Raw genomic sequence first — 70,040 nt, forward strand, 5'->3', positions numbered from 1 at the left:
TATTTTTACATTATTATCTTTTAGTTTGTTTATTTTCTTAAGCCTTACTATTGAATGAATTGTTTTTTCTCTTTTCTTTATTGCATTTTTTCAGTGATCTTTTAGATATGTTTTGGGTATTTCTCATTGACCAGTTTCGTATTAAATTATTATTTGGTATTTCTTCTTTCCCTTTTTTTATTATATATAGCTTAATATGATGTAGTTTTTTACAACTTTTGGGTAGAAGCAAAATTTTTCCATGTCCACTTTATATTTATTAATCTTTGATTGTTGATTTTGTTCTCCCATAGTGTTGCCTATTCCATTTATAGTCGTGACATTGGTAATAATGCATTATTTATTTATCGTTAATTTTGTTTTCTATTTTTCAATAACTTTGTGTCTTTGTTTGTATTGACTTAGTTGTTACTGTTACGATTGTTCATGTTAAGTTGTCTTTTAATTTATTTGAGATAATTTTGTGCATTTTCTCAAATGTTTTTGTGATGCTGCTTTTGTTGTTGTCATTTAGTTACTGTTGGCAGGTTTTTGCATTTTTTTCGTAATTTCTTCTTATTAGTTTTATATGATTTCATGTTTCAAAAATATTGTATTTATTTGGCCAATGAAAAAATCTCTCCATCGATTTTAGAGGCCTCCCCATTTTAAAAGACGAAAATTTAGTTAAGTTCATATACTTTGTTTGTTAAAATTGACCAATGAAGAAATTACCATCGATTTCCAAGGCCTCCCATGTTAATAAGATGAATTTTTACTTTTAAGTTATTTAATTTCTTTATTGTTGTTCATATTTGTTTAATACTAACACTTTTACTAAGTGTCATTACATGTACACAGAATTGCTTCTCATTGGAGTTATTCGAATGAAGTTCGAATTATATTGTTTATTCATTATTTTGTATATATCAATGTTAGACAAATTTTAGGCCATGTCTTATATTATTGTTTTTATGTTTACTTGTGTATATTGCATATTTATAATACTTGTATATTTGTTTTTATCTCCTCCTAAATTTGAAAAAATGAATTAAGTCAGGACCCACAATTGTGAATTTCGAAGGATGCCTAACATCTTCCCTTTGAAATAACTTGAACCCTTAACTAGAATCTAATGGTTTCGTAGATCATTTAATTGATTTCCTAGTTTTTCCTAAAATTAGGTGGCAACTCCTTTTAAAATTCGTTTATTCTTAAAATTCTTTCAAAAGTGAATCAATTTATTATTTTTTCAGTCACCACGACGTTTCGCCCTATTTGAATTTGAATAAAGTAGGGTTGTAAACAGAATGGAGACTCTGCTGGGGATATAGAGGTTCTAACCAATATGAATTCATTTTTTTCAAATTGAAGAGCAGTTTCTTTTGATTGTGTTATACCTTGTATTTTGTATATTTTGTTGATTATTTGTATATTGTACTTGTTGTTTATTCCTTATTCATTTTATTGCATATAAACTGTCATTGCATTCATGACATTTTCTGACATGTATGTATAGTATATTAAAGAACAGTTTTGCGAAACCACAATCGGGCTTTTTTATGCTCAACCCTTTTTCGGAATGATCGGTAATTTATTGGTTCGTCATACGTCCAATGGTTGTCGTGAGTTCCAGCCTAAGTTGTCCGCTTGGGTTCTCGATCTTTCAAAAGTCACTCTTAGTCAATTAGCGTAGAGCGAAACCACACCCCAGATGTAGCACATTTGAACAAAGTTGACCCAACACCCAAAGTGTGTTGGGCCCATTAGAAGTCCACCTTGTGTCTATTTGGCCCATTGGTCAATAAAAGACTATCATACTTATGTGTTTAAATTTAAAGGATGTATACGACATTTGACAAATCATTGTTATTCGGGGTTGGGGGTTTATTTTAATAACTTACTCTAGTCGAAGAAGGATCTTTACATGTTACCATTTCATTCAAAAGGTGTTGGCATTCAGAGATGACAAGAAGCTCAAGAGGAAGTACCTTGTTTAGGATGGTACCCCTGCGTGGGACTGATTATTTGGATTTTTTTTCCTTATTTTGTAATCCTATTTGAATTATTCATAAAATGTGTACGAAGTCTTATGGGGGACAATGGAATATTGTGAAATGACGTAATATATCCTTCAGATCGATAGGCCTACCCTTGGCACAAAACGGTCACATATTTGCATATGACGCGCAATAATTATTTGTATGTTATGTGATATAATTGAGTTGGTCTTCAATCAAAGTAGTGCTTGTGTGTTTACTTAATTCTTTGTGTGATATTTTACATTATCCATTGCAAACACGAACTAATACTTTTACTTTTTTAGTTTTTCTTCTTTTTAAGCGAGAGGTTGATTTATGTCAGAATTTGGAAGTCATTGTTCATCTGAAATCGCAAGAGACAGGAAGGCTCGCGAAATTTGAGTTTTTGGATTTCACAAGACATTAATATCAAGTCAAAAAGATAAATCAGGGGAGTCTTTGACTATGAGGTCACACTCATTTATTTTTGTTATTTTGCATACTGGCCCTGCTTTCATACATTTTTTTATATTTTTTGTAGGAAAACCGTCCCCGACGACAGTCGGGGATGGTCATAACAATGTCTGGTTCTCGTGGATAATTAGGAGAAGACACAGTTCCAAGAAACATTCAAAAAAGAATACAACAACAAATGGTTACCGTAAAAAAATGAGAGACCACATTCAACATACAGTACAAAGATCGACAGTTAAGAGGATATAATGAATCGCTCCGAGTTTGTCTAAATTTCAAAATTATTTTATGCCTTATCTAAACGAACTATGCGAAGCTGATTCTCATCTTGGTGAGATACGTAAGCAACCCTTTATTAATTCGGTATCCATTTTTTCAAATTTTAAAAATAAAAAATAAATAGTGTCTGCATATTTGCAAAGGCTTATCTGCACGAACTATGAGAACCTAATTCTCATCTTGGTGAGATACGTAGGCAGCCCTTCTTGGGTTCGGTATTCATTCTTTTAGATTAAAAAAAATCAAATAGTTTGTGCATATTTTCGAAGACATATTTGCATGAACTTCGCACACCTGATTCTCATCTCAGTGAGATACGTAGGCAACCCTTCTTGGGTTCGGTATTCATTCTTTCAAAAACAAATATTTTGTACATATTGTAAGAGTCATGTCTTCAGCTCAGTTTGGACCAACGCAATTATGAGCATGTAAAAATTGATATGATGAAGAGGATTGATTTTGTGGTAAACCATACATTCTTTTGGTACCTCTCATTTGTACTTTTGTGATGCTATGAAATTCTTTTGTAGGCATTTAAGATAATAATAAAACCAAGTGCATGGCTTCATGTGCATTGTGTGGTGAGCTTTTAGATCAAAATTCAACCGCATCGCACTGTTGATCTAGAACTTGGCCTGAATGTTTGTCCAAGCGAAATCTTGAGTAATGTTTTATTAGAGAAAGGATTGTAGGCCTTCTTTGACCCGATTGTGCCTTTCAAAACAAATGACGTTAATCCCTACTTTTCCCCACTTCGAGCCTGAAGCCTTTTCTTTGGACAACCACATCTTAGCTATTACCACTTCTGAGTGTTTACATGTACTATCTCTCTCTTGGCCCAAACTTCTTGAGCGCATCAAAGATGTGCAAATTATAAGAGAAGATCCAGGTTTGAAGTTGCAAAAGGCAAATAATATAAAGTCTCCAAAAGTCAAGGACACAAAAAACAGCATCTAGAGAAAGAAAAAAATGAATGAAAAAAGAAAGTTTGAAAGAAATTAAAAGAAAGGGCGCCTATTTTATTAAAATATGAAAATAAAAGTTGACAAAGAGTCACCACTTAATTTTTTTAATTAAGAAAACTAATTTTCAAAAGATTAAAAACATAAAATCTAATGAAAATATTAAAGGATTTGGGGTTCATAGTGCATTTCGAAAAGAGTTTGACAGCACCCGAAAGACCCGCTAACATGAGGTTATCCGGCAATCAAAATATTTGGCTAACTGTTTTAAGAAAATATTTGGCTAAGTGTATACTAGTGTATACAATCCTGTATATCAGCTCCAAACACCTGTACGTCGAATTCATGGACTTGTTCTTTGATTTTTTGTGGCTGGCCAACTCAAGAAATAACGATATTGGACCTTCGTGGCCCAATCAGGATGCAAATGAGGAAGGAAGTCCATGGGACTCGGGGCAAATTCATGCAAAAGAAGAGAAGGAAACAGACAGTAAGGAGTAGCATAATATATGACTATAAACTAGTATTCTAACAATTAAGTTAGTAGACAAGCCCTTGCAGATTTTAATCAGCATGTATAAAACGAGAAGAGCTAACAGAAATATAACTACAACAAGACACATATTTAAGATAAACAAATAGGAAGAGATCTATGAATTAAACGGAAGAGGACACCAATGAGTATTTGATCCTAGAAAGATGGCTATTACCCATGATCTAACCATAACAAATAATACCACATATTAACAACAAACTAAAATACCACACAGAGGAAGGAAAATATTGAATTTCAAAAGAACTACTAACAATAAAATTTGCATGACTTTTACATATAGATAAAGAAACAAATCAACATCAATAAATTCAATAAAACAGTAAGGGAAGAAATAGACATGTTTGTCATTTTCTCAAAGATATGAATCCAAACAATAAGCTTATCATGCAACTAAAGGATAAAGAATATTAATCAAATTGAGTTAAACATAAAAATTGAAGAGGCAAACATTTAGAGCTAAGCTAAAAGCAATGTTAAAAGAGCCAATACAAATTAAAACTTTCCAAGAAATCATATTGTAAGGCCGAAATTAGCGACATAAATGAACTTGGCTCTCTCGTGGCAGATTCAAAACTAAAACAACTCAAATTTTTGTAACTTAACAGGTAATCCAAAGAAAAACCCAAATAAGGATATTATGACCTTCAGATTTGAACTAAAATTAGAAATTTTAAGCCAAACAAATGACAACTTGGCTAACTAGGGGGTACAAATAGTTTGATGTAAGAAGAAGCAAAGAAAGAAAGTAAATACAAACAGATGCATTTATTTTTTAGGAGTAAAAGAAGTACCCAGATCAAGTAACAATTTGGTCTAATAGCACGAAGACTAAACCTTTAGCGAGATTAAACATCCATGGCTCAAAAATAAATAATTAAAATGATATGATTTCACAAGGTAAAACTACTAAACTTAACAAGAAAGTAACTTTTTTAGACACTTACTACGGCTATTGTAAAACAAATGAAATCTTAAGATAACAGTTTCATGAAACAGAGCAGAATCTTTGCCATTAAGCTGATTTCAAAGAGAAAAGAGAGAAGAAAATGCGGAGATATATAGGAAGAACCTTAGATTCGAATGGAGATATGGTCCTAAAGGAAACAACACGTCAAGAAGATTTAAACCAATATGTAAATTATGACTCTTTTCGGATAAGCTTACACACACTAAATGAACTAAACATCTTCATGAATTTGGATTGACATATATAAGACAAATGAGACAGAACAATCACGTGTAATGATAATACGGTGAAGTCGACAACTACATATTTAGAAAACACACCAACGACTGAAAACTCAAACCATGACTAAAACAAGTTAACTCCTATTTCAATCACATTTTATATATCATGAGACGAGCTCAAACTTAACTAAAACGAATGCACAACTACTTCATCAAATGGATTGTTAACAAAAGTAAAGTAAGGGGAGAGAGAAAATTACCCTTTCCGGGGCAGCGAACTGAACGAAACGAGCTAATCACGAAGACGATTCCATCAGCGAAATGAGACTCCGATACTCAACAAAAGTGCTGGGTCAGGTATATTTGATGGGCTGAAATTTGAAAGCAAAAAGGGAATTGGGTCTGGGGACCAAGGGTTGTTGAAAATTTTGGGCTGCTGAAATGTGAAAGGCCTAAAACTTAGTCTTAAAATGAGTTGAAGGAATGGAAGGAAGGGGTTAGAATTGTTATTAAAAAAATGAATTTCAATTGTGGCCATTTAGAGTTAATAATTTAGCTAAATTGGGTTTAATTGGTGATTCGGCTAACAACTAAATAAGATGAATTAATATAAATTAATTAATGAGCTTCTCAACTAACGAAATAAAATGGTCGACTTAATTATAAACTAATTAATTCAAAAATGTAAACCATTATATAACAAAACTACTTAGTAAAATATTTAAACAAAATAAAATCTTTTTGAGATGATTTTCGAATATTTATAAAATGTACTAATTATATACAAAATTACATGAAACATATATATTACTTAAAAATTATAAAAATGATAAAATTAATTATAAGTAACTTGAAAANTAAAGAAGAAGAAAACTTCAAAAGAAAGGGGTGATAAAAGGAAAAGCTCTGAGAAATAAGGACTCAAAAGAAGTCTAAACAACGAAAAGGAAAAAAAAGGGAAAAGCTCCAAGAAATAAGGACTCAAAAGAAGTCGAAATAAAATAAAGAGGTGAAAAAGAAAAAGCTCCAACAAATAAGAATTCAAAAGAAGTCGAAAATAGGGGGACAATGAAGAGGATCGGGCGCCAAAGGCGTATCAATCGTCAAAAGCACAAATTCAGTGTGATGCTCAAGGAGGAATTAAGTCACTCTTATTTCAAATAAATAGCATACCCATCTCTAAAACTTCATTACAAGCCAATGACAAGCCCTACATGATCTCATTCCAAATGTTCTCACATTAGTGGAGATTTACATAAGGGCCAAGCATATGGTATCACAGTTACATGCATTGAACATTCTTGTGAGTGTGAGTGCACTTCAAAAAATGTCCTCAAATAATATGCTCCAAATATGTGTGAAATATCACTTTTCTTATTGTGAGGGCAATTGAAACATGAGGATTGATACAATTCAAAACCTTTGTTTGAAGTAAGAATTCAATCTTAGTTAGAAAAAGAAAAAAAAAAGATTTACATGCGATCCTGAATCATGGTACCAATTGTAGTCAAGATTTGACTGTCTCATCACATTCTTTATTCTTAAAAAAAGGGTGAGCAAGAACCCACATTTTAATATTTCCAAAGCAATTTTTTTAGATTCTTTCCATTAAAAAAAAGATTTTGCATTTCTTCTTTGGTTTCTTCATTGTAAGGTGTGATATTAGGCTAATTTCGTCAGTGTGAGACACCTATTTTACTTCATTGGGTCATTCGCCCCAAAAATGTGACATATCTTTTGTCTTTAGGCTTTGACTATCGCAAGGAATATCATTTTCATATTTCATCATGTTCATACTATACATTTTCTACTGATGACCTTGTCTCAGATTCTTTGCAGTATTCATCATCTACATGATTGGAACTACATTTGACCTGATTCCTGGTTCAATGGGATATGTAGGCACCACGACGGCTCGGTCATGTACCCAATGTGATTTTCTTTTCTCTTTGTAATAAAAACTGGGACAGAAATTCACAATGAAGGTGCTATCTCCATCATGTCAAGTTTGGAGATCATTTTAAGATTTGCCAAAAGTTCTAACTGGGACAAATTTTTTGAGGAAGATCTAAAAAATTCCAACAAGTATTGTCAGAAGCTTGATAGTCAACTTCAAATGATCCATCATCGCTTGAAGTTCAAAGTCAACTTTCAAATCTCCAGCATTGTCATGATGAGCCAGCAGCTCCTCGTACGAATCTCCAATAAGACATGAATCACAATAAACACAAAAAGGTCAAGAGTAATATGTTGTTTGCTCTCATGTGTCAAAGTGATCAGGCATTTTGTAGACATTCTCTTTTAAAGAATCTTTTCTCAAGGTTTCTTGACTAAGTCGCTAGCTAAGGCGACATTGTGTCTACTAATTGTTCCTTTCCAAGTACATGAACAGGTGAAAGCATTGAGGCGATGACACTTTCAAGACAAATTATTGAGCCATCCACCTCGTTACAGTTGGACAATCACCGAGCCATCCACCTCGTTACAATTATACAATCATTGAGCCATCCACCTCAATTACAATGAACAATCATCGAGTCATCCCCTTCGTTACAGTGGAAAATCATTGGGTCATCCATCATTTGCATTTTTCATTGTACTTTCATTTGCTGAGAGGGCCATTGCATTTTTCATTTGTCGAGAGGGTGATTGCATTTTTCATTTGTCGAGAGAGTCATTGCATTTTTCATTTGCCAATAGGGCCATTGCATTTTTCATTTTCCAAGAGGACCATTGCATTTTCATTCACCGAGAAGGCCATTGCATTTAAGTCACATCTATTTGGAGGTGAAGGATGTGCACCATATCTATTCAACGTTCAAGTCAGAGGAGACATGTGTTAAAAGATATTTACATTTAAGTTGCATCTATTTAGAGGTGAAGGATGTGCACTATATCTATTCTGCGTTCAAGTCGGAGGAAACTTGCGTTGAAAGATATTTGCATTTAAGTTGCATCTATTCAGAGGTGAAGGATGTGCACCCTATCTATTCCGCATTCAAGTTGGAGGAGACTTGCGTTGAAAGATATTTGCATTTAAGTCACATCTATTCGGAGGTGAAGGATGTGCACCCTATCTGTTCCACATCTAAATCGCATGAGGCTGGCGTTGAATGATATTCATATTCTATTACCAGAAGTGGTAGTGTTCACATACATTCAGATCCTACCAATGGATCATTTTTATTTGTCCTACCGACGGACATGCATTTTTATCCTATCGATGGATCATTTTCATTCGTCCTACCGATGGACATACATTCATATCCTACTGATAGATCATTTTCATTTGTCCTACTGATGTACATACATTCAAATCCTTCTGATGGATCATCTTCATTTGTTGTATCGTAAGAGATGGTACTTTTTTCTTTAATTTTATCTCCACTAATAAGTTTTATCTTTGTTTTTTTACGAGAACATCCAAGAGGATGCATTCTCAATTAAGTCATAGGTGTGGATTACATTAACAAGGACGCAACACAACGTGAAACCTTTTGGAGGCAAGTTGAGGATCGACTCCCACCACAATCCAACCACACTTTTATATGAAGGTCGTGTGTTCGGGAAAAATCGAGTTTGTCAATTTTCTTTGTCCATGATTTCTTTCATCAATCATATCCAACGAAGGGGACAGTTGTGACACCCAATTTTGGCCTAACATTTTCAAATTTCGTAATTTTTAAGCTTTATTTATTTAATAGTTCAAAATATTTTTTTTATAATTTTAAATAAGTTTATCTATATCTATCCTTATTTGTCAAAATTTCAGGATTTTTTATTAGTTAGTTTTAAATACATTATTTTTGTCACGGCCGGTTGACTATGTTCAAATATTTGTTCATTGTGATCAAATCACTATTTCTGTTAAATTGCATTTTTATATGTCATTGGTTACGTTCATTACACTTTTTAATAATTATTTTATTCATTACATTTGTTAATATACATTTTGATATTTTGCACAATCTAGAAATTCATTCAATATGGATAAAATTTCATACACAGTTATTTTATTAACTAATGGTTTTGCCCACGGTTTTAAGATAATGGTATTGTACTATAGGTAGTTTTCGATTTTCTTTATAAACAATAGCTTATTTATTATGTCAAGGGTGGTCGATAAAATTTTAGGAGGGTTTAATAATTTTCAGATAGAAAAAAAAGGGTCTCTTCACTATATTTCCTCTTTTCGGCCAACTCATTGCCGGAGTACCACCCTCACCAGAGTACCACCCTCACCAGAGTACCATTTCCCACGAATCCACCGCCACAGAGACCCTAACCATTTCCTCCTCACTCTCATTGTTTTCATTCATTTTTCTGGTAAAACCCCCTAGTTTTTTTCTCTTTTTCTGGTGAACTGGAACCACCAGCAGCTCACTACCTCCGCACTCCATTTTTCCGACCAAATCACAACCAAACGCCACTCCGGTGAACCAACCAAAACCCTCGCCAATAGCTCAGTCCACACCCACCACCAAATAACCAAAACACCACCAAAAACAACCCCCATTGTTGCCACCAACAAGCTCACTAGCAGCGCCTCCAAATTTCGGTGAATAGCAGCACAACGATGCCATAATGCCACCACTGGCCAGTGAACAACAACTCAAAACACCACCCAAAACCCTTCCGTTTTCTCTGTTGCAACCAACAGCTCCGACCCCCCAATCCACTGACACAAAACCTCAAACAACCACCATTATCTTCCTCACGGTCCAACCTTTCCTCCTCCAAAACCTCACCTAAACAATTCCTAAACCCAACTAGAACCACTGGTAGCTCAAAGTTAACAACCCCTATATGTTTCCCCTTTGCTCGAGTTCTGCCATTAATGGTAAACTCTGAGCTCGTACCAGAGCCAATGAACAACAGCTAACAGACCCATTTCACCTCACTCACTGTCAAAACCCCAACACCAATAGCTCTGACAAACAACCATTCCGGCGAAGAACGAAGCCACCACGAATCCGGTGGATAGCGATCTTCGAGCTCGCACAACCTCCCCAACCGGCAAAACCCGAGATCCGAAGAACAATGATATGGCAGCCTCCGTTATCCTATCTTCGGCATAATCAGTTAGCTAAAGGTTTTTCGGTAACTATTTTTACATTATTGTCTTTTATTTTGTTTATTTTCTTAAGCCTTACTATTGAATGGATTGATTTTTCTCTTTTCTTTATTGCATTTTTCTAGTGATCTTTTAGATATGTTTTGGGTATTTCTCATTGACCAGTTTCGTATTAATTTGTTATTTGGTATTTCTTTTTTCCCCTTTTTTATTATATATAGCTTAATATGATGTAGTTTTTTACAATTTTTGGGCAGAAGCAAAACTTTCCCATGGCCGCTTTATATTTATTAATCTTTGATTGTTGATATTGTTCTCCCATAGTGTTGCCTATTCCATTTATAGTCGTGACATTGGTAATAATGCATTGTTTATTTATCTTTAATTTTGTTTTCTATTTTTCAATAACTTTGTGTCTTTGTTTGTATTAACTTAGTTGTTACTATTACGATTGTTCATATTAAGTTGTCTTTTAATTTATTTAAGATAATTTTGTGCATTTTCTCAAATGTTTCTATGATGTTGCCTTAGTTGTTGTCATTTAGTTACTGTTGGCAGATTTTTGCATTTATTTTATAATTTCTTCTTGTTAGTTTTATATGATTTCATGTTTCGAAAATATTGTATTTATCTCTCCGTCGGTTTTAGAGGCCTCCCCATTTTAAAAGACGGAAATTTAGTTAAGTTCATATACTTTGTTTATTAAAATTGGCCGATGGAGAAATTACCGTCGATTTCCAAGCCCTCCCATGTTAATAAGATGGATTTTTACTTTTAAGTTATTTAATTTATTTATTGTTGTTCATATTTATTTAATACTAACACTTTTACTAAGTGTCTTTACAGGTACACATAGTTGTTTCTCATTGAAGCTATTCGAATGAAGTTCGAATTATATTGTTTATTCATTATTTTGTATATATCGATGTTAGACAAATTTTAGGCCGTGTCTTATATTATTGTTTTTATTTTTACTTGTGTATATTGCATGTTTATTATACTTGTTTATTTGTTTTAATCTCCTCCTAAATTTGAAAAAATGAATTTAGTCGGGACCCACAATTGTGAATTTCGAAGGATGCCTAACACCTTCCCTTTGAAATAACTTGAACCCTTACCTAGAATCTAATGGTTTCATGGATCATTTAATTGGTTTCCTAGTTTTTCCTAAAATTAGGTGGCGACTCCTTTAAAATTCATTTATTCTTAAAATTCTTTTAAAATTGAATCTATTGATTATTTTTTGAGTCATCACGACGTTTCGACCTATATGAATAAGGTAGGGATGTAAACAAGGTTGATTTTGAGGTTCCCATCACCCTAGAGAGAACATTCTATGCTACTGGGCGCGCTTTGGTCGATATGGAGAAAGGGCAGATGAAATTCCAATTGAATAGTGAAGAGGTAACTTTTAATATATGTAGGTACATGAAGCAGGAAAGTGATCTCAAGTCAGTGTCTGTGGTGACTCATATTGTGGAGCGAGGTTCTAAGGTGTCTATTTAAGAGCGGTTGTGTGTTGATGCACTTGCAGCGGTAATGATGAAGTTTGAGGGTGATGGTATTGAATACTATGATGAGTTAGTGCCGCACTTGATAGGTTCGAATTTTGTTCCAAACCAAAGAGATTGGAGTTAGATATGAAGAATTGTGACTCTCCACCTGCAAAACCGTCTGTTGAAGAGGCTCCAAAATTGGAGCTTAAGGCTCTTCCATCACATTTGAGGTATGTATTATTGGGGAGAGATGGTACTTTACCGGTCATCATTGCTGCCGATTTGAATGCGGAACAAGTTGAGGCTTTGGTTTCTGTGTTGAAGAGGTTCAAGCAGGCTATTGGGTGGACCATTGCAGACATTATTGGAATTCCTCCTGGTATTTGTTCTCATAAAATCCAACTCATGCCGGATCACAAGCCTAGTATTAGCACCAAAGGAGACTAAATCCGCCTATGGAAGAAGTAGTGAAGAAGAAAATCATCAAGTGGTTGGATATTGGAGTCATTTATCCCATTGCAAATAGTAGTTGGGTTTGTCTTGTAAAGTGTGTGCCTAAGAAATGTGGGATTACTATGGTTCCTAATGCGAGAAACGATCTTGTTCCGATGCAGCCTGTCACTGGATGGAGAGTATGCATGGACTACCAGAAATTGAATGCTTGGACAGAAAAGGACCACTTCTCTATGTCGTTCATCGATCAGATATTGGACCGCCTTGCTGGTAAGGGTTGGTATTGCTTTCTTGATGATTATTCGGGCTTCAATCAAATCTCCATAGCTTTGGAAGACCAAGAGAAGACCACATTCACTTGCCCTTATGGGACTTTCACCTTTGAACGGATGTCATTTGGGTTGTGTAATGCTCCAGCAACCTTCCAGCGTTGCATGATGTCGATCTTCTCGGATATGGTGAAGGACACTATTGAGGTACTTATGGATGATTTCTCTGTGGTAGGTGAATCATTTAATGGTTGCTTGGATCATTTGGCCGAGGTACTGAAACGGTGTGAAGAGTGCAATCTTGTGCTCAATTGGGAAAAGTGTCACTTTTATGGTGAAAGAGGGGATCGTTCTGGGTTATCAGACTTCTGATAAGGGTATTGAGGTTGATAGAGCGAAAGTCGATGTAATAGAAAAGCGTCCACCACTTATCTTTGTTAAAGGTGTTAGAAGTTTTCTTGGGCATGCAAGCTTTTATAGGAGATTTATCAAGGATTTCTCCAAAATTGCACACCCATTGTGCAAATTGCTCGAAAAGGAGTGTAAGTTTGATTTTGATGATGCTTGTCTGAGAGCATTTGGAGAGTTGAAGGAAAAGCTAGTTTCCGCACCTATCATTATTTCACCGGATTAGGGACAACAGTTTGAAGTAATGTGTGATGTGAGTGGAGTGGCGTTTGGTATGGTATTGGGACAGAAGGGAGAGAAGATTCGTCATCCTATTTACTATGCCAGCAAAGCTCTAAATGTGGCTCAAAAGAACTATACAATGACTGAACATGAACTCATTGTTGTGGTTTTCGCATTCGAGAAATTTCGATCCTACTTTCTTGGTACTAAAGTCATAGTGCATACTGACCATTCTGCATTGAGGCATTTGATGGCTAAGAAGGATGCAAAACCCAGGTTGATTAGATGGGTATTGTTGTTGCAAGAGTTCGATTTTGAGGTGAAAGACAGGAAGGGGACAGAAAATCGAGTTGCCGATCATTTGTCCAGATTAGAGGAGAAAGTTATGCTCAAGCTAGGAGATGGGGCTGAAATTAATGATGCGTTTCCAGATGAACAGGTATTGGCGGCTACTCATGATCTTATTCCTTGGTTTGCAGACTTTGGTAACTACTTGGCAACTGATCTGGTTCCATCAGATTTGTCTTTTCACCAAAGGAAAAAGTTTATGCATGATGTGAAGAAGTTCTTTTGGGATGAGCCTTATTTGTTCCATATTTGTGCTGATGGGATTATTCATCGCTGTGTGCCCGAGGTTGAGATGATGAGTATATTAAAGACGTGTCATTATTCGCCTGTTGGTGGGCATCATAGTGGTATTCGAATTGCGCATAAGATTTTGAAGTATAGGTATTACTGGCCTACCATCCACCAAGATGCTCATGATTTCGCCAAGTCTTGTGATCGTTGCCAAAGAGAAGGAGGAATTTCAAAGAGGGTAGAGCTACCTATGAATCTGATTTTGGTGATTGAGTTGTTTGATGTTTGGGGCATTGATTTTATGGGTCCATTTGTGAGTTCACATGAGATGAAGTATGTTCTTGTTGCGGTTGATTATGTGTCGAAATGGGTGAAAGCAATTGTGCTTTCAAACAATAAAGGTAAAAGTGTCACCGCATTATATTCCTGAAAAAGAATATCTTATCTAGATTTGGTACACCTAGGGCAATTATCAGCGATGGAGGTTCCCACTTCTGTAATAAATTGTTCAAAGCGTTGCTTGAGAAATATGGAGTCCGCCACAGTGTAGCCATTCCTTACCATCCGCAGTCTAGTGGGCAAGTTGAAATGTCCAACAGAGAGATCAAGCAGATTCTTGCTAAGACTGTGAATGCTAATAGAACCGATTGGTCAAGGAGGCTTGATGATGCTCTATGGACCTATCACACCTCATTCAAGACTCTCATAGGTATGTCCCCGTACCAACTTGTATATGGGAAGTCTTGTCATTTGCCCGTAGAGGTAGATCATAAGGCTATGTGGGCGCTAAAGAAATTGAATTTGGATTGGGGCGCCACATCAAGTCAGAGAGTAAATGACATAAATGAGCTTGATTAGTGTGGCATAAGAGCTTATGAAAGTTCAGCCTTGTACAGGGAGAAGATGAAGAAGTATCATGATCAAAAGATCGAAAAGCGTGAATTTATTGTGGGTGATCTGGTGCTTCTATTCAACTCAAGGTTGCGATTGTTTCCTGGCAAGCTCAAGTCCAAGTGGACCGAGCCATTCATAGTCACTCAAGTGTTCCCACATGGAGCGGTCGAGATCGAGAACAATGAGGGAACAAGGTTCATGGTGAACGGGCAAAGGATCTGGATCTACCTGGGAAAAAAGGAGAATGTGCAAGAAGTGATTGAGGCCTACTATCCTGATGAAGTCTGAGTAATCAAGAGGCCTGCATTGTGCCGCGACGTTAAATCATGCGCTACTTGGGAGGCAACCCAAGATGTACAATCTAGCCAACTATAGGTTTTTCTTTTCGATTTAGGAGTTTTCTTTGTTTATTTGAATTTCGTTAATTCTTTTGATAGGTGTTTTATTTTTATATTAGAGTTGGCTAGATATAAAGTAGGGTCCGTGTCTAAAAAATGTCCAGAAAATGTAAAAAGAAAGTCCTAACGGTTGATACATGTGTAAGGATGAAAAGCCAAATTTGTAGAAAATGTCTGTTGCAGAGATCTACCGACCCCATCGACGGTTCATGGTTTAATCCACAGACCGTGAATGGTGTCCGTAGATCCCCAGGTAAGTCCTCAAATTTTCTTAAATGTTGAGTGATCGACGGACCCCACCCACAGTCCATAGGTTGACCCTCGGCCCGTAGACGGGGTCTGGTGGGTCCAAACCTAGGGTTTGCCTCACCCAACCCGGACATCTTTTAAAATAAAATCCTTCATTTTATATTCATCCCCCACATTCAAAACTCCCTCCCAACCGTTTCTAACCCTTTCCTCTCGCAAAATCACTCCAGTAAACTCCCAAATCCCACAGATCACTCTTCATTCACTTTCCCATATTTCCTTATCACTCTTCCCTCTTCCCAAATCCTGATCTCCATTTTCCCAGCGATTCCATTGTCCGGGTTCGACGTCGAAAGGCTAGTAAAAAGGTCTACGGAGTCTATTGCATCACATAATCACCCACTTCCAATATTTGTAAGGTAAACGACTTCACTTTAACTCTAAATTTTGGTATTCAGTGTTCAATACATGAAGTCACGAAGTAGGTCTTGACCTTGGGTTGTTTTTGTATGAAATTGCACGATGAACTATAGTTAGAAACACCCTTGGGATGATAGAATGTGATTGTGTTGTCGTTGTAATCAAATAACTTAGGGTAAATAGTCTAAATGGCAGTTTCGACTTAGGGTTCCTAGTTTTATATGCTACAAAAGTTAAATAATGAGTAATCAGAACCCTGGGGATGAAAAACTATCATAACTTGTGTTGAAATGCATGATTAGACTTAGGTTGATTGTTTGAATTGTGGAAAAATGGTTTTAAATTGAGGCATGTCTAATCCCTAGCACAGACCTGATCCACAAGACCCCTTCCACGGATCGTAGGTCAACCTACGGACCATAGATCAGGTCTGTGGGTTTGTTGCACATGGAGAATCCACTAAGTGTGGAACCACGGAAGTGGACTACGGTCTGTAGGTCAACCTACAAACCATTCTGCACATCTGTGGTTCCCATCAGAGCCCAACTTTTGGGACCTCTGACATACGGAGGGGATCCACGAACCGTAGGTGGCCACTGATGCTACTGTACATAATTTTTTTTGTTTTTGTTTTGGTTTGTTTTTTAGTCTAATTTTTTTTAGTGTGTCATTGGTCTATTTTGGTACTCACTAAGCCTCCACAGGTACCATGGCTCCCAAGAAAGCTCTGACTTATGCACCAAAGGGAAAGTCAAAGTCGGTGGCACCAACCTTGCGGCTAATTGATGAAGATATTGATGCGGAGAAGGATCCCACCTATGTCCCACCTACTACGAGGACATCCCCAACTGCACCTTGTACTACCCGAAATCAAACCCGACAGGTGATTCTCGACGTGATCACTACCTCCTAGTCTAATGAGGAGGATACACCGATCGGTTCACCAGTTGGTTCTGGTTCCGGCTCTGAGTTTGCCTCTGCTTTTGGCTCTGGTTCCGGTTCTGCATTCGGCTCCAGTTCACAGGGTAGGACTGCCTCGTCTGATGAGGCTACTGGTGCGGGGGACATTCCAGTGCCACCAAACATCGAGCCCGCCCCAGTTGTTGATGAGCCAAACCGATGGTGTGTAAGTGGTCAGTAGCAGATATATAGAGATGCTCAGATGATGACTGAGAATGATAAGATGGCTTGATTAGTCACGGATGAGCGCCGAGTTCTCACATGAAGCCTGCACACCGCGCCTGCCATTCATGAGCTCTTTAAGAGACACAGGTGTGATTGGATGGCCCGTAACCTAGGGTCCTACAATGAGGAGATCGTCAAGTAGTTTTATGTTTCCTACGTAGCCACCCTCTGAGGTTCGATTGAAAAATGAGTTAAGCCCACCGCCCAGCCTCCATTCAAGGCTACACTAGTTCGTGGGTTCTCAGTTGATATATCAGAGGCTACTATCCGTAGATTCCTCTACGACCTCGGCCACACTCTAGCAATCAACACGGTCGAGTTCGATTATCGATGGGACATCATGAGGAATGGGGTATTCCAGAGGAATGCAGAGCAGATGGAGACTTTATTGCACTAGTTGGCCCGTCACCTTGCTATAGGCGAAGAACATATCGAGTGGGTCTGCACCTCGAGTGTAGGCATTAGGAAGGCCACCTTGACTTTTGTGGTAAAATTCTTCTGGCTATTAGTGTGAAACAAGGTGTCTCCTACGCAAGTAGACAATGTTCTTAATTGGGCCCGTGCAGTCATGGTTACAGCCTTAGTTGCAAGGTTTGAGATAGATTTTGCCTGCTTACTTATTGCGGAGATACACGAGAGGGTCTTCAATTTCCACCACCACCTACCCTTTCCCATGCCTCATTTTCAGCTGTTCAAGGATGCTAGAGTGCCAGTTTGGCATTGCGACAAGTTGATCCAGGCGACCAAGACCCTGGATATAGGCCTGATTCGAGATGAGGCTAATGTGGCGGCACCACGCAGAGAGCCACAGGTTGAGGTGCCTCCATTGGGAGCAGACTTGGTAGTAGATGTGGAGCAGACACAGGGTCAGGAACCTGCCCCTCCAGCCACTACTGAGGATGCCCAGCTTCCCATTCTCCGGCCCCCAGTCAGGCCCCTAGCTCCTCCAGAGCCACCCCCTCTTCAGGGTCTATGTCGTGCCCTTAGCTCTAGTCCAAAAGTGGAGGCTCAGATGGCTACCCTACTTCAGCTTGTGAGGCCATGGATGTAACGTTCGATTGAGGAGTCCATGGCTAGGGTTGAGCAGCGGATGGAACAGATAATGGATCGAAAGGTTCAGGTCGTTCACCAGCGCCTTGATGTATTTGAGTTGTGTGTCTTGGAGAGAACATCCCCCACCACAGATGCCTCTACTTTCCGGACGAAGTTAGCTAGTCTCCGGGCTGATATGGACACCCTCCTAGCTCCACCAAAGACTGAGCCTGAGTAAGCTCCCACGACACCGATTTATAATATAGTGTTCGATGCTCTATTCAGGGATAAGATACCACCTCCTACTTTTTCCCATCATGCTGGAAAGATCCCCCCGATCCAGTCGGGCTTTTGATGATACTGAGGCCGGGAGAGTTAGCAAGAGAGAATGCTAAGAGACTGAGGTAGATTAGAGGACATCTATCATTGATGAGGAGTTACGACAGTAGAGGATTAAAGAGGTTGGTGTTGGTGCCTCTAGCAGTGTGAGCACCACTGATGGTGCAGGAATAGTAGATGTTAGCACTACTGAGGGTGCTAAGACTGTTGATGCGGGCACTACTGAGGGTGATCTGATTGTTGATCCAGTGGGCTCCGGGAAACCAGACCCACCCGTTTGTTGATAGGTCTTCGATGCTATGCGCCACAAGTTTGCTTCACCCGATCCTTTATTCTTTACTGTTTGTGCATTGGGGACAATTGCACTCTATTTTGTTGGGGATGGGGTAAATTGATTGTGACTGATAGGGTGAAATCTGAGTAACCCAACTCATAATCCTCTCTTGGGGTTTTCTAGCCTGTGTTCTTTTCCCCCAAGAGACTATTTTTAATTTATGTTGAACTGACATGTGCTAGGATTGTATGTGTAGAAGCATGAGAAAGAGTAAAGCATGATGGCATGATTAAGAAATAAAAATGATACTCGTCCAAAATCTGTGATATGTGCTGAAATCAGTAGGCTAGAATGTGTTGGCTCTGAGTATGACATGATAAAGGAACAATTTGATCTCATGAATTAAGCTAAAACTTGAAATGGGTAATCTGATAATCTGATGATCAAACAATGTGCCAAGAATGTTTGAGGAAAGTTGATTGTTCAGACAGTTTGTGCCAATCTAGAACTTGCCCCATTGGTCATGCTAAGATGATCTAGCCTAGAAGTTGGGAAGTGATCATAGGCCCTTGTTCAAATTAGTCCACATAAGCCTAAAATAATCCAACCAAATGAAATCAATGTTGCCTTTGATCCAAATATTTGAGCCTAAAATTGACCATTTCTTTTGATTCACCTAACTCACTTTCCCTAAAATAAGTGTTTTGACCCCGGTCCCTCCTTGGACATGTGCACCTTGACTTAGGCTAAAAGCGTAAGTTGAGGGTGGCTAATGCTAAAAGTGACCTCAATCTTTGCCCTAGTATGACATTGGATAATGTGCACCTCAACTAATGGAAAATTCATAAGTTGAGAGTGGCTATGAAAGAGGAAACCAAAACAAAAATGGGTATTTTCACGACCCGAGAGCACCCCATAGTCGTAACACAGCGTACTCGACCCCAAAGGGGGTCTTATACAAACCTCATAGCATTCATTCATCGCATAGGTATTAGAAATAGTACAGAATTAAAACTTTTTATTTAAAAACCATACAAACTAAAGACATTCATTTAAAATGCAAGCGGAAGTCTATATCTCACATGGCCATCTTAGACACAATCTTTAACAATATAGGGACACAACCCTTTACAATAGAATTCTAAGTAGTCTATTACATGAAAAGAAAGAAACTTCAATCTAGGTAGAAACAATCACTTGCCGGAACCTACACTTTGTAGTAAAAACACAGAAGAATGGGTTAGCACACAAAAATGTACTAAGTATGATGACCATGCAAAAACATGCTTTAAAAAGGGACATTTTGTTTAGAAACCATGTGTGATGCCACTTTTTAGAAATATCATGAACAATAACATAAGAGACATCAAATACAATATAATAATCATACAAGTCATAACATCACATTTGAACAATATCAACAAGTAAGTCATTACCTTCACCTTAGACCTTCACCTCAAGTAACCCTCATGTCATACTTGTGCAATGTATGGATAGCGTCTCATACCACCATCCACACCAAGGTACCACATTAAGGTCACCAAAAGTGAACTTACCATTCAACCTTTCCATTTTTCAATGACACTCATACACAAGAGACCTAAACCTTTAACAAGTTATTTCATCACATAAGGACCGTTATCTAAGACAACCCCTAATTCATACTTGTGCAATGTGCAAATAGCATCCCATACTACTACTCACACTAATTACTTGTAATGACCCTCCAGGTCATTTTTTTGAATTAAAGAATTCTTTCCCTCGTTTAGAGCATTCCTGTAGCGACCCCAGGTCATTTATGACTTGCTGGCACTGACTGTTCGGTCGCCTGGTCGTTCGTTTGGGTTTTAGGCCCGTTTCCCTGTTTTGGAGACTTTTATAACTTGAAAAGTTGACTTTGGTCAAACTTCTTGGAAGACGTGCTCAGATGAAAATTCTGACAGCTAGGTTAGCTTCGGAAGATCGAGTTTGGTCTAGAAAGACCCTTTGTTCACTTCCCGAGGCTTTAGATGGCAGTTGTGGAATCTGGCTCAAACGATACTGGGTATGGGACCCACTTTTCATCGAAGAGATCTCCAAATGGAAATTCCGCCTTCACCGTTGAGTCCGAAATATCGTTTCCAATCAGATTCCATATATGATTTGTATTTTTCCGACTCCGAACGAGTCCGGAACATCGAAATTTAAGTTTGAAGGGTTGTAGAATTTTAACGCGGCGGTGACGTGGCAGAGCCACGCGACGCCACGTGGCGGCGGAGGGAAATCTGGAAATTTCCAGATTTTAGGACGAATTTCGTCCATTTTTTTCCCTCAACTTCAACATAAGATTTCTCCTTCATTTTGAGTCAAAATTAGGTGCTTCAAAAGGCTAACTTCAAGAGAATTTCGAGGGGAATCTAGCGGNAATTGAGAATAGTTTTTCAATAAGTGCTTCATCATTAACATTATTATTGAACCTCATTCATTATTCATTCAAGTGTGCTAATAGAAAGACAACCTTCAATCCTAACACAATTAACTTCTAGACATGATCATTATTCATTCATTTAAAACACACACATGCATCATATCACATTCATATGTACAACATCATGATAACACTTCAATTCCTCACATTATGCCTTCAAGGCCATGATCACAATATACATATGAAGTAAATACCTCCACCATTCAAGTGGATCAACAATTCAACCACAATTTTAATACATCAAGTAATTAGGTCAAGCTTGCCCTTTGAAGGCTATGATCACAAATCCTCAATTCACCAACAATTCACCATAATTAGGCATATATGATGATACAATTCAATAATCTAAATCAATCTAAGCATAAATCCACCATCATTCATTTATAATCAATAGACCACTTCATAAGTCACAATTTAGAAATTGAGAGAAATCATGGGTTCATAGAGTAAAATCATCTTAAATCATCAATTAAACATCAATATAATCATAGTTAATCATTTGAAAATGTTGGATGCAGGAATCCATGAGATTGAGTAAAACCTAGGGGTTTTTTTTCATGAACTTGAAATCACTTTGAAACACTTAAAATAACCATCCACATACTAATTGGGACTTGGGGTGAATTGCTCACTTGGTCGTGCCACTTGACAGATTACAGGTGCCATTCACAACCACCCAATCCACGGACCGTGGATGGGTTGACGAATCCATGCTTTCCCTCCATGGTTCGTGGTTGTGGCCTGTTTTGGGGGCCCTTGACCTACGGAGGCCATACACTGGGAGTGGATGGACCTACGGGGCGTGGACCCCTTCCGTTGGTCACCCCTTTTTGGCCAACTTTCAAGTTTCAAGGAGTCTTGAGGGGTTAGACTTAGGGTCCTCCTCAAGGACCCCTAAGGTGGTCCAAGGGGAGTCCTACCTTGACGTTTAACGCCAAAACCCTTCAACCATGACTCGGGACAACAATAAACACCATAAAGACTCAAGACAACCACAAACGCACATACGTTAGGCTCTAGTTTCACTAGTTCATTTTTAGGGTCGTTACAGATATGAAATGAGTTTTGTGTTGAAAAGAGAGACAAAAAAAAAGATAGAAGAAGATGTGACTTTGTGCCAGAGAAGTAAAAAGATGATAAATAAAAGTGCTGAAAAATAAAGTGAAAGAAAAAGAAAAAAGTGAAAAATAAGAGCTACAAAGTCAAAAGTCACATCCATGATGAAAAGAGTCGAGGGAAAGAAAGTAAAAGAAAGGATGTCAAAAATAGGTCGAAAAGAGGTAAAAAGCCAATGTAATGTCAAGGAGGGCAAAAAGTCACTAAAAAGTACCCAAATGTACCACACCTAACCCTGAGCCTATGTTACAAGCTAAGAAAGCCTTGTAGTGATCCTAGCAACTAGTTTGGAGAGTCTAAGCAGTGAAAATAAGGGCAAACCTATGACATTGAGCACTAACTGTACTTGAAGTTACTTTTGAGAGTGAGTGTTGAATGAATCCTTGTACTTAAAATCATATTCACTATGTGAAAAAGGGATTTCGTTTGAAGTAAGGGCACTAGGTACATTGTCGAAGAGTTTGTACCTTGGTAATAGTGAAAAAGTGTATGTTGTGTGTCTATTGGTCGATCTTTGTCATATCTTGATCTGTATGAGTTAGCTTGTTGAGTCTAGAGAAAATATTTGCACTCGAAAAGGGAGTCGGGATAGAAAGCCATATGATTGCTTGTGTTTGAATGTCTGCTTCTATATAAGTGTCGTTTAGAGTCTTAGTGTGTCGCTTGAGGACAAACAACAAATTTAAGTTGAAGGTGTTGAAATACCGTGAGTACGGTATTTTAATACATTTCACTTAAGAGTTGTGTGTGTCTAGGGCCATTTTGTATTAGAGCTCATGTTTATTGTGCTAAAATTGCAGGAAATAGGCTTGGACGAGGTTGAGAGAGATACAACTGAAATTCTGCAGAAGTTGCCACCCACGGAAGTGACCTACGGACCGTAGGTCCAGTCACAGTCCATCAGTAGGTAGGCGTGGCCTGATCTTCAGGGAAATCTGACCAAGTGTAGAGCTACAGAAGAGAGTGACAAATCGTAAGTCGACCTACGGGCCGTCCTGCAGGTCCGTCAATTGCAACTGGAAGTTGAAGCTCAAGTACCTAATTGAAAAGTCCAAGTATGGAGCCATGGAAGAGGACCCACGAACCGTGTATCGACCCACGGTCCGTTCTGCATGCCCGTCGATTGCAACTGGAAGTTGAAGGTTCCAAAACTTCTGAGAATTTGTCTAAGTATTGAGCCACAGAAGGAACCTACAGACCGTAGGTCAGTCCACGGTCCGTAGGTCAGTATCGTCGATTGAAATCGCGTCCAGAAAAGTTTATTTCCTTATTTCGTTTCCTTTTTGTTTTGGACATGTTTTTCTATAAATAGGGTATGTAAACCTCGTTTTTGGGGGTTAGACATTATTGCTAACTTTTAGTTCTTGGTATTTTATTGGGAATTAACTTGCAAACTCTAGCAATTTGATTTCCTAATTTCGGTTTATAAAAATTCTTGCTTTGAATTTCAATTGGAGATTACGGGTTTCTTATACTCATTAGGTAAGTTCATGAATTCTTCTTCTAAAAATGTGAATTGTATTCTTGCTAGCATGGGTAACTAAATCCATAACTAGGGTTGTGGGAACCATGAGTGATTAACAAAGTATGAATAGTAACTACGTAATTGTTGAATAGTGTTGTTGCATGAATTGATAATTCTTTCATTCAGAAGTCTTTATAATGGTGGCCAACGTTAGAACTCGCCTAGTTGCTACTTGCCGGACCAATGAGGTAGTTAATAAGAAAAGAATTTTCAACAGAGATTTAGTGTGATACTATCTAATAGCCTAATGTCAATTGGTGTGAGGATGAAAACTAAGTCATACATTGATGTGATGTCCAATCTGAGTTAAAGGTAAGGGTTAGTAAATTATACACACGTAGCCGGACCAAGGTGCGGGGTTAAATTATACACACGTAGCCAGACCAAGGTGCGGGGTGAAATTCTCTATTTAGCGGACCAAGAACTTAGGGATACATAACTTACCACTTTGCATGTGATACACTAGGAAATGATTATTATTACTGGGATTACCACGTTATGAGCTTTTGGGGAACACATACACCCTAGTTTCTTTCAATCATTAATAACAACTAAAGTTCGAATCTTGCTCACTTGCTCTCTAAACAACAATCAGTTATTTGTNCCCCCCCCCCCCCCCATTTAATTACTTGTCTCTAAAATACATTGACTAAATGAATATAATTGTAAGTTAAAGTTAAGTCTAAACCATATTCTTCGTGGGATCGACCCCAACCTACAAGTTCGGTTCTTTACTTAATAACGATCGCTTATACTTCTTTAGGAAGGTGTAATTTGACCGTATCACCCATAGTTTTCAATATTTCATTCACCTGGGAGCCACCAAGATGTATCAAGACTTGCGAAAGGTCTATTATTGGAATGGGATGAAGAAGGAGATTGCGGAATTTAAGGCTAAGTGTCCTAATTGTCAACAAGTGAAGGTTGAGCATCAAAATTTAGGAGGTTTATCCCAAGATATTAGTATTCCTACTTGGAAGTGTGAGGATTTGAATATTGACTTTATTGTTGGTTTACCCCACACTCGGCAACAATATGACGCCATTTGGGTTATAGTATGACGAAGTCGTATAATTTCATTCTCGTCAAGGTTTCCTACTCGGTGGAAGACTATGATAAGTTGTACTTGAGGGAAATGGTTAGATTGCATGGAGTGACCCTATCCATCATCTCCGGTCATGGTACACAATTCACTTCTCAATTTTGAAAGTCTTCCTAAAAGGGCCTTGGTACTCGTGTTAAGCTTAATACGATTTTTCATCCTCAAACTAATGGGCAAGAGACACGTGCTATTAAAACTTTGGAATACATGTTGAAAGGTTGTGTGATTGACTTCAAGGGTAATTGGGATGATAATTTCCCTTGATTGAGTTTGCTTACAATAATAGCTACCATTCGAGCATTGGTATGACTCCGTTTGAGGGAGTGTAGATCTCATATTGGTTTGTTCCAAGTTGTGAGATTGCTTTGATAAGTCCCAAATTAGTATATGAGGCTATGGAGAAAGTTTGTCATTTAGAGAAAAGTTTAAAACGGCTCAAAATTGATAAAAGTCCTATGTCGATGTTAGAAGGAGGGATCTTGTATTTAAGGTAGATGATTGGGTTTATATAAAAAAACTCACCCGTGAAAGTTGTGATGAGATTTGGGAAGAAAGGGATGCTTAGTCCCCGTTATGTGGGCCCATATAAGATTTTGAGGCGTATTGGTAAAGTTACTTATGAACTTGATTTGTCTAATGACTTAGCATCGGTGCATCTGATTTTCATGTCTCTTTGTTGAAGAAATGTGTTAGTGATCCGACATCTATAGTACCGTTGGAGAGCCTTGATATAAAGGAAAGTCTTTCTTATGAAGAGGTTCCGGTTGAGATTTTAGACCGACAAGTCAAGAAGTTGACAAATAAGGAAGTTGTATTCATAAAGGTCTTATGGAGGAATCACAGGTTTGAGGATGCTACTTGGGAGGGCGAGACTGATATGATGTCCCGTTATCCCATCTATTTCCCTCCGATCATACTCTAGCTTGAGCTATTTAGCTCTTCATAGTTCATCCTTATTGGTTTTATGTGTCTTAGTTGTTCTCATGTTTCCTCATGCTTACATACTCATGAAAACTTAATTTTGGGAAAATGAGGTAACTTGATTGATTTCTTCAAGATTATGTTAATTTGAGTGTGATTTGCATAAATGCCTTATGTAATGATGTTTAGAATATATTTGGGCTTGGAGTTGATGTTCCTCCGGGATATTGTGCATTGTGATGAAGTTGCATTCATGTTGGACCGTTAGATCTTCTTCCCTACCCTCCATATGATGTCTTAAGATCCATTTGAGGCCACTAAGGCACCTACCCATACCTATAAGCCAAGCAACTAATAAGAAAACGAAAGAATGTTACCAATGTGGAGATATTGTAATACCTCGGACTTGGAAAAAAAGGAAAATATTTTTTTGGCTTGCAGGTTGTGTCTATGGTTCTTATTTATGGACCGTAGAAGCTTCTACGAGGCCTAGATGGCAACTGTAGGAAGGGGAAAAATATTTTTTCTAAAATCAAGTCCATGTACCCTTTGTACGGCTCATTAGGACGGTCCGTCATTTTATGTAGGAGTTGTAAATAGGTCTCGTAGGTGAAACCCAGACTTTGTGAAATTGTAAGGGTCAAAATGGGTTTCTACAGTTAGTTCCTATGGACCGTAGGAAGACCTACGAGCCGTAGAAACATTCCATCAAAAGATGGGTAAAATTATGGTCCAGTACTTGATCAACAGTTGACCAGTACAAACCGTAGGTCGAGTCCGATAGTTATTTTAAAGGGCTTTTGGGTCTTTTCCCTAATCATTTCAAATCAAAACTATGTCGTTTCGCTTTCTACCCTAAGCACTATATAAAGTTTTTAAGCCTCAAATTACCCACTTTCAATTTCATTCTCCTAAAGTCCCTAAAACTAACCCAAGTCATCCTCCCAAATTCTCTCAGGGCTAAGGAAGAAGAAGAATTAGGGTTCCATTCAAGTCTTCAATCCTCTAGTATTCTTGGGCATAAAGGATCAAGGTATGTGAATATTCACTCATAGAGTCCTTTCCTCCATGGGGTCCCTAAATTTTCAAATTTCTCCCTTCAATTTCAATTGATTCAAGTTAGGATTTTAATCCAATCTCATGTTCATTCAACTATGATTTATTGTTGTTGATTAAGTCTCCTAATGCATGATTCTATGTTAATACGTGGTATTTAGTTGAAATTATGTTGACCCATGCTTAAATTATGATTTGTCAACTATAAACCTATGATGAACTCATGAATCTATGAATTATGAAATTATGAAGATATGCATGTTTTTATGAAGTTAATATAAATGATTTGAGGATGCTTTGAAAGGAAAGTATCAATGTTATGGTGAAATGATTTCTCACTTACTATTATGATCATGGTTGTAAAGGTATTTCTCACATATGGCTTCACATGGGTGAAATGTTTTTTCATCTATGTTGAATTATATTTAAAGAGTTATTCTATGTTTTGATCTTAAAGATGCGGATTGGTATTGATCATTGTCTTTCCTATGTTAAATTGATATTTAACTTTTATCTATTCCGTTGGGATTTATACTTAGCACCGAGAGGGCTTTTAGGTGGACGCTCAAATAAGGTAGTCTCTAGTAACAACCTCTAGTCCCAAATTATGTCCCTCCGTAGGATTGTCTTAAATGACCTAACTAGTGGATCTATTTTAGCAAAAGATGACATGTACAGATTCTACCTTGGTAAGTAGATTCCCTTTCTTTCGGTGTGAGGGATATACCAGATTCCACGATATAGCTCTCATGGTCTTATTGTCGGTTAAAGCTAAAATTCCATAAAATGACTATGTTTTCTTCAAAGTTTTCCTATGTCCTTTATTCAAATGCTTTGACTATATCCTATGATTTTCATGCTTTACTTCCTTATGTTTTAGAAAAAATGTCCAATTATTGATCATGTCTACATGTTTTTAACCATTTATACTATCATGTTCATGTACTAATGCATACCTGTGCCTACATTATCTCATGATTGTAGGGTCTGACGTTCCTACCACGCACACTCGTGGCTAAAGATCTTTTGGGTGCTTCAATTGATTCGTGAGTTTTCATGTTTAGAGGACTGAGACACTTTATAGCCTTATGTCATTTCATTTCAAATTTTGTCTATGATGTATGGGTTACATCTCAATCACTTTCCTTATGATGTATTAGAGAACTTTGAGACATATGTTAGACTTCTGCTTGTCAAACTTTTGTTATATGAAATGCTACTTTTTAAAGTCTTTACTTCTATAATCTTGTATGATATATGCTAAGTGGCTTGTGTAGGGCTTCTTGGGATCCTATATGTCATGTTACTTCTAATTTCATTAACCTTACGCAAATTGATTTTAGTGGCCATGCCTCCTTTTCAATATCTCAAAAAATTGAGAATTTCTTGAGTGATGATGATAATATTAGAAGTGATTTTCTTTGGAATAAACTCCCCTTGATAAGGTCCAATAATATTATGAACAGGTTGATTTTATTTATTATTATCTTTATGACAGTCTTGTAAAAATATTAGTCAAACTTATAAATCAAAATTGGATTAGAGTTTCAAGATTAACCAACTTAGGTATAAGCGTAATAAGAGATTTGTTCAATTCACTTAAAAAGCTAGAAAACCTAAATTATTCTTTAATAAAATGAAAAATAAAATAAAATGAAGGTCTGACCTACTTTCAACCTTTTTTTTATATATATAGAAAAAGGCTTGAAAACCATCATATCCCGGAATTTGAAATTATATCTTTAATTTATTTGGAGTGTTAATATTTTTGAAAAAAGTAAACTTCTGTAATGAGTAAATTGATTTTGAAATTCTACAAATTAATAGGAGTAAAACGATAAACTCATTATGTCAATTATTATTTTCTTAATAAGTGTGTCAAATAAAAATGAATGAGTAAATGGTAACAGAGGGAGTAACAAGAGTTATAAAATTATTATGAGCTAATACTATGAAGAATAATCAAAACAAGTTCTTGAGAGATTCTTAATCTCTGATTCTGGAAATAATCTTTTCCAACTTTCATTAGATAATGCTGTGTCATGTCTAACTTATTCTATCGACCCCTTCTTTTTATTTTTTTATTTTTATTTTTATTTTGGTTTCTCACTCGGTGTCTGATACCCACATTGAAGCTCAACTAGATTCGAATTCACGCCTAGAAGTCTCACATTGGGGGTAAAGCGCTTCCCCTAACAAAGGCGATTATGTACCCAAGAAGGCTCGAATCTGAAACCTCTTGATTAAGGATGAAGGAGTACTTACCACTCCACCACAATCTTTGTTGGTAATCCTTGTTGGTGACCCCTTCTTCTTATTTTCCTTCATACCATCTCTCTCCTCCCTTTTTTCATTTTTTCATATTACAACCACCTATTTCTCTATCATTTGTTTTCTTTTACTAAGGAGTACTTTCTTTTTCTTTACACTCTATTAAAGCTATTACTACATCAAAAATGATTTTTAACAGCAATTAATTAATGACAATAGTTTAATTACTGCTAGCTATGTATTTTTAGCATCAATTAGTATTTTTTGTATATGTCTCTAAAACTTTTAGCAATATTGGATTTAATGACATTTAATTAATGTTGATAAAGATTTTAGCCCTCTTTATTAATGTGTCTATTTATTACCGAAAAAAAATGTTTTTGTTGTAGTGTATTCTTCACGTTGAACTCACACAAATTTGTCAATTTTGAAGGTGACAATGGTAGTGATGTAATTGATTATGACTGTTGAAATTTGTGATAGTTATTTGCCATTTTTGTTTTGTGACAATGATGATGGTGTGTTCTGACAGCAGGTTTGATAGCGAGTGGTGAACTCTAATGATTATTTTGATTTTAGTAATGAAATATATGGATTTATGTTGTTGGTTTTGTAGTGGGTTTGAATTTTGATGATGTATAGTGAAGAAAAAATTATTTTTGAAATCTAACATAGCATTTGATGTGACAATGACATGACATGATGCAGTGCAAGTGTAAAACAATTTCTATCATTTTACACTTAAAATAAGATACGAAAAAACTCAAATATGTTGTTGAATTTCGAAAAAAAATTCATATGTTATCAGTTAAAAGTTTTATTCATTTATATCCGTTTGAGAAAAGAACCTTTATTTTTTAACTTCAGTTTTGCAAAACTATTTTTTACATGTGATCAATTATAATTTGACCATGTCATTAATTTTTTGTTTTTTTTTAAAAAAAAAAAGTCAAAATTCTAAAATCAATTGTGGAGTTAAAATAAATACCACCTGTGTTAAAAAAAAATGGAAATCAGTCCCAAAAATTTGAAAACCTGCTTTGATTCGTGTTTTTGTTGTCGTTTTGGCACTAGATCTTTGTTAACTAGTGTTGTTTTGAGTCTATGTTCAAAATTTCAAGTGATTTGGAGTCGTGTAGCTTGAAGAAATTTAAAGTGTGTCTTATTAAGTTAGGTTGAATTCGAGCTCAAAAGATATTGAATTTTGGTATCTAGTTTGGAGTGAAGCTACTCTTGAAATTTGAGTTGATTTTGTGAAGAATTAAATAAGTTGAAAATTTGAGAGTTCTTGATGTTCTTCACGTGTTCTTGGTGTTCTTAAGAAGAAAAAAACAAAAACATTACATTTGATCCAAAACTCAAAGTGAAAAGTGTTCAAAGTTGTTTGGGGCTTGTAAAGGTAAAAAAATGGTTTTGCAAAGCCGGAGATAAAAATAATAGCATGGATGAACCTTTTTTCAAATGGTAATGATATGGACAATCCAAACTTTTAACAGATGACATAACGAGTCTTTTCTCAAAGTTGGATGACATATTTGAGTCTTTTCACAAATAATTGGGAAAGGAAATGATGTTTTGAGTCAAATTGAGAATTTGTTACAAAGAAACTGATGCAACGACTGAATGTAACTTGTTGAAGCTTGTTCTTTTGGTAACTTGAGAAGGCGAGCAACCTCTTGAAATCCTGCATCCTGTTTTACATAGGAAGAATTCTCACTTAGACTACTACTCATCTGCTTCATCTCCTGGTTGTGAAGCTTTGGTTTTGATAGAGCCCATTGCATTGCCCAAATCGCCAACGGCCTCATATAACACAGTGCTCTATAGTGATCATATGTGTTCCACCCTTCCGGCGTTTGGAAACCAAACCTGCACATACACATGAACAATAACTTAAATTATGGATACGCTAGATATCATCATACGAATATTCTGAATGTAGCATAGGGATATTGGTTGGCACTACTAACAACACTTCCAAGACAACGCCTGTTGGTCGTAGTACTTTGTGGATGAGTGGAGTTTTTCTATGGGTTAATGTCAAGTCTTTGTCTTATAGCATTTATCTACAATATTGTTCTCAGGTCTAAGGCTTCAGATACTCAAACAACACCGGAGATACAACACAAACTCATCATCGAAGGCTTTCATTTACTATCTTCGTTATATTTATCCCCTTTTTACTTTACCATTATCAAGATATGTAACTACTAATTACCAATAACAAGTTAAGCTAAGACACATGTCCTTGACCTCATATAATTCAATTGTACCCTTTTTTCGGTAAACATAAAGCAAACAAAGGCATCTAGCAAGTAGTAAGGCTCCTTAAATGGTGATGCTCAATGATACATATGATCAATCTATAACTACTAACTTGATGAATGAATGATGATGCTTGATATATGTTGCTATACAAGGATGTCGGTTTTGGGACATTGAATTCCACCATTGAGAAGAAGGATGCGGAGAGTTGTTGATAATCTACTAGTTACCGGATCATATCCTCTTGCATAGTCCAATCTTTAGAGAAATGAGGACAGTAATTGAGAGGAGATAACCAGCCACAATTACAAAGAAAAAATACAACAAACCTTTTCTATCCTCTTCTCTGGTCATGATATCAGGGCAGTTATAAGTTATATGGATCATGATTTGGCAACATCAAAAAGTTAACTTCCTCTCCCTTAACGACAGAGATATATAACACAATAGGCAAACAAAGCTCTTGCTAATGTCTTGCCAAAGAAAACCATCAATGACATAATTAAATGGCCGCAATCTTTAGCATCCAGATTATAAATTTGTTCTTTATGTTAGTAGTTTTCTAACTGAATGGCTAAATAGATTTTTTGTTCAAACATTAGCTCTCAGAAAGCCTCATCTTATCTGGACCCCGAGCCTCACCAGTATTTTTAGTTAATGAGAACCCTCCAGCCTCAAAAATGATAACTTCTAAGCAAAAGAGAGGAATTTCCAAAAACAAAAAAGAAGAAAAACTTACCCAAGACCTTTATCTGACCAAGCTGTCGAGTGTATTCCACTCGCAGTTTGAAATGCTATGTCCACCAAGCCCTCTTGTATCATATTAGCAGCAAGAGAATACGTAACTCCTGTCCATATTTCTCTTGACTGCAGAGCTGACATATCAGGTTTTCCACTTGGTAGCATCCCATTTACAGCCCCACACATCCCTCCCTTGTGCTTTAATACATTGAAATCATAGATTTTCTTCAGAGCTGTTCTTATCTTCTCTTCATCAGCAATAGGTGAAAGACCACTCGCTCTAGCATACCTATGAAATCACAACCAAATGAGTATAAGAAAAAAAAGTAACGAGCAACAGATTCAATGGCACAAGTTCCAATTTATCATCAATACTGACTCTATCAACCATATGAAAAGCGCAACATATTTGTACGTGTTCTTTTCTCTAAATTCAGAAATAGTTCTTCAGTTTAGAGCCTCTAGTTCCTCTTTCCCAGTAAGATGAAGAAATAACTCACCATTGACCAGCCAACTGATCAGCATGAATTGAAGAACTTGATCTTCGACCACTATTATCATAATTAAAGTAAGAACCATTCCATAACTTTTCATATACAGACTTTGCCTTCTGAAACTTAGCCCAAAGGTAATCAGCAGCTGCAGCATCACCGAACTCATGAGCCATTGCCGAGGCAGCTTGTACAGCTGCTACCCAGAGCCCTCCACTATATGTGCTCACACCACTAACAGTCCATGCATCGTACGTTTGATCAGGGAACCCTTCATTTTCTATCATGCCATCGCCATCCTTATCAAACTGATCCATATATGCTATAGCTATGTATACCGATGGCCAAACAGCTTTTCCAAAAATTTTATCACCGGTAGCAACAAAATCCCTATAAACTTGAAGGACAAATTTCGAATTTAAGTCCTTCCATCTGTCTGTGTTGAAGAAATTGTATGCATTAACTTCAAACCATGGATCGTTAAGTCCAATATCATGAGGGACAGCTCCAAGAACCTTTCTGGAGACCCATGTTCCATCACTCATAATTTTCATTTTAGATGGATCATGCATCATTACCGCCATTGCACAGTCTCTTTGGATGCTCAGCTCAAGTTTTGGGAAGAGCATTAATAGCGCATATGATGCATAAAAATGGACATCATACGTATTAAACATGTGATATTCAATTCCTTCAAGATAAAGAAACTGGCCAATATTCTCCTCTCCGTCTTGAAGTAGATAAGTACCAAAAGCACAGTTTGAAGTCACCGGAGTCTGAAGTTGGTTAACAGTAGATTTCATCCTAGAAAGTAATCCCATATAAGTCTCATTTTTTTCGTCCAACTTTAACGTTTCCTCAGAGTCTGATTTTGTCTTTTCAAGGGAAAACGCTCTCTCCCTGATGGTTCCAAAGTTTTGAATTGGTAAGGACCCATCTGTGACATTAAAACGTGGCCTTAATCAGACACAATAACACAAAATTCCAACAGATTTTCCTTTCCCATTACCTGTCCAAATTGTGCCACCAGCATTAAGATAATAGAGCTCATTGAAAAGAGTGATGCGGTACCTGAGGCAAATGATTAGCACTTCAGAAAATTATTTAGAAACTTCAGTGATCTGTATATACCCTAAGGAAAAAGCTTGTTAAATCTATATATCACCATTCTGGCAGACTTGTGTCTTCAAGTATTGGTTTCTGCCACTTGTCAATCTCATGCTCCCAATTGTTATGTTCTAATTTAAAGACAGACGGTCGATAAAATTAGGATGACTATAAAACATAGACTGTTTGCAGATCACTAGTCATTCAGGGCCATATCTGTCAAATTGAGTTTTGTTGTTTTATGATAACTTTAATGAGTAAATTAGTTGAGTAGGTTCTCCCAGCTGTTAAAGAATGCCAAAACATAAATACTACACCAATACTGGAAAGGCCAAAATACATGCATTACTATTTCATAAATGATATTATTACCTAGGAGGGCATCATGGGCAATACTAGCTGCACCGTCACCTTGAACACCATAGAATTTTGTATATCGTCTGAGACAACATTAAATGTCCAAAAGTTTTAGCAATGAATAATTTAAATGTAATATTCTAGAAACAAGAGCTGTTTTATGACCTGTGGTAAGTCTTGCCTCCGGGAAATCTTATTTCTGGACAGTCCCACGCAAGTGAAAAAGTTACTGTCCGGACAGCACCAGATGGAACTTTAACAGATGCTGCTAAAGCAGCTCCAATAGATGATCCTTTTACTGAAGTTACCAAGGTCTTAGCATCCTTAAGATGATCAAATGAACCGTGCTGCAAAATCAAAAAACTGAAAAGAAATTAGGAATAAAGAATAAGACATAAGGTTAATACTCATTCATTATAATCATTTAGAATTAGGAAAAAGGTCTTGAAAGGAGCTAAGAAGTTGGAATTTAAATGTTATATGTGATGATGTTGCTTATATGCATGAACCAAACTGACCTCCTCAATTTCCCTCCACATGTCCTTTGCTGTCATAATCTCAGACTCTCCAGAAATCGAAAAGCATGGACATTCCGAGACATGGACATCAGGAGTTTCTTGAGCTGCAATGGAAAAGGTTACTGGAGGGAGTCCATCTGAAGTGCTGAATGGAAAATACAGTTGTATTAGAAAAACAGAACTATCAAGCCATGGGGAAAAAAAATGTTGCTATAGACTAGAGGGCGTTTTACACAAAACATACTTATGATGGAGGAGGATGCTATGCACACTATCTTCCATCCTACAAAGAGCCAATGCATATTGGTCAAATGAATCATCCAATACAATTAGCAACCAAACCAAACTGATTCCGTCAGACGCTCAATGTTAATTGAAGTTGAAGTAGGAAATGTTCTTACAAAATCTTTTTATTAACATGTCTACCAGAGAACTCTGATATACCACCCACTGAATTCTGAAGATAAGATAGTAAACATGCTGAAATAAGTTACACAGAAAATTCATGAAAAACATTCATTTGAAACAATAAGGAATGCTTCTACTAGAAACAAAGAAATTTCGACATACAGCCCATGTGAAAAGTAATGTCACATCAGCATCAGTCTTCCCTGAGTTAGAAAGCTGCATAAATTTTCATGAGCAAGATTTAACATATAAGAAAGTCAAGACAAGTCAAGATATTAGTATAATGTCTTCTACACGCTTAAAACTACTGTACCGTAAATGTGAATACAGTGACTGGGAAGCTGCTGTCCTTGTAATTATGTGGAATAAATGGTGAAAGCTGACGACAAACAATGCTGAGTTCAGGATCTGGAACACCTGCTTGATGAATAATTTAACTTATCATTTTATTAGTTTTGAATTAGATAAGAGTTTTAGACTTTTGACGTTTGATTTATCAGCACATGATACCATCATATACAGTCCACGCTCTTGGGTATAAAGCATGATATGTGCAGTTCTCCCCATCTAGCTTCCATTTCCATGATTCATCCGTTCTGTATCACTAGCTAATTCAGTATCATTTTATAATGTTTTTAGAGCACTAGAATTCAACTGGAGCCTTTGTGTCTCGATTGATGCTCTACACCAGTTAAGCTGGCTACTTACTTGAGCTCTTCGAGACCTCTGGAGCACAGCACGGTTGAAAACTTTTCTCGATCAGGGCGAGCAATGAATATCTGTAGAAGGAGAAATACAAAACTATTAAATGACTTCCCACAAAAATGACATTTTCCTTATTACAGGAATTTGTCGTTACTTCTTCAGACCTTTAGGATTGCCTACTTATCAACAACTATTTTTGCATTAATGAGTCATATGTTAAGAAAGCGTAGACCACTTTGGAGTTTCTGATTATGCATTTATAACATTGCAGTAGCACGGCAATAAGGTTCTGTTGCTGGCTAATTAGAAATGTAAGAAACAAAGAATAAAAAAGCTAATATTAAATGAATTTCTTACTGAAAACTGGTTTGCTAGAATAGGTGTGTCTTCACATTTTCTGGGGAATAATTGAAAGCGTTGAAATTCACCTCTCAAACTTCTTCCAATACTTCCTGCACTGCAGATTGATGATTCTATTATTAAGGTCATAACCTAAGCAGTAACAATCAAGCGTAAAGTTCAATGTAATTATATACCAATTCAACTATCCATCAATGGAAAACAAGGTCGCATTTGCTTTTCCAATTCTATATTTAGATAATAAATCGTAAATACTGCCATTTGCATTTTTTGTAGGCTGTTAGTGGTCCAGAACCTTAATACTTGATGAAGTTATTTACTATGAAACTGAAACTCCGTCGACTAACCTTAATCAGAATGAGTGTTGCAGACTGTATTACACAGTTCATTATTTTTCAATTTGATGATTTCTACTCTTAAGCTACAAAAACCGTTTTCATCGACTCCCCATACTTCCCAACTGATTGACACAAACAATAGGAAAACTCACCCAATACCACCTAATGGAACGCCATGATAACATGAGAGAAGACGCTTGTTGTACGGATCCATGATTGAGGGCTGAAAAAGTAAATTGGAGGACAATGATGAGGATAAGTACACCATTCATATGGTCTGCCAAGTAATGAAACATTAGAATATGGGAAATATGTATCACACATTACCGTTCCTTTTGCAGCTTCTTCATGTATATGCCTCCACAACCTTAGACCAAGTGGAAGCTATCCACAAAAAATAAAACGACAATTACCTTACTTGAGAAGAGATTATATTAAGAAAAAGATTGTCTTATGCAACAAAATTATGGCAAACTTTTATGTTTCACCTACCTAGAGTAGCACAAATATATGCGTAAGAATATAATGTTTGAAGATTTCTAATGCAGCTAAAAGCACAACAAGAACAAAGTATGGGGAAAATGGAAATGTTTTCTGAGTGAATACTACCATGTGCAAAATTTCTCGAATGCTAGGAGCAAAAGATGTAGGGGTACTTGCTGAAGAATTTAACTTCCGCTGCCATGTGAGTAAAGGAGGTTTTCCAGGATGAACCTATGTGCAAAAGGATGCAATAGCATAAGTTTTCAAAGGAATCTGTTAGGATCGACAATAATTAGGTGTAATGTGGAAGCTAACAAAGCAAAGCTCGATAGACCACGAATTAGAAGACAAATGAGAAATACATCAAAAGACACAATGATTTAACGTGGTTCAGTCAATCGACCTACGTCCACAAAGGAGATGAACAATCCACTATAAATATGAGAGTACAAAATATAGAGAGAAATAACCTCAACTAATTCACTCGAAATACATGAGGTTCACACAAGTGATAACGTATCAAACTTGTGTCCCACAAATTCTCCCCCTAACCAAAACCCTCAAAGCCCCTATGACTACATTGTGAATGCTGATTAAATTGGGAGGAACAAGCCTCTATTTATAAAATCATAAACATTTTCCTACGAGAAAAAGACTAGTCACTCCAAAACTTTTTTCTAAAAGAAAAACCTATTTATGGTAAGAAATTCAGTGCAACTACTATCCAACAAATCTCTCCCTTGACTTGAATTTCTGACAAAACAAATCCGTCCACCTTCTTCACATAATCTTCAACAGCTTGCATCAACAACCATATGAAAGAAGTAGAGACACTACTAGTAGTAGTATAACAATTTCTATGTTAGCCAACTTTGATAATTAGGGGAGACAAAAAGAAATATTATTTGATCAAAGTTGTGGCAATTGGTTGTGTATAATTTTAGCAAACATCTCACCTTATGCAACAATGAATCAGAACATGGTGGTCGTTCTTCCTCGTCAACTCCATTTTCAAACATCTTGTCTAAAAAAGAGTGAATGAAACTTGTAGTATTAGCTTGCTTTTCATTTCGATGCTAAACACAGCCAAAAATGATTGGAAGAGCTAAAAAAGAGATTGGAGAAATATGAATACACCTTTATTATCAACCTATTTTTGGTATTAGCTCTAGTTTGGCCAAAAATTGGTTAAGAAATAGACTAGTTGTTTGATTAGAAAACTTAAATGACCAACAGTTTTTCTTCCAAATTAAACATATTATATACTACTCTTCCATGAATATGATTCATCTAAAAACTAATTTGTTTTTCAGAAATTAAAGCAGCAAATCAAATCAATGATGGTGGACAAACCAACCTGGACCACAAAAACTTCAATTCCCAACTTATTTAATAGTTCAACATCATCATCATCATCTTCAATAAGTAATGGGGTTGGTGGACAGATTGCATCCAATAATGTTCCTTGAATTAATAAATGTTAACAATTCAAAGGTAGCAAAAGGCTAATTTTCGTTACCGGGCCTATTACCAGACAACTTGTCCAAATTGCCTACCACCATGTGACATAGTTTGATTCGGCACGGAGTTATAGAAAGATAAAAAGACTTTTAAAATTTGTGATCCAAAATGAATGATAGAAATTTGTGTGAAATATTTTATAGTTAAATTGTTACTCCTTCTGTCCCTAATTACTTGTCCATTTTTGAATTGACCCACCTTAAGAAATCAATTAATGACATAGTGAGTTTACCATTTTATCCCTATTAATTGTGAAGTGGATGAAAAGTTTTGCATTTTTCAAAGTAATTAGTCATTTAATTGAAGGTATAATAGGTAAAAAAATTGTCTTTTCTTGANCCATTTTATCCCTATTAATTGTGAAGTGGATGAAAAGTTTTGCATTTTTCAAAGTAATTAGTCATTTAATTGAAGGTATAATAGGTAAAAAAATTGCCTTTTCTTGATTTGTCCAAATGAACAAGTAATTAGGGACAACTATAAAAGAAAAAATTGACAAGTAAGTCACATAAATTGGACAGAGGAAGTAATAATAATAATAATAATAATAATCTATATATAATAGGAGAGGTGAAAACGCGCCGTCAACACCAAAAACAAAATTTATGAATTATTAAAATTAAAATTGCAAACACTAAAAAAAAAATAACGAAAAAATACAAAATATCTAATTTTTACTATTTCTTAAATACTTTTACGGTTTTTTAAAATTCAGATTTTAATGGTAGCTAACAACATTATACTCTTCCTAAAAAAATGCTCCTAAATCATAGGACACATTGAAAAGAATAACTGAATTATCTATCTCTATTCAAATTCAATTAAAGTTGTAAGATCCTTTAATCTAAAACAAATATTTTGTTGTATTATTTACTGAACATGTTGATTTGAGTTGATGTACTAAATTTTTTATTTTATTTTTTTAAGAAAAAAACTCTTTTTTGTTGTATAAAATTTTCCCTCTTCAAGAGGAACATATAGAAAAATTCCAGGAACTTATAGAAATAATTTTGAAAAAACTATTTTGTTACATTATTATTGAACAAAAATTTTTTTTATTGAAAAGAATTCTTTTAAGAATCTGAAATTTTTGCATTAATTTGCCAAGGATAAGATGGATTCATCATAAACTTTGTAGCAATCAATTGTCATACTTACTTTTATAATTAACTAGTAAACTTAGCCTCGCCACGCGCGGTGTATAAAAGTTTTAATTTTTTTTTAATTTTTAAATTTAAATATATTAAATAACAAATTTTAACATTTAGATTTGTAATTTTAACTTGATTCATGAATTGATTTTATCAAAACAAAATCCTTAAATTAACATTGTCTAATACCTATTTTTATTTTTGGTTGAATAGCACCTATTCTTTTATGTTAGTTATAATATAATATAATAATTAAGAATTTATGACTTTATTATCCATTTGAATGAGTTCTCAAAATTAAATATGGTCAGCTTTGATATTTTGTAAAAATTTTAAAGTGTGTCTTTTAGTCTTTTAAATTTTTTTTAAAAAATGTCAAAAAAAATTAAAATAGTAACACATCCAAATACGCTCTTAGAAATATGAAAAAATATTTGTAATAGATAAGCTACCTATAATTTGAAGACTTAAAAGAGTACTTCAATTGTATATTAAAATTTAAAGATTTTTCTCATATGTAGATTCTTTGGAAAAGAAATGGGTGATACATGATCTTCTGCAAAATAATTTTTGGTGATATAGAAATAACAAAAAAATAATATATTGTTGTTATATATTGTGGTTAAAATACATGATAAAACACGTAATAAATGAGCAATTATAAAAGAATGATAAAAAGCTTTATGTTATAAAGATTAAAAAAAGTTCGTATAATATCTAATAAAAGCTTATAATTAGACTCTTGGATTTTCTTAAAATAAGGTAAATATAAAAAAAATTGTTCACAAATAATAGGAATATTTATAATTGTTAATGATAAATAATATTTTCATATAATTAAATTGTAAGAGAAAAAGTTAAGCAAATATTTAGAATAATTATAAAGGAGGATGAATGACATTTCTTTGAATTTATTCCAACACTATTTTTCGATTCTCCCATTTTTCTTATTTTCTTTTTCATTTTTTCATCTTTACTTATTTAATTCCACTAAGAAAATAGTTGCAATTAGCATCCTATCTCAAAAGAATCAAGTTAGCTTGTCTTTAATTTTTTTACTAATTTATATATATTTTTAAAAACAGTAACAATTGGCATCGTATCTTAACATAATCAAGATAGCTTGACTTTAGATTTTTACTAATTTATGCAAAATATCAAAAATGAATTCTCTTAATTAATTTTTCTTATATTTTTCATTATTCATATTTTATTGAAAATTTAAAAATAACTTCATAATAATTTTGATTATCTTCCACCGCTAAGTGTATCCACAAACACATTTTAATGTTTTTCAAGAATAATTTTTTATGCTAACTTTTATTAATGATCTTGCTCTTATAATTTCATAAATAAAAAAAATCCAAATCAATTTTGCTCTTTTATATATCTTATTTTGTATCCTCCTTATTAGAAATAAAAACAATTACACAAAGTAGTCTTTGTCGATAGCTTTTGCACTATAAAATTAAAGTAGAGGACAATTAAGCTCAAAACAAATATATTTGGATAGAAATATTATTTTGATGTGATTTTAAGATGTCACAAGCTTGAACATTAAGTAATTAGAGGTTATGAAGGTATAAAGTTGGAAGTTATGGATATTACTAATAAGTACTCCCTCAATTCAATATTAATTAAATTTTTGAGGTGTTTCACAGCCTTTAAGAAAAGTAGATTAAGACATAAATTGAACATAATTTTCCATTTTTACCCTTATTAATTATTGTCAAATTTATTGAAGTCATCACCTTGAAAATCCAAATGAAGGGTAAAATTGGAAGAATATTTTAAAAATAGTCTTGAAGATTGAACAATTAAGTTAATTTGAAAAATGGAAAATGCCTCAAAAATTCAATTAATAGGGAATGGAGGGAGTACTAATTAAGTATAGAGGATATGAAAGATGAAGGGTGTGAGTTTAGGATAAAACTTAAATATAAATAAATAGATAAAAATAAGAGAAAAAGTAAAAAAAAAAAAATACATTTTTTTTAATAAACAGAAGTACGTTTAAGAAAATTCCTCCACCATTTTTTATGGTTTAATTTTATTATATGACATATTCTCTGTTTATCTATTTTAGAAATTTCAAATTAATTAAATGTCACTGAATATGCTTCTACTAATAAACATTACTTTTAATAATTACTATTATTTTGAAAAATATATTTTGCATTACCTTATATATATATATATATTCTCTTATTTTATATTATAGGAGAGAAATTTATTAAGGGAAAAATTAATTAAAAACAAATTAAAAAGGGGCATAGAATCAAAAATTTAATCAAAGGAATAGAAAAAATTTAAATTTTGTCAAAAAAAGCAATGTTGCGGATGTTATAAAATAAAATAGTTGATTTTTTGTTAATTGAATTCTCAAAATTGTGAAACAACTTTTTGACTTATAAATAATTTCTATATCTAAAGAATATAATTAAGAATGTAGGGTTAAAATTATGTATTTTTACCATATCATTGTTATGTGATTGTGACATATGCCATATGAAATTTTAAGAGGAATCAGTTTATTTGATTCTTAGCTATATAAGAAAAATAATTAGTTTGATGATAGTTTTTTCAAAAATTAATATATAATATCGTGTTGGTTCTTAATGGCTCATATTGTTAATGAATTATTTTTTAATTGAATTGCATGATTTTTCATATTTCAATTGAGGATTCTTTTCATTCTCTCTCTTATTTATATATATATATATATATATATATATATTGTGCAATATTTAGTATTTTATTATACTTTATATTGAGATTTGACATATTACTTTTTTTTGTTACTTATCTCTATTATATATTTGTATAACAATTTTATAGCTAGTGGCAGAAAGAGATCGTTAGACGAAATTGAATTTCAGATCAGTAAAAATAAAATATACTGACGATTTTCCAATTAACTAAGTAGCTAAGGAACCAATCATCTCTTGTTGCATTGGAGATTTGGCTGGAGTACTAACAATAACAACAATATCTCATAATGTTGCATTTTCTTGATTATATAGCTAATCAAGCAAAAATATTAAAGAATATTTAGCTATGATTTAAAGAGGAAAGAAGGATCATATTCTCAACATAACATAATTCAATACTCCAAAATTTATAAAGGGACGAAGAGAGTAAAAACAATCAGAGTCTTTAGAAACTACAGCAATAAGCAAAGAAAAAATCTCAAGAAACTACAAAGTGAAGCAAAAGAAAAAAAAAACAAATTATTTTTTCTATAAAAATATTCATGATTTGTGTCATCAAGAATCCAAAAATATAATATTAAATGTATAATTACAATAGAAAAAAAGTGATAACTATAAGTATTAGACATGTCAAATCATTTTACCTTGTAAAATCAAACTATGCAAATATATCTAACATTCTTCATTATACATCTCTCCTGCAAAATCGAATCAAAGAAGACAAAAAATTAACCAATCAAAGAGACAAAAGATGAAGAATAAGAAAAATGAAAATAAAATAATCATCATACAAGTCTCAAAGTAGGTTTTTATAAGTGTAATATTTAGGAGTTTTAAATTTGTATATTAAATAATTTGAAGGTTATGAATATGAAAGATTAGGAGTTATATATATATTACTAAATTAACTAATATTTAAATTTATGTAATTGAAGAGGTATGAATTAAGGAGATGGTTTTATAAAATAAAATAATTGAAGAAAATTAGAAAAAATGTCAAAAAAATCACAAAAAGATAAATAGGATCCTTGGCCATTGAGAGGTGCCACATCACTTCTTTTTTATCTAGCATTATATATATATATATATATATATATATGATTTTATGTATGTTTTGATGCTTTAAAAAAATAGAAAAAGATTCCTCCCAAAGAGACTTTTGTAATTGAAGAATATATATATATAAAGTTAAATATAGAGAAGGTGATGTTACACCTCTCTATGACCAGCATTCATATTTTTTTATTTCTTTTTGCATTTTAAAATTCATAATTTATTAATTAAATAAATATAAAAATAATAAAATGTATATATAAAAAAAAAAATCCTAACAAAACATACTATGGATAACTAACAGTAACGCCAATAACAAACATTAATGCTAACAGTAAGTCCACGTGATAGCAGTTTCTAATAAAGCCTAAAAAACTGCTTCATCCCACGTACTACACTACTAAATAATGCTAATTAATAATCAGACCTTTGGCTTTTCAATTTCCCCAGCTTTATAGTTTTTGTGTAAAGATTAAAGAGTATTAGAGAATATATAAATTCCTCCAATTTCATGTTCAGGAAATTTGTAGAAGCATTGAGCAGAAGAAGTCAAGAAATGTACGTAACAATTTATTTTAATTTTCTTTTTACATATTTTGTTGATGACTTGCTATTATTTTCAGTATATTTTTATCTTATTTGTTTGAGCCAAATATGACTACAATTCAATTTTCTTTGAGAAATCAGATTGTGACAACATAAACTTTAATAGCTTTTGACTTCGGTGCCTCAAGTGAATGTCGCAAATTTATTTAAGCATGATATTTTACTTTTTACACATCATGAAATACAATTGAGTTTGCAATCAATTATATATATATATATATATACTAGTTTTTTCGACACGTGTGTTGCACGTGTTTTAGGGGTGGCAGGGGGACCGGGTCGGCCCGCCCCGGCCCGCGACCGGTCCGAGAACCGGCCCGNACGTGTTTATCAATTCAAAGAATATATGTTATAGTAAATAGTATTGCTTATTTAAGCAAAGATTTGAATAATAAGTTTTGCACAAAATAATATTATAGATTCTTTTATGAATATTCCATGTGGATCGTCATATATATATATATATATATATCTTATTCATGCGAACCTATGGAGATGGTCAATGAAAAATTTTATTAGTTAAATGCAATAATGCATATATTTATTTAAATAATTTGATGAGGTTCAATCATGTAATTAGTCGATCTTAGTAATATTACCTTATAGATGTTGTTTTTTGTATATTTTTCGTGTCATCTAACCAGATGTGCTTTGCACGTTTATTCCACGTTAAACTGTTTAGATGTCATATGAACATGTGAAGAGAACAACTAGATATTATTTTTTAGAACTAATTATTTTATTAATTTTTATTTCAGAAGTTATAACATAATAGATGACGTTCTTGTTGTTGGTTCTCATATTTGACTTCTCGATTGATTGTGTACATAAAGCAAAGATAACTATCTGACTATCCATAGTTAACTGAGAAAATTTTCCTTTTTTTTACTGAAAAAACTAGAAATTAAAATTGAAGAATATATTCAATCTGTGAAATCATAAATATGATCACATGTTTATCTTACACCCAACAAAGATATAGTTCATGTACTTGTAAACGATTTTCAATTTATTCAACCAAGCATGATTCGTCCAAGAAAATAACAACATTGTTTTACCTCATATATAGGGACGGTATAATAATATGAAACATTATTGTTCAAAAGTTAATGTAATAAAAGATGAAAGATAGAAATAATTAATGTAATAACTATGAGAATTCATAATATTATAACTAAACAATGTTAAAGAGTGTGAATAACGTTTGCAATAATTAGTAATAACTAAGAGAATTTATAATGTTATAACTAAAGAATTAATGTGCAATAATTGTATTTCTAATAAATTTTATACTTACATAAATAAATAGGACTTTTAAGTAATGTTACTATTTTTTTTTTATAGTTCTTAGATTTTAATTTAGTGTAGGGACAAAATGAAAATGATTATTCCATATTTTTGAATATAAAATTTATTTTGTAAATGATAAATTTTAAATGATTCACATATATTCACATTTATTGTGAGATTTTTTTTTAAAAAAAAAGAACAACTCGGACCAATTCAAAATAATATAGTATATTTTGAAGTTTTAAGATCTTGTTAACTTGATTATACATTCGTCATATGAACTTTTCTTCTTCTAAAATACTGAAATATTAAGAAATAGTAAATAAGTAGAACAAAAGGGTAAATTTTATATAGTAATAACTATTTTGAAGCAAACTTTCTAACATTCTAAATCACATAAGTAACATTGATAAATAAAGTCATTCTTTTGTCTTGAGCATAAAAAAAAACAAATTGAGACAATTCTCTAACTCTTGAGAAGTTTAATAATTTTGTAAAAAGATGTTCCGAAGAATATATTTACATCACAAGTGAAATTGTTAACGAAAACAAATAAATTTAGACTACATCATGTTAAATTCATATATTTCCTGAAGTAGTCGACGTTATCATTCCCTTTTAGGATAGAACGATTAACTTCATTATAATATTGATATCTCATATTCCACTAAACTTCGAACTAACTCAACGACAATAAATCACACTTAATTTTTTAAAATGTAAGAAGAAGAAGAGTAGAAGATTAAAAAAAATTGTGGTTGAAAAATGAGAGGAAACCCCTCTATTTATAGTCAACAAAGGGTAGTATGAACAAGTGTTTTTTGTGTCTTATCTGAAAAGTTATGACTAGTCCGAGAAGTCACAACCCTTTGGAAAAGTCACACTATTGAAAAGGTCACAACTCATCGAAAAATCACAACCCTTCATAAAAAGTCCCAACTCATCGAAAAAGTCACAACCTAAATTAGGGATATTATAGTAATTTAACATTCAAATTAGGAGTTCATACTTTGAAGGTTATATATATATATATATATATATATATAGTGTGTGTGTGTGTGATGTGGCATCTCATTATAGCGTTGAACACCATTTATTTATTTTTCTCATTTTTCAGTCTTTTTTTTTTCTAATTTTGATCAAATGAGCCCCCAGCCTATTATTGGATTTCCAACTATACACTTATACTTCACGGGGGTCCTATTACCTCCATAAACTATTTAAAAATGAAATTATTATCTCCTTAAAAATTCACAATCACATTTATGTTGATCAGTGAAATCCACGCGTTTGACACGTGAAATTTTTTATTTTTTTTATTCTGTTACCTTTTTTACTGACATTTCTTTCCTTTTTCTTTAAATCCTTAAACACATCAATGCCATTTTTTTTTCTTCCCTTTTTAAATTCTTTTTTTTATTAAATCTAAAATTATTATTAAATTTATGGTCATGGAATAGGTGCATAAATGATAAGATCTAATGTTAATTTAATTGACCTAAAAAATAAATTGTCCGCCAGAATATTTTCCGATGATGAAATTTTGAGATCTTTTTTTTCTAGAGATTTACATCATTATTAAGTTGTTTGAATGGATTTTGTTAACTGAAAAAGTTTGTTACAATAACTTCAAAATGGTATTTCAATGGAGTTTGAATGACTATTAGTTGATTTTAAAAATGGATGTNCCTTTTTTACTGACATTTCTTTCCTTTTTCTTTAAATCCTTAAACACATCAATGCCATTTTTTTTTCTTCCCTTTTTAAATTCTTTTTTTTATTAAATCTAAAATTATTATTAAATTTATGGTCATGGAATAGGTGCATAAATGATAAGATCTAATGTCAATTTAATTGACCTAAAAAATAAATTGTCCGTCAGAATATTTTCCGATGATGAAATTTTGAGATCTTTTTTTTTTAGAGATTTACATCAAAATTAAGTTGTTTGAATGGATTTTGTTAACTGAAAAAGTTTGTTACAATAACTTCAAAATGGTATTTCAATGGAGTTTGAATGACTATTAGTTGATTTTGAAAATGGATGTAAAGTAATTTACTTAATAGTTTTTTATTGTGGAGAGTGGGAAGGAGATTTCTATCTATGATTTGTGGTAGTGACTTCCAGATCGTGATGGTGAAATTTGATGGCTGACATGAATGTTCTACTAAGTTGCTAAGAAGAAGAAAACAAATTAGAGATGTGATAGTTGTCTTGGATGATATTTATCCAAGCTTTTTGTGTTATTTCCATGTCAAATCTATGATGATGGGAGTTATATAGTTGGCAATTTCATAGGAGTTTCAAGTTTGGTGTGATTGAGGTTGGCTTCAACTATGTACCTCGATTTTCTGGCATCAATGCGGTGGCGTCGGACCCTTGGAGCTCCGAAGAAGAAAGGAGCTTAGTTTACAAATTGTTCTGTAGCTTTTTTTTTTCTTTTGATTTTGTTTGTTTTGATTTTTCAATTATTGTGTTTTAATCTGACTTCCTTTTTAAAACTAAAAAAGAAAAAAACAAATTAAGGGAAAAAAATGGAAAGAATATTAAAAATAAAGTTTTAATATTTATTTTTGGTCTTCACTCTCTCAAAGAGAGTGAAATATACTCACTTTGCCACATAGGCATTTAGGGAGGTAATAATTTCAATTTTAAATAGTTCAGGGGGTAATAGGACCCCGTAAAGTATAAATGTGTAGTTAGAAATCTAATAATAGATTGGGGGCTCATTTAACCATTTTCTCTATATAATATACCCAATTAACTCTATTAAATATGTTAAATATAGTTAAATAAAATGTTGTAATTATTAATAAATATAATTACGGATAATTCAAAGTCTTCTTGAAATGTACGTGGCTAATTAATGAAAAGATCACAGGAAAATATCCATAACAAATGTGCAAAATCATGCATAGTTCTTCATTTAATACTCCCTTTGTCCAACAATTGTTATTCGCTATTGATTTAGCACACATTTTACGAAATCATAAACAATTACTATTGTCTTTTGAATATATTAAATTTAATGTTTTGAAAAATGTATTAGCTATCAAATACTCATATTTACCATCAAAGATAAAATAAACAAAGGATAAATTATCTCTTAGTTTTTCAAACTGAATTGTTGGACAATTATTTTTAATATAATGGGTGAGTAAAATAGACAGAGTGAGTAATAATCTCATTACTATTGGCTTGATGATTATTTAATTATATTATCAGTTATAAAAAAACTTATCATCTATCAATTTCCCACGATAATAAAACGTTTAAATTAACTTATTGTTCTCCTATACTAAAATTTCCATAGCTTCTCACCCATTATTGCCAAGACTATGAGAAAAAGGGCCAACTACATAGGGTATTACGTTTTTAGAGTATTCTTAAGATTGTGACAATGACAAATCTGTTTCAATAAATAATTTTAATTTTTTTTTAATTTAATAAAATTTGATAAAGCTAAACGTAGATGAGATGAGATGACATCTCTTTATGATATACATTTTTATTATTATTACTCCTGTTCTTAATGTTTTTTCTTAATTTTTTGGACTTTTTCCTTCATTTCTTTACCTATAAAAATACTAAACTCCTTTTATTCATCCATTAACACACCATTAAAGAGGACAATGAAGAGTTTAAAGAAAAAATATTTTTATTGTTGTAATAGAAAATGAAAATATGTAACAATTATAAAGAACTTATTGCAATCAATCAATCTATATATCTATATAAAGCTGAAACTAGGTCTGTTGATGTGGCACCCTCTAATGGCCAACATTTGCAATTTTCTATTTTTCCCCTTTTTTTGAATTATTTCTGATTTTTTCCCTAAAAAAAATACATAAATGATTAAAAACATCACACTAAATATGAGTATTTACTTAGCTGCAGCCCAAAACATCTAAAACCTACCCCCACTAACATCACCTTAATTAACCAATTGACTACGTTAGTTCATTACTCAGCTACAGCCCAAACCGTTAAACAGCCAGCCCACTACCATTGCCTTAATTATCCAATTTAATAGGTTAGTTTATGAGGCATGCGTTATTTTGATTTTCTTATTTCACAGAATTTTTTGGCTGAGTTTCTGACCTTCTCCCTCCCAAGTTCATAAGTTTCATAAGGTACGTTTTCCATTTTATTTCACCTTCTACCATCATTAACCCACTCCTTTATCTTCCTGATTTGTAACTGTAGTGTTTTAAATTTGTATTAATCTCTGGATCATTACACTGTTAATTTATTTTTGTGCCCTTTCATACCCTAATTCTTCGATAATATATAGTTTGATAGTGACTCCTTTTCATATCGAAATTTGCATTTTCTGTATAACTTTTAATTGAGTTCTTATAATGGCTTATTCTTGCCTTTCAGAGTTGGTTTTTGGTCGAGATGATTTCATGATAAGGGTTAGAAACAACCTTCCAATTGAGGAAGAGATGTTTTTGAACCGCATGGACATTAAGGAGTTGTTAGAGTCTGAGTGAAGCTCTAAACTACAGGTTGTTTTGTTATTTTGGTTCTTCTGTTTGTAATTTTCCATTTCAATAGGATTGTTACACTATATAATTATAGTTTTTTTTTTAAATGTAAGAATTCATTACAGTGAAGGCCCGAATTATAGAAATAGATAACTATTTTGGCTGGTACTACCTCTTTTGTAATGTGTGTTCGAAGAAGATTGAATCTGTCAATAGTGTCTATCGCTGCCATAATTGCAATAAAAATTGCAAGTTTCCTTTGGTGAAGTAAGGATTGTAGAAGCACTGTAAATTTTATTTGTATACATTGTGAATTAATCTAACCTATTCTCTAAACATAGGTTCAAGATACACATAAAAGTGACATACGGAAGGGGATAGTACTTTTACCCTATTTAATGATGTGGCTGAGAAACTCATTGTTAAGTTGTTTCGTCCTTTTATAATTTTTAGTTTATTTTAATAAGTAGACGCCTTTGAGCTTAATTAAGTTGTTTCATCCTTTTCCCATTTTAAGTTTAGTTTACTAAGTAGACACCTGTTATCCGTAGTGATGATTGTAGAAGCACTGTGAATTTGATTTGTATACATTGTGAAGTAATCTAACCTATTCTCTAAACATAGGTTCAAGATACACATAAAAGTGACAGATACGAAAGGGGACAATACTTTACCCTATTTAATGATGTGGTTAAGAAACTCATAGTTAAGTTGTTTCGTCCTTTTATAATTTTTAGTTTAGTTTAATAAGTAGACGCCTTTGAGCTTAATTAAGTGTTTCATCCTTTTTCCATTTCAAGTTTAGTTTACTAAGTAGAAGCTTGTTATCCGTAGTGATGATATTCATACTTGTATGATTTTATCCCAACTTAGACAACTNTGTGGCTGAGAAACTCATTGTTAAGTTGTTTCGTCCTTTTATAATTTTTAGTTTATTTTAATAAGTAGACGCCTTTGAGCTTAATTAAGTTGTTTCATCCTTTTCCCATTTTAAGTTTAGTTTACTAAGTAGACACCTGTTATCCGTAGTGATGATTGTAGAAGCACTGTGAATTTGATTTGTATACATTGTGAAGTAATCTAACCTATTCTCTAAACATAAGTTCAAGATACTCATAAAAGTGACAGATACGAAAGGGGACAATACTTTACCTTATTTAATGATGTGGTTGAGAAACTCATAGTTAAGTTGTTTCGTCCTTTTATAATTTTTAGTTTAGTTTAATAAGTAGACGCCTTTGAGCTTAATTAAGTTGTTTCATCCTTTTTCCATTTTAAGTTTAGTTTACTAAGTAGAAGCCTGTTATCCATAGTGATGATATTCATACTTGTATGATTTTATCCTAACTTAGACAACTTCTATTATTAATCTATTTGATTGGTTGCATACGATGTCTTTGTAAGCAGATACTTGATGAATATCACTTGATTGAGCAGTCTGCAAGTGTATCTTCTGTATACATAATTAAGTTCTTCTTCAGTTTTGTTCAATCACATAAATGTTGGTGCTATGTGCACAAAAAATATGGTCATCTTTCTTATTCAGTTAGTTGTTGAGGCTATGCATGAGCGGATTTAGTGCTTCTTCTTCGGTTATATTCTCCTATATTAGTCCCCACGTTGTTCAATTTCTTCCTTTGGTGCTTGCTATCTAGCCATACATACAGAGTTGCGCTTTTCCCTACTATTTATTTTGCTGTCACTTTGAACTCTGTGCTTCGAAAGTGAAACACTTTAATAAGTTGACAAAAAATCAACGATCTTTCACCAGAATCGCTCTATTCTCTTAATGATAAGTTATTATATGAAAATTAAGAGAGTATGACACAACTATACCATATAAGCAAGCTTGGAGATCCCAGGAGAGGGCTGGAAACTATGTATGGATCTTTCGGAGAAGGGTACCTGTATATTGTGACCAAATCAAGAAGACAAATTTTGAAAGACTAATAGGGCTGTTTATACGATTCACTGAATTTTTATTTGTATTAACTTTGATTTGGATGAGTATTTGAGGATGTAGATGAGTTTATTCTTCGCTTAGTTTATCTTTTAATTGGAATGGAAGTGTTAAATACAAGAGAATTTTTATATCTGCAAATTGTTTATCAGTACTGAGATGACGAGATTGAGGTGTTTGGACGATTTTTTTTGGTGAAGTTGTTCCTTTTTTTTGTTTTAGAAGTTAGGTTTAGCTTTGGTTGGATGAGCTTTTGAAGATGTAGGAGAGTTTTTTTGTCAGTATTGGAATGATATCTAATCTTAATTTACATAAGAAGGTGTATAATTGACCCTGAATAATTTGACATTGAGGTGTGTATAAGGTTTGGATGCGTATATGATTATTTAGTGAATTTAACGAGTTATTATGACAAGTTAATACAGAAGCAAGAACTTCTTCATCTATGATGTAAATGCAACCAACTAACACCGAGGTAGTAAGTTTGTATTAGTATTTTGGTATCATGTTTTACTTGATTCAATTCATCACCAACTATCGTGTGTACCATGTAAAAGATTTATAATTTTAGAAGGTTACTTTTCTTCTAACTACATACTAAAGTATTGATTATAATGTGTAGTTATGCAGGTGAATACAAGTTACTTGAAGATAATCTCCTCGTCAAAAAATTCTACATGACAAATCATATTCTATTTTAAATATAGGAAAAACTACAAAATATGGCAAACATTAATATACATTTAAAATAAATAGCTATCGTTTTTTTTTATGTTATATGGATATAACTACACAATAAATAGAAAAGTTAACTANGACTTTTCATTTTCGTTTCATTTAGTCTTATATTCCTCAATGGAAAAACTACAAAATATGGCAAACATTAATATACATTTAAAATAAATAGCTACAGTTTAATTTTTTTATGTTATATGGATATAACTACACAATGAATAGCAAAGTTAATTATATATAAATATTCAGAAAAGTTATTAATATTAAATAGGAAAGTTATTATTACACACCTAATTGATTATGTCTAGGCATGTTTTATGTGATTGGTTCCCCATGTTTACCCTCATTAATACTCTCTTTCATCAATCTTCCTATATCACAAAATTTCTGTATTTTTCTCCCAAATTTCTTCCAATTTAAGATCTTTTTGATGATTCTAGGAGCAATTTTTGTACTTTGAATTCATCAAATATCACTTAATTGATTTTCTCCTCATTTTTATGAAGATCATATTTGAATACATATATATTGCATCTATTTTTATAGGCTTTCGATTGAAGAATTATTTGTTTCTACATTACAATGGCTATAGTTATAGAAAAAAAGTAGTACAAGAAGAACACGAACAAAAAGATATTGAGGTTTGTGTGATTGTCAAATTTGTATATAGTAGAATAGTTATATACATAGATACTTGTATTCCAATATTAACACAAGTTGAAATGGTGATTTGTGAATACAAGGATATTTGGATACATAAGTAATCTATCAAATTTGAAAGGTTAATTAGGCAATACAAGTATAATTGGATACATTAATACTGTTTTTTTTATAAACAAATACATGAGTCAACACCAAGCCTCAAGTATTATAAGAAAATCTTGACCAAAGTTTGTTGGTTTTTTTTCATTTTTTTTATACAGCCGAATACTTGCACACTTTTGCTACCTACACATTCTATTATTTTTCTTTTTTTTTTGTTTCTGTATTGTCAAATATATCCATCTTTTGTTTAACAGCAATGTATTCATATGTATACTATATTGGTGTATTCATTTTTTGTTTAACAACAATGTATTCATTTTTCAAATTATCGTGTTCATATGCTAAATTGGAGCAACTTACTAAAATGACTATACAGTTTCCTTATTTAGTTCACTGTAATTAAAACTTTCTCAGTGTATAAATAGAAAAATAAAAAACATATACAATAATATAGCTAGAAAAAGAGTTAAATTGTAGTCATTGTTTATAAATACCATACTTATAGCTATTGAACTTTAATAACCCTATAAATATAGTCATTTTTGTAAGTTGCTCTTAATATATCACAATGGGTTGGATCGATTTAACTCATATTAAGTGTACGATACATTAAAGAGATGTTTTATCCTCATTTCAAATATTCACATACTTTTGAAGTCATTCCGAACATGGATATTATCAACTGCAGTTATAATTCCTTTATAGTTACTCTACATCTTATGACCCATTCATATCATTTATACTCTGTTTACTATTCTTGGAAAATTAACCTCCACAAGCAATTGAATGAACACTATCAATCACATCATCACAATAATCAATTGCCAACAGCTTAGTTTGTGATGAATCGACCTAACGTTACTCCAACCTCTAGGTAAAATTAATAGCAAATTTTTCTCATATGAACAATAAGTCAAACTTTGGCATTTAGTTAAGAGATCAATGGGGATGCATATTAACATACCATTTTGATGAATGGGAACATGTTTGCTTGAAAAGTTTGTCAACTTCGTCAACTTTTGTGAATCTATTCACAAAACGTATCAGCTGAATTATTAATTTTTTTCGGATGGTTCTTGTATTGTTTTTCAATTAAAGCAACCTTTCAATTCAATCTGGAATACTTGCATCTGGTGATTTTGAGAGAGCCCACTTCCTTATTCATTCGACTACACTCACCTGTTGATGCATTTGCATTTCTTTTTGTTTTAGCATCCGTTCTTGGGAAGCTAATGCTGGTAGTAGTTGCTGTAGGAGGTTAATTTCCATCGAAATATTCATTGAGCCACTGTATTCTTTAATGATAGCATATAGCAATTCCATATGACCTGTTATATTTGTTTTGGTACAATAGAATATGTTAGAAGTAGATATTTTTGGCTATATCCAAATGTAATTTTTGATACATTAAAGAGATGTTTTATCCTCATTTCAAGTATTCACATACTTTTGAAGTCATTCCGAACATGGATATTATCAGCTGCAGTTAGGGGTGTACAAGCCAAATCGTAAAGTCAAACCGAACCGACGAACCAAATCAAACCGAACAAAAAAACCGATTTGTGGTTTGGTTTGGTTGGTTTGACAGTTGAAAAAAAAAACTGACCACTCTTGGTTTGATTTTGTATNATATATAAAATTATTTTATTTATAAATAAAAATATTATTTATAATCTACTTTGTTGATATATTTTTAGTTAGTTTATAGTTTTCAGTTTTCTATATTTTATTTCAAATTTGGACTTGTAAAATTTTGTAAATATTATATATATAGAATTTTATTTTATTTATAGCTAAAAAATATTATTTATAATCTACTTTCTTAATATATTTTTAGTTAGTTTATAGTTTTCAATGTTTATATACTTTATTTCAAATTTGGCTTGTAAAAATTGTAAATATTTTATTTTGTATTAAGATCCGAAGTTACAATTATATTGTTATAGTTTTTCAAATTCGAAGTTAACAATTTACTTTGTAAAATATTTTGTTTTGTATTCAGTTTGCTTCTATCCTTTAATCTTATTAATTTAACATAATGAACGTTGATATTTCAAAAAAAATATTTTGTACTCATGTCAATTTTACCGTCTTTTCGAAAATTTCTAATCATTTAACATTTTTAAGTTTAGCTTATGACATTGGTAAGTGAAAAAATATTTTATCTCTTTTCCAAATACAGTATAGTTGTAAAAACCCGAAAAACCAAAAAAAAAAAAAGAACCAACTAAAGTTGAAACCAAAAAAAGTGATTTTATGTGGTTTGATTTGGTATTTAGATTTAATAAACTGACATAATTGGTTTAGGTTTTTTTTAATGAAAAACCAAACCAAACTGACCTATGCACACCCCTAGCTGCAGTTATAATTCCTTTATAGTTACTCTACAGCTTATGGCCTATTCATATCCTTTGTACTCTGTTTATTTCTCTTGGAAAATTTAACCTCTACAAGCAATTGAATGAACACTAGCAATCACATAATCACAATAATCAATTGCCACCAGCTTAGTTTGTGATGAATCGACCTAACGTCACTCCAGCCTCTACGTAAAATTAATAGTATATTTTTTTACTGCGAGCATATTCAGTATAGTTATTTTCCCAATCAACTTGAATAATATAGCTAGATTCTTTCCTCTCCTTTTTCTATTACTAATGGATTCTTTGTTAACTAATAATTGCCTCCATCCAGTTGCTTTTGAGGACTGCTGGAACTAATATGTCCACAACATTCCCTTATCTAGAGAGGTACATTTCAGTAGTCTCCGTCAGAGCTTAATTTAACATCAAACTGTCGTTTTTAACTTGATGATAGTTAGTGGTAAAAATTAACGATTTTCTGAGCCAACAAAGAGTATAAGTTTGTTCTTTTGATGCTTTATTTATTACATGTTCTAATTTCTATCTTCACTTGCAGGAGTTATACAACCAAGGAAAATTTTGGTGAAAGATATTCGGATACGAAAGCCTCTTCAGTTGTTTCACCATGTATCAAGTGGATGTTGACACATGGATGCCTTAGTTTCTTATAATACCATTTCATAAGTTGCCTTTAAGTCAACAACTTAACACAAAGGTATTTGATGTTATATTCAATTTTGGACCTGTGTTGTTGATGAGGAGAAGCTTTTAGTTTATAAACACCTGTCAAATGGTACTTTGCACTCATACTTGAATGGGAATGCACGTGAACTGAATTGGCCTACTCGATTTTGAATTGGTTTGGGTGCTGCTAGGGGCCTTGCTTAGTTACATCATGGTTCCCAACTGCCTATCTTTCACCAAAACATATGTTCTAATGTTATTTTCCTCGATGAAGACTTTGGCGTTAGATTGATGGCTTTTGGATTGCCAAGGTTGATGCCATCAATTTTCAATCATAGCCCATCCCATCAGCAATAATCGTCTGGTTAGTTTTGGTCTCACTATTCTTAATCCATTTTTATACTGTGGATCCTTTGTTCAATTGTTGCTCTCTGGCATATGTAGCAGTAGTACAAAATTTCAAAACTTTCTTATGTATATTCCACCACGTAGTCTGATACGACCTGTTAGAATGGGAGAAACATATGCAACAATGGTTATATGCGCTTCTGGTGCGCATATCAGGACTGTTTCTAAATGACTGACTATAATGTGTACCCGTGCAGCTGACTTCAAGTTACTTGAACTGTCTACCTCCATTCACACTGTCTATTTAAACAACTCAAAATCATGTTGCGTGTGCAAGTAAGGTTTCACATTACTATCAAGAAAAAAAGAAATAACGTATAAGGTGTACTGCACGACTACCCAAAAATTTACAGACGATGGATACTCTGAAAAATTTATTGAACACATAACTGATGTACTCATAATGTGAATCAAACGAAACTAATGACCCCTTTTCAACTTTGACAGGACAAGCTAACATAAATTTTCTTCCACCAAATAATGCTCATGTAGGTGGCTGGATTTACAGGTGGAAGAAAGATGCCAACCATGATGCAGAGCTAACAAAAAAATGTTATAAATTGGACAATTCAGATGGTTATCCACAGATAGCAAGGATGTTATCGACTCACTATGGTACCTCAGATTTCACTTGCCTTGTCATGATCAATTTACAACATACAACTTATGCTAAGTTGGTACCTTAAGAGTTAGTTCAACAGGTTAAATTCGAAAGAGAGTTGAATGTTTTTGTCTGCCATTTAAGCCTCCATGGTAGATCTTGCACAATCTATGACTTCGGCCAAGTTTATGGAACATTACAATGTTCTTTATATAGATAAGGCAAGAGACAACTTATGACCTCCCTAATTTTATAACCCAACGTGTTTGACTAAGCTTTTGGAAGAAAAAAATTATTTCTGGAGAGTAGCAAAAGCTAAAGAAAATGTAGCTTTTCACCAAATGCACTTTTGAAAAAAAAACACTTAAAACCACTATATATGGACCCTTACAGCTACAACCAAATCCTTCTCAATGCTACTCCAAATGGTATCTGCTAATTAGTAGCCTTTTACCTTTTCCTTACAAAAAGGACGAAGGGCCCTGGGGTCGGTGTTAGAAAATCTTCGAGTTTAACTTCCTGCCGTTGGTGTTTTTATGGATGAGTGCTTGAAGTTAAATTACATCCGGGGATATCATTGAAAATCTTAGTAGTATTTGAAATTTTATCGATAAAAATCTTTTAAACAAGATTTATGTAACATCATATCATGGTCTAATTCTAATATGTGTGGATTACTTTCTATACAATAACACCATACTAAGCAATTTCTTTCCACCTTTCCCTTTATTTATATAACAAATCAATAACACAAGCAATCACGCATCTCATATTTTCTCCTCTGACAGATACTCTCAAGCTCTCTCCCAAAACTCTCTACAGCTTTACCCAAATTAATTAAAACAAATACAAAATTCAACCTTTCCACCTATTCTTTCTCAAAATGTCTGACACTTATGTTTACGTAAAAAATTAACAATTTCAACAATAATCTAATTAATTAAAAGAATTAAATGAACATCACAGGCAATGGAAAAAGTTGTACAATACACTTATTATTTAATTTTAAAATATTAGTGTTGATCTACATGATCGTGTAAACTTATATATATATATATATATTCCTCTACACCTTTTTATTTACTATATCTCTATAATAAATTCATAACATATCTTTCATAATAATATAAAAACAATCCAAATCCCCAACTATCCTCCAATTATTTACAAAATCTTCACACTTAACTTTACACAAACATTTAACAAATCCAAATAATTAATTCATCATTTAAAACAATTAAATGGTAGCACAATCAATAAATGAAAAAGTGGTATAAATACCACAAACAAAATTATAAACATCCACACACACCATTTATCTTCATAGTCACCATCTGCTCATACGGATTAATTGAGGTTAGTTTTTCAATGTTCAATATTATTATATGAAACTTACCTTTTATTGCAATACTCTATCCTTAGTTTGACTTTGACAAATACTTATACAAAAGTACTACAATGGATAAAACAAATAAGGATCACCCCCAAATAATCAGTTCAAATAATTGTCAAGGTAAAATAGTAATGATAATATTCATAACTATATTAAATTGTTCTTCTAAACAATTATTTTTTAATATAGATACAACTGAAGAATCAAGCAAATCGGTTAAAGTGATGTATGAAAATATTATGCAAGAGCGAATTGCATATTTCAGAAAGGAATAAGAGCAGTTGAAAAAATATATATACAGAGGAGCTTAACAAGATCAAACCAAAGAATGACATGACACTTTTCATGTATTGGCTTCTATGTAATAAGGAGATGAAATAATTTATGATTAGAGAATATATTCTCTAAACATCAATCTAATAATAATGATAGGCCGTTGTAATAAATAATGATTGTCGTTGTTGATGTATTTCTTTATATATTTTAGTATTGAAAATAAATATGTAAAAGCTGATGAAAATAAATTATTTTTTTAATAAAGTATATATTCTGACTTATTCATTAACAATGTATTATTCTCATTAAATAGATACTAAATTTGATAAGTTTCATTATGTATCATCATTTCAAATGAAAAGATAATGATATGCTCAAATAATATAATCATATAATTAATCCAAAAGAAAAAACATACTAATACATATCTATTAATCCTCGCGCGAAGCGCGGCCATGTTCCCTAGTCTATATATAATATAAAGCCAAATGTAGAAAAGGTGATGTGGCACCTCTCTAAGGCCTCCATTGCTATTTTTTTTCTTTTTTTTTTTTATATATCTTATCTTATTTTTAAATCAAAATATCAACCATATTCCATCTTATTTATGAAGTTCCATTAATTTTTTAATGACCATATTACTTTATTGTCTATAATAAGCTATTACATTAATTGTTAATTATTCTATATATTATTGAAGAATTGCGAAGGTCACCATGTCTTCTCCTAATCTCCTTGCTTAATTTCTTACCATTACTCCTTTTTACGTTTTCAACTCATCCTCTCTTTTTTTTCTCACTAGATATTGTGTCTTTTCCCTTATTTTCTTGCCTAAATATTTTGTAGAAATTAAAGATAATTTTATTTATTTTGTTCACCATTTAACACCATTAATCACTTTTTCCTAAAACCTTTCTCTATTCCTTCTTAAAAGTATTACTAAATTACAATTAAGACACTAATTACCAATATAAGTCACAATTGTATTGATTATTACATTACTCTTTTAATTTATACTATTCAATAGTTAAAAGTTTATTGATTACTACAAATACTAGAGCATGTCATCTTCACCAATGTAAAAATTTCTTCTTCTCTTTTCCTTTCTTCATTATATTTATACTAAAGTACATCACTTTGGTTATGTTTAATTTTATAATATATAGAATTATAGATTATTTGTGACTAACTTCTATTGTTTATAAGATGAGCATATCTTGACGAGTACAATATCTAATTTATGTTACCAAATTGCATCACTTTGATTGTGTCTAATTTTATAATATATAGATTATTTGTGACTAATTTCTATTGTTTACCAGAAGATAAGATGAGTATATGACAATTTTGGTAATTCAAATCCAAATTCAAATTCAATCTTGGTGAGTACAATATTTCACCCATGTTACTCTTTTCATTTCAGCTTGTTTGATATCTTTTAGCAGTATTCCTTTTTATTCCTTTTTTTTTTGTTTTGTTGCTTTTTTCCTCATTATTGGTGATTTTACTGTACTTATTATTCTATGCATATATATTGTTTGTAAATAATCTTTATTGTTTACAGTGAAAGATAAGATGAACATATGACAGTATTTGGGGATTTAAGTTTAAGTTTGATGAACCCACTAGGAAAAGGAACTCCTACATTATTGTTTTTGTCCATTAATCTTTAATGGTGAATATTGACACTATGTACAAATTAAATATTAGAGGCTAGGATAATTTTCTTAAGTATTCCTACAAAGATTCTTTTATTTATTTGTTTTATTTTAATTTATTATAATTTTCTTTGGTACTCCAACAAAGATTCATTTATTTATTTATTTAATTTTAATTTATTCTTACACTAAATAATATTTTTGAAATTTCAGGTAAATTATTTTTAACTGTGAAGGCTTGAATCGTTTTGTTCATTATTCTTCAAGATTTTTTTTATTGTTTCAACATTGTATATAAATTTTTTTTCTTCACAAAAGTTAATTCTTTTGTTCTAATGAAAAAATTGTGAATAATGAAATCAATTTTGAGAATTAGGAAATTCCACAATTTTTGTTTATGTTTACTTTTTAGAATAATTTAGAAATATTAACTAAAATATAGATAAATTTAAAGGAGTATTTTTAGTTAATACATATAAATAGTTTGAGTTTAATTTATTTGAGTACTTTATATTCTTTGCGTAATTGAGACTATGTATCTTTCAATCTATTCATTTTTATATAAATAATAGGTAGTATATTATAATTGTAGTAAAAATTAGTCAAGATAGAAAATGATTTACAAATATTTTATAAGCTAAAATTAGTGAAAGATGAAAAAACAACTAATTATTACTAAACAAAAGAACAATAACTTTCGAATATATATATATATAGAAATTTAAAAAAAACATAATTTTCCGTACAAAAATATTTATTAAATATATTTAAATTAAGCTTATGTATATTTCAGAATTAAAAAATATGTGTAGACAAACATATCCATAAAGAGTTCAACTTATTAAATTAAACTTAGGGAAAAAGGTCTGAAATATATTCAAACTTTGATCAAAATTATTGTAACAATACCGAACTTTGGAAAGGACCTTTTACCCCCTGCACTATTTAATAGTGTATTTTAAAGGTATATATATGTCCACGTAGACATCATAAATATTGCAATATTATAAATAGTAACGTGTCCACGTGGGCACATATATACCTTTAAAATACATTATTAAATAGTGCAGGGGGTAAAAGGTCCTCCATAAAGTTTGGTATCGTAACAACAAATTCGACCAAAGTTGGAGTATTTTTCAGACTTTTTTCCCTTAAACTTACTTTTCTTATTAAAATAAGGAGAATAATTTTAGGTAAAAAATTTTCATAAGATCGAAAGTTCTCAAGCGATTTAAAATTACAAAAGGTATAAAATTTAAGTACTAATAATAAACTTAATTAAGACTTAAAATTTGATATATTTGGATTAAACACTACAAAGAATCTTTAGAATATTTGTAGTACTCAACTATTCTAAAAATTAGTTATTTGGCGAATTTAATTAATGAGCTATTTATGATCGCGCGAAGCGCGGCTAAGTTCACTAGTATATATAAAGGAGGATATGCAAAAGCTGATGTGGCACCTCTCATCATCCAGAAAAAGCTATTTATCTATTTTTTCAGAGTTTTGGCAATTTTCTCATTTTTTTTCCTCATTTTTTGTGCATAAGAATAATCATAGGTCACTCTCTTAACTAGCCATTTTGTAAATTGTAACGGTTTACATTGATTGCTTAATTAAAAGGGTGTCAAAAATAAAAGTCCTGACCTATCATATTCCAATTGCTATAATTTCCTAGGAACTGTTACACCTGTAAATATACTCTTAAGGAAAAAAACATACAATATATAAGTATATAAATGAGGAATAAATCCGATGACCTTGAAGCACATATAATATGTTAGAAGATCGTGCAGTGCAAAATGTCGATGCTACATTGCAGTTTCCACATCCACCAGTAATCATATATGTTGGTTAGTATTGAGTCACAAAGTCATACATAGATTTTATTTAGAGCGTGTATGCTGCATAAAAAAGTTCTCGATTATTTTAATTCAGTTTTAGGTTTTGCTTATTGTTTGTCTAAACCATCTTAGAGTGAAAGGAATGGGGACACGGAAACTTATGTGACCCACTAACATGCCTAAAGGAATGTGTAATTGCTTTGATTGTAAATGGAGTATTAGTTGATCTGGTCAGTCTATGGTGTGTCTGAGATTTAAATTATGTAAATCATACTGCTTTGTAAATGTTCCTTGATAGTTGATAAAATAGTTATTGTGTCAATTTTCCTCATCTTTTCATTAGTTTTAAATTTTCAACTTCACATATATTGATTTAATCTTTCAAATATTATATTTGCGTTAATTCAATATTCGAAAACAAAAAATAATAAATTTAAAAATGTGCTTTTTACGATAGCGCGAACTGATTCACTAGTTAATAATAAAGTATAAAATTAGGCTTGAGAGGAGAGCACATATCTAAAGATCAATACAAAATTGAAGAATTATTGCAAGAGAAATTTACCGCCTCACATAAATTAAAAAATCAAAATTATAATTTATCTGTATAAATGAATTCATTAGAAATTAGAATATATACAATAGAAATTACTACAAAATCTAACAAAATATGTATTCAATCTTATTTCTCGAAGGAGCTCAACATATCAAAATTAATGAGAATAATGGTCACATCATAAAGTGTGAGTTCTTTCTTTTTACTCTTTTGATTTACAAAAAAAATGAGAACTATTGGATATTAACATGATATAAAGAGTTATTTTTTAAAAAATGCGAATTTATAATTATTATTTTTTGAAATAGAGAGTAAATTTAACATGTCAATCGGAGAAAAATAAGGAGGTGGATATGGCAAATTGCAAAATAATATAAAAAAGATATTAAGTTAAGTGGAAGAAAATTAAAAAAAAAAGTAAGATAAAGAGAAATCTAACAATTAAGTAAACTAGTATACGTGCCCGCGCGTTGCGCGGATATTTTAAAATATAATAATTTTTAGATTTAAAATAATTAATACAAATTATTATAATAATAGACAATGTTTTCATTTCATATATACACTTATGCTAACAAAAAATCACCATAATTATGTGCAATGAGAGTATTTTCTTCAAAGACACTAAACATTATACTAACAATTCTTCTTCTTCTAGTATAATGAAGATTGATAACATATGTGGCGTGTGTTGAATTGATACCTATGGTAATTAATTAAATCTTAAATTAATAGATCAATCTAAAACCTAGTATTAAAAATATTTATGATAGTTTTAGCTAAATTTAAATATAATTTTCAAAGCATGTTGCAACCTCTTTAGCACACTCCTCTCTCGTTCAATCTTGCAAAATAAAATATTTTTTATTTAATCAAATACAATTTCATAAAATAAGAATGTATAAAAAAATGGTGTTCACTTATCAATTAAAACAAAAGATACTATGATAAAATTATTTTAAAAAAAATATTTTTCGATATAATTTTAATTTGAAGATTACTAAGAATAGTTGCAAATCATTTATCTCTAAAAAAGAATGTAGTTGAGGTCAATAAGGATGTAAATCACCTTATCTCTAAAAAAGAGTTGAAATTATATTATTTAATGATAAGATTAAAAGGTTTGATAAATCTACAAATTAAGTAATATAAGTAAAATCTATACGAAGTGGGAGAAATAAAAGAGAACACTACATGATATAGGTGTTTTGTAATTTGTTAGTATTTTTTAACTAAGATTTTATTTTTTTGAGAAAATCTCGAAATTGTTAAAATAATATAACTACCCATTTTTGTTTTTGGCAATTTTATTTGACAACTTTTTACATAATTATTTATCAAATTTAAATTATATTTTTTTTGGAGAGAATTTTTTTAAAAAAATATCCAAACTGAAAATTTTAGAATTATTCTGATGATGAATGTTGCAATATTTTGCAAAATACAAATTTACAATATTTTAAATTTATTGTTTTTAAAAAAATTATATGTTGATGCTATTTTCTTATTACATAATATTTATTTGAAATATTAAATTCATTTTATATAAACTCAAAATTTGAATTGAATTATTTTGTGATGTGTGACACTTTTGTCTTTCCTATTATATAGGTAGAAGATTAAAATATATAATTGAGTTTTGAGAGATAAGGTTAGCTAGGTAAGTGGTGAGGAATTTTACGAGATGCTTTAGATTAGTTTTTGTTTTCAATCATTATTATTTTTTTGAAAAAAATTATCTACGTATTTATAGCTATGTCTTTGTTAATGTTTTTCTTTTTCTTATTTTTTCATTAATTATTTTATTTTTTTATTTATTTTGTAGCATGAGATTTTTAAATTTTTTCCAAATAGTTAATTTTGTTGTTTATTAATTTTTTTCTTTTGTTTTAGTTTTGTTCTAAAACTACCAAATGACTTGATATTAGAATCGATTTTTGCACATTATTGTTGTATTATCTAATTATTTCGATTTTAAAATATTATTTATCAACCTTGATCTCATTGGTCATTTCTTCAAATGTAAATATTACCTTATACAAAGGAAACTAATAGTAATTTTGAAGCTACAAAAAATATATGATTTGTATTATTTTTTGTGATGATTTTTTTATTGAAAAATCAGAAAAAGTTAAGTGAATTTTTACTTGAATACTAAGTGTTATTATATCTGCACAATAATCATGTCAAATTATTTCTTGGAGGATTGATATCGTAAACCTCTTATCAATATAAGTCTTGAACACTTATCTATAATCAAAAGAAAATCAAGCATGTCATGATTTCAATTTGTACATATAATAATTGCTTTTAATTTTCACAAAAATCGAATTTTGATCTATTTTATTTCTACCCAAAACACATTAAATAAATTTTGTTATATTTCATAATATATCTTTTAATTTCTGCGAAGTAACACAAAATCTTAGATATAACTTTAACAAAAAAATTGAAAACATTTCATGGAAAAAAAAAATCAAATAAATCATATTTGATAAATTTTATATTATCTTAAATCTCTTGTTGATATGAGCCTTGAAAACATACTTGTAAATAAAGAAAAATCAAGCATTTCATGAAATTTAAAATTATAATTTTTTAATGTCATGTGCATAACATTTGATTAATAAACCCAAAAAAAATTGATTTTTGCACATTATTGTTGTATCATCTAATTACTTAAATTTCAAAGGAAACTAATAGTAATTTTGAAGCTCTAAATAACATACAATTTGTATTATTTTTTGTGATAATTTTTTTAATTTTTTTTTACAAAAAAAGCAAGTGAAATGTTTCTTGAATACAAAGTGTTGTATCTGCACAATAATAACATCAAAGTTTTTCTTGCAGGATTGATATCGTGTATCTCTTACCAATGTAAACCTTGAAGATCTATATAATCAAAATTTGTGATAACATTGCTGCAACAAAGTTAAATGTAACACTAATATTTAAATTATAATATATGAAATATTCAAAAGTCTTAATTGATTTTAGATAAATTTGCAAATAAATGTAAAATGGTAGTATATTTTACTCATAATCCGATGCCTTCATTGCATTGGATGAATTGCAAGTATATTAAGAAATAGCATATATTGATTAGAGTAACAATAACCTACAATCAATTTCTACATTGATTTCACCAATGCAAATGTTCATTTGCGTTCATTCAATCTATTCAAGTGTATGATGAAGAAATGAACATGATTGTTATCCAAGTGACTTGATCTATTCATGAGTCTGAGTAAGAGAGATGTTCAAACTTGTGTAAGAATAGTCAAATTTGAGAACTCGTAATACGTAAAAATAGCATAAGAGGATAGAATAATCATATGGATTATTATGAATAAACAAAAAATGTATAAGATCTATCACATAAATTAGTACAGACTGATTTTAATAATTGAAATTATATTATACTACTCAGTCAAATTTACACATACCTTCTCAGACTTATGGTCTCTGTACCCTTTGACACTAAAGCCTTGCATATCACAATGTCAACAAAGTCACTGCCTCTGATCCTATGAGGCTATGACTACAATCCGTTAAAAAAAGAAAAATAAAGATAGATAAAAGAGGAATCAAACATCAAACAAATAAATAAAAACAAAACAACTATGAAAGAGATATACAACCTAAATTTTCATAAATAATAAAAGTCTAATTACTATTTTTGAAGATCTCACATGAAGTCCTATTAACTATTAAACATCGTAAATTTGCAAAACTACACATATCATAAATGCATTATAATATACTCCATAAACTATGAAGGCGAATTGAATTTAATCCTTGCAAAACTATTTTCCAAATAGTTTAAAATAACTCCATAAAAAGGTGCATGAATTGATATAAAAAATTAAATTTTAAGCAATTCAACTTTTTAGAAAGAAATCCAAAAATGTTGCTTGAAATTTTTCGCAAATATCTATCAATGTCAAAGTAAAAACTAAAGCAAGAAGTTTCAAATTTAAAACTATTAAGAAAAATATGAAAGTAAATTTAGAGAGAAAATTGACATTATACCTTTAAAGAAGTGTTGTTGTAGAAATATTAGTTTGTCCCATTAACATGTTAAGAAGATCAATATGAGTATGTATCAAGCCATTTCTTCACCATTATTGAGATTTGAGAACAAAGAGAAAAGAAGAGTGAAAAATTGTAGGCGGTAGATTTAAAAAATAGGATAGCAATTCTTGTCTTTTGATATATATAATATTTTTTAAACCTAATAATTGAGAATTTTAATTACTATAAAATTAATTTGAATTTTTTTAATTAGTTTACAAAAAAAAATTCTAGCAGTTTTTAATTTAAGATAGAATTGGGAAGTTAGTCGGTAGTTAGTTGATTTTTTTTCATTAATAATTGAGAATTTTAATTACTAAAAAATTAATTTGAAAAATTTAAATTAGTTTATAATAAAAAAAAAATTCCAGCAGTTTTTTAATTTAAGATAGAATTGGGAAGTTAGTTGATTTTTTTTCATTATTTTACATAGACTTTTAATTAATTTTCATTTCAATAATAAAGACTGTATTTAATATGTGTAACAAAATTACCGCATCTAATAACATGAAACGTGCATTTGTGTATACATTGCTTACTGAACTTAATTTTTTTTTTATATATATATATAATAGAGATTATTGACATGTGTCTACATTTATTTAATTAATTATTGATTATTTAAAATTAGTTAAATTTTAAAATTAAAAAAATTGTTGTGTTGACATGTGTCATTCTAATTATAATTATTGACATGTGTCTATATTTATTTATTTAATTATTGATTATTAGTTATTTAAAATTTATTTAAAATACTGAAAATTTATGGTGTGATATGTGTCATTTTTTCTTCTCCTTTTATATATAGATAGATAATAAAAATAAAAAGGAAAGAAAATAAATATAGAATATTAAGTTACGTTACTTTTGTTTTACCTTTTTAAATTTTATTTAAAGTAACTTAAATATAGAACTTTAAAAGTTTATTTTGTTAATTACCTTATAAAAATGTATTTAGACGGTTAGATTTATTACTATTTAAGTAAGATAAGTATTGTATTTGTAATGTAATAAGCCATTACGTTACTAATTATTATAAGTAGGGTTGTTCATGGTTATGGTTATAAAACCAAATCGAACCGCAATTCGAACCAAATCGATTAAAAAAATCGATATTTGGTTTGATTTGGTTAGGTTTAGTTTTAAATTTTGAAAAACCAATATTATTTGGTTTGATTTTGATTTTACTAAAAATTAACCGCAAAAATAACCAAATTGAACCGAGAAGTTATATATAAATTTTATAATTATTTATAAATAAAATATAAGTATTTTGATCAATTTTAATTAACTTAAGTCTTTAATTTTACTATTTTCTGAAGCCCAACACTTAAATTTTAGCCCAACTATTAAAATCTTAAGTCTAAATCCCTCAATATTCATTACTTTAAATAGCACACTTTCTCTATTCTTTATAAAATCCTCTAACGCAACATTGAATCATTTAAAGCTCAAGCTAAAGAAGATGGTAATTGATTAGTTTTGACTATGAAATATTGATTTTTTTTTTAGAAGTAATTTCTCAATATTTTAAGGTGTAATTTTATTGTTGATAAGATGTTGAGATCTCTAGAATATTGAACCAACTTTAACCTATTGACAATGAGTTTTTTTAGTTTCTGAAACTTGGTACATTGGATGAATCACTTTGTTCGTGTAATAGCTTATTTGTGAATTATTCATGTACTAAGTGTTTGTGCTATCGAAATGCGTATGTCCTCAACAAACTTATTACTTTCAAACCGAAAAAAAACTGAAAAAACCTAACCAAACCGACGGTTATTTTTTTGATTTGGTTTGGTTTAGAAGTTTAAAAAACCAATTTAAATTGATTTGATTTTGATTTTAACTAATAACCGATCCAAATCAAACCATGAACACCCCTGATTATAAGCATATAAAAATAGTATTTTTCTGTTCACTTTTATTAATTTATATTATTAAAAAAATTATTTAATATATTATGATAGAGATGTTAGTGATTAGGGAAAGATAGATGGCCGGATAATAAAATCTACTTAAAAGTACTAACATTTTTTAGGTAGGAATTCGAGTCCTATTAGGTTAACTTCTCAAACTGTTGAATGTGGTATATTTATGACCTGATAAAGCAAACTCTTAATTTAATCTACTATTTTTATGCTAATCTGAATGTTAGCTTTGTATCTTATGTATTTACATTAGAAAATAACATAAGTGGTAGCTGAGGAATTCATAGAAGTGGTAGTGTGGTAGGTGAGTAACTTATTTTTAAGATTTTCTTATAATATCTTTTTACTAAGTGTCTTAATCTTGATATCCCTTTAATGTTATTTTTTGGTAGTGTGAAATTCATGGTAAAATGTAATAATATTTATTGTAATATTCTTCCAATAGTTGTTTTAATCTGAATATTTCTTTAGTATTATTTATGATGTATTCTAGATATAACATATCTTCGGTTCTTTGGTACATATATAATTTTTTCTTCATTAATTGTTCTAATAGTTTTATATCTTCCATAGCTTCTATCCAATATTGTAAATATTCGTAATTCATTTTAATCTGAATTTATTTCTAAATCGTACCATTCTATTCTTTCATTATCTAAATATAGATCTTGTAAATCTATTTCATACCATTCTTGATTCAATATATTTTCTGATTCGTAATCATTAAATATTTTTTCCCATATTATTCTCCTTAATTCAATTATTTCTATATCGTTAAGTATATATAAGATTAAAGTTTCGTAGTTTTTTATCATTTCGTCATGCATATATGTAGTCATGTTCGTTATCTATGCAGTTTTTATTTTCAAATTATTCCTTCCTATCATATTCATAATTGATTAAATTCATATTAGATCATTATGAACTAGATTATCTTTATCATGTTTTCCTGTCACTACTAGCATCGTACTTTAGCGGATACTT

At 31.9% G+C, this 70,040-nt stretch overlaps 1 protein-coding gene across 2 annotated transcripts; it reads right to left on the minus strand.

Annotated features, from left to right (window-relative positions):
* Positions 1-30,692: 30,692 nt before the first annotated feature.
* On the minus strand, positions 30,693-38,459 carry LOC125872895 (uncharacterized). 2 transcript variants are annotated; one of them, XM_049553688.1, is made up of 20 exons: positions 38,340-38,439; positions 37,939-38,006; positions 37,109-37,213; positions 36,827-36,883; positions 36,652-36,722; positions 36,159-36,258; positions 35,805-35,875; positions 35,607-35,692; positions 35,410-35,513; positions 35,259-35,312; positions 35,090-35,145; positions 34,933-34,971; positions 34,689-34,833; positions 34,336-34,517; positions 34,186-34,253; positions 33,872-33,944; positions 33,716-33,777; positions 32,716-33,643; positions 32,214-32,504; positions 30,693-31,078 (listed from the first exon to the last, which is right to left on the minus strand). In XM_049553688.1, the coding sequence occupies exons 2-20, from the start codon at positions 37,999-38,001 to the stop codon at positions 30,790-30,792; spliced, it is 2,844 nt and encodes a 947-aa protein (XP_049409645.1). In that variant the 5' UTR covers positions 38,002-38,006; positions 38,340-38,439; the 3' UTR covers positions 30,693-30,789. The 2 variants fall into 2 exon arrangements, with proteins under 2 accessions (XP_049409645.1, XP_049409646.1); XM_049553689.1 differs by lacking the exon at positions 37,939-38,006 and having other exon boundaries at positions 38,340-38,459.
* Between the last annotated feature and the right edge of the window lie 31,581 nt (positions 38,460-70,040).

Source organism: Solanum stenotomum, chromosome 8, assembly GCF_019186545.1.
Source record: "Solanum stenotomum isolate F172 chromosome 8, ASM1918654v1, whole genome shotgun sequence".
NCBI lineage: Eukaryota > Viridiplantae > Streptophyta > Magnoliopsida > Solanales > Solanaceae > Solanum > Solanum stenotomum.

Excerpts from the sequence above, each read along its gene's own strand:
- LOC125872895 (XM_049553688.1), bottom strand. The coding sequence starts at position 38,001 with ATGTTTGAAAATGGAGTTGACGAGGAAGAACGACCACCATGTTCTGAT. Across the intron at positions 37,214-37,938 it reads CTGATTCATTGTTGCATAAG|GTTCATCCTGGAAAACCTCC; the intron begins GTGAGATGTTTG and ends TTTTGCACATAG. Across the intron at positions 33,644-33,715 it reads TGGTGGCACAATTTGGACAG|ATGGGTCCTTACCAATTCAA; the intron begins GTAATGGGAAAG and ends TTAATGTCACAG.